Genomic DNA, 72,089 nt, shown 5'->3' on the forward strand with positions numbered 1-72,089 from the left:
TAAAATTATGTTTATCATTATAATAATGTTCACAATGTACATATAATATTGATTATTTATAATATTGATTTATCATGCATATGGTATTAATAATTCAACTTAAAAATGAAATACTTGGTGTTTCCAATCATATTGAAATTAAAGTCTTTGTATATACAAAAGTCCTAATATGTATTTCATAAATATTTTTGAGAAAAGTAATATTGTTTTTTTTTTTTACTGGCTGAGGTTTTTTAAAAACTGAAAGTGTAGATTGAGTTCTAGACTTATATTAACATATAATCACCAGCATTTTAAGAATATTTCACTAGAACTGGCAATTGTACCAATCTAGATTCTGGGTATTACTGTTTCTCTTGATGTGTGAAGGTCAAAAAATAAATTATAAAAGTTCCTTATCACATTATTCTCAATTCACTCCCCAAACTTTTTATATGCAGCACAACAAAACATATTTTCTTATGATAACATATTTCTATAAAATATTCCTTTATCAAATTTTTGTAAGAATTTCCAAATACAATAATGTTGCAAACACAAATTTATAAACTCATCCATTCATTAGTATTATTTATCTTCTGATTGTTAGAGGAAGTACTGAAACATGCTGTGTACCTGGTTAAGTCAAGCACAAAATTAGAGTTTGCACTCAATAATTGTAACTATATTTAGCATTATAAAAATAGAGGGAGCTAGTTATTTTTGAAATAATGATACCAAAATAAAATTCATATTTGTGGAGAAAAGAGGGGGAAGTTCTTCAAATTAAATACTTCCAATTATATGGGAATATATTTTAGTGGAACAACAATTTAGAATGATCAGAACTGACATTTATTTGGAAATCAAGGGGAAATAGCAAGTGCTAAACTTTTGCTCCCTTAAACTCTTTAATTCAAGTACTACCTGTTGAAATTAGTATTATCTACTCATGTTTCCTTTCTCCAAATCCTTACCCCTGTTCATTTTAACTCTTCCTTCTGCAATTCTATGTCCTCTGATTATATCATCCATAAGGTCCTGCAAGATCATTAACAAATTCATTTTCATCCCTTCCTCTTACACCCAATCTACTGATTTATCCTCATGAATTTTGGAAACTTTCTCCAGAAGAAATTTAATCTTTCAGTAAATTCGCTATTGCTGATCACCATTGCTCCAGTGACTCTGAAACACAAGCAAAAGATGACATGTTAGTACAAGCCTACTCTGGTCACTTGATCTTTCTTTCTTTAAATTCTGAGCTCATAAATAATTCTCTTTATCACCTTAATAATTCTGCAGTTTTATTTTCACATTGTTGCCAAGTCTCTCTTTCTGGATAATTTTTCCTTTCTTGGCTTCTTCTATACTGTTATGTCTTCTTTTCTTAATACTTCTCAGTGTCCTTTGCCTGCTCTTCATCTTTATCTTTTTTACTTAGTGTGGGGGGGATTTCAAAAGGATAAGAACTGAGTGCTCTTTACTTCTACTACGTGACTTGATTTGGAAAACTCTATTTCCAGTAAATCCTATTTCTATATCCTCAACTCCAGTTTTATAATTCCAAATGCCTTCCATATGACATTTCCAAGTGTCGAACATTGTGAACCTATAAGCTACTGATGTAATTGTGAACAGAGAATTTTGAAACTATGCCAAAAGGGAAACAGTACCACTATTAAGTCAGTAAATCAAACATCATAAAAAGGGTAAAGAATCACATATACAAGAATATTCATAGTAGTTCTTTACAGTGGCAAAGAATTGGAAATTGAGGGGATGTCCTTGAACAAATACTGGTATATGAATACAATATAATGCTATTGTTCTATAAGAATTGATGAGCAGACTGATTTCCAGAAAAATCTGGGAAAAAATTCTGGTATATGAATACAATACAATGCTATTGCTCTATAAGAATTGATGAGCAGATTGATTTCCGGAAAAATCTGGGAAAAAACTTACATAAACTGAATCATGCTGAGTGAAATGAACAGAACTAGGAGTAGACTATACACCTTGACAGCAACATTGTGTGATGATTAACTATTATAGACTTAGCTCTGCAGAAACATAGTGATCAAAGACAATTCTAAAAGACATGAAATGAAAAGTGTCATTAACATATAGAAAAAAGAATTATGGAAGGATAAAATAGATTTGTGGTTACTATTTTTATCTTTTTTGATTTTGTCATTTGCAAAATGAAAATTGTATACTCTATATCAAACTAATTTCTATCCTAAAGTGGTTAGAGGGAAGGATGGGAGGCAGAAAACTTTAAAATAATGAATGTTGAAATTTATCTTTGCATATGTTTGGAAAAACAAATCACTAAAAACTGAAGCCATAATCTTTCATCCTTTAACCTATCTAACTTTATACGTCCCTATTTCTTGAATATGGCATCTCAAACTTCCCCTCCAATGAAATTATATGAGCGAAAGAAATAAATTTCATATACTTTCATGGTCTAATAAAACAAGAACCATTGCTAATTAATAATGAAGAAGTAGACCCTTACTTTCTGATGTATTTACTAAGTACTCCATCCTCTACTAATCACCATATTCTGGCATGCTCTAGAATGGTCAGATCCACAAACATGAAACATATTTCAGCTCAGCTCAGCACCTCACCAATAAGCAAGAACCATACTTTCCTTTAGAGGTCAACTTGGAAGCATGTTGTGCTATAGCAGGGCTCAGAAAGATAACTGAGGAACAGAGGGAACCAGGACAGTATGAAGGATAAAGGGCTAAAATCCAGATGAGATGACTTCTGTCCACCACCTCTCCACATTAAATTTGGGAAGGTAAATGTGCATTTTCCAGAATGAGCATGCTTTTACAACTTTAAAGTCTAGTTCCTCTGATATCATCATCAAAGAATAAAAGGTAACCCAATGATTAACTGAAAAGTTATAGGAGACAAAAAGACAAATACAAATAAATAAATGAATAGACAAATAATAAGACAAATTACAAAATCAAGAGAATAAAACTCCCCTAATACCCTCAATATAAGCAGATAATGCAACAAGGAGGGCCTTACTATTTTATTCTAATTGGTATTTTTTTACAACTACATATTTTGAAAAATTTTCAATGTTCATCCACAAGCACATTTATGGTACATCATTTCCTTCTACCCTTAATCCCTGTGCCACTCTCCTCAGTGGTGAACAGTCTATTGAACATTTAGCAAGTTCATATAACCGTCATATTAGGACCAAGGGAAAAGAAAGAAAACCATGGGATAGGAAAGAAAAACATAAGAGAAAATTGAAAAAAAAAATTGAACATAGTAAATTTACAGATTCTGTAAGTTTATTTTGTTGTTGTTTTGAATTGTTTTGTTTTCTTCCTCTTCTTGTGGATAGCATTGTCTAACACAGATGTTCCAGGGTTGTCCTAGATCTCCTTTAATTCTCTCAATGCTTCTCTATTCTGACCATTCATGATATTGGGTCTTTATCACATGTAATTGTTTCCTTCATTATGATCTGAAAAGTATTAATTTATTATTTCTTCATTTCTGCAACTGAAGGTAATTATTTTCTGTCTAATGCATTGTCAAGTTTGGTAGAGATGTCATGGACTGCAGACAAAAAATTATATTCTTTTCTAACCACATTCAGTTTTCTCCAGCGGTGAATCATATCTAAATTTTCAAAGTTTTATTTACATTTATAACTTCCCTCTTGTTTATTTTATGGTTAGATTTATCTAGTTCTTAGAGAGGTTGAGATTCCCCCATTAGCATGGTTTTATTGTCTATGTCTTCTTGCAATTCATTCAGCTTCTTTAAAAATTTGGAAGCTATAACACTATGTGTATATATGTTTAATAATAATATATCTTTACTGGCTAGGGAAACTTTTAGGAAGTTGTAGTTCCCTTCCTTATTCTTTTTTTTAGGGTTTTGCAAGGCAAATGGGGTTAAATGACTGGCCCAAGGTCAAACAGATAGGTAATGATTAAGTGTCTAAGGTCAAATTTGAACTCAGTTACACCTGACTCCAGGGCTGGTGCTCTATCCAATGTACAACCTAGCTGCCCACTTCCTTATTCTTTTCAATGAGATCTATTTTTACTTATGTGTTTTTTGAGATCAGGATTGTTACTTCTGATTGCTTTTATTGCCACTGAAGCAGAGTATGCTTTACTCCTGTCTTTTAACATTTACCCAAATGTAACTCCCTCCTCTACTGGATCTATTTTCCATGTTGTTTGTTTTTCCTAATAGGCCCTTTATATTTTCTTCAAATTTTTCAGCCTTTTGATTTTGTAGTTATATTGATGTCTCATCTATTCATTAGTTTCTGTTTGTCAAATTATGTTTATTATGTTTTTAGCTTTTGTGTTTCCTTATCCAGTTGGTTAATTTTGGTTTTCACTTGATTCTATGCCCTTAGCAATTGTTTGATTTGAGTTTTAGATGAGTTACATTGCCACTCCAGTTGTTCTGTTTTATTTTTTGAAGAGTTACTTTCTTTTACCACATGATTTAAAGGAATTGATTTCTTTGGTCAATTTTTCTTAATTTACCTGCATAATTTTCATTTTATTTTCCCATGTTCTTTCTTCCTCTCTTCTTTGATTTTTTAATTCTTTTTTACAACACTCCTCTAAGGGTTTGTATTTGAGTCCAAATCCTAGACTCCTTTCAGACTTCCTATTTAAATAATATGACACTGGTTTTTTTCTTCTAAGGTTGCATTTTTATCATCTTTCTGCATGATAGTTATCTATAGCTATTGTTCTTTTAGTTTTTTTGCTCATTTTGATTGTTTGAACTCTGTTCCTGGTGTTTAGGGAGTATATATAGACTCAAACGTTTTGTGCTGTAGTTGGGATCTGATCCTTGGCATATTGCCAGGCAAGATGTTGTGTATGCAGTCCAGCTGTTGTCTAGGTAAAGGCTTTGTGTCCAGGTTCAGTAAAGGTCTTGGAGAATGTTGAAAACTTGGTTCAATCTTCTTTTTTCTTTATAGTGCAATCTGTAGCTTTAATATCTGTATAAAACCTTCATTTATCATTCTATAGGGAAAAGCTCCTGGAGTATGCTAATTTTGCACTACCATCTTCAGGGAATTACTTAATAATATGAAAACATCGTTTCCATATCAATTAAATAATTCCATTTTTTCAATATAAATATTGCAAGAAAAAAAGAAAATTAAATAACACCTGATGAGACAGAAGACTGGATTTTCAAAAGACAATGAAATCATAGTAGGACATTCAGTAATGATTTAAAAAAGAAATGTGAATTATGAAATCATAATATGTAGGTCATAGAGCATGAATGTTTGTCAAAATTATTCCCAATGGCAAATAACAACAAAGTCAAAGCAAAAGCAAATGATTAGTGATGCAAATAACAGGACAAAGAACAATATAGAAGAAAAGGAGAAGGCAATAATATGCTTAAAAACATAATCATTTGGGGTGGCTAGGTGGCGCAGTGGATAGAGCACCGGCCCTGGAGTCAGGAATACCTGAATTCAAATCTGGCCTCAGACACTTAATAATTACCTAGCTGTATGGCCGTGGGCAAGCCACTTAACCCCATTGCCTTGCAAAAATCTAAAAAACAAGGAAAAACAAACCAAAAACACCCATAATCATTATACAGGGAAATCACTATGATTTTAAAAACATACTGGTGAAAGATAATTTACAGATTATATATCTTTAGGAAAAAAGTCACAAAAACCTTTAACTATCATGCAAGAACTAATGTAAGAAAATTCTCCAGAACTTCCGAAAACAAAATACATTTTGCTAATCAAAAAAGACTAGATAACCTCAAATTTGAAACAGAGGGTATATATATGCTGCAAACAGATACAGAATGGCAATGTTTAATGATTAATGGCAAAGTAATTCTGCAAATAACGAGGAAAATAATTTTCAAATATTAAAGGAAAAAATACACACAACACTATTTGTCATTCTCTCAAAATTGTAGAAAAGAATATAATATTGCTCTTAAAAGAAAATGGGTCCAGAGGAATCCAAAGATGTCACAACAATCATGTGTTTATTAATTAATAAAAAAAACCAAGATGTTCATTAAAAAGAATCATCTGAGGTACTCAGTCAAAGACAACCAATCAATAGTACATAAAAGCAAAATAAATATCACATGAAGGAAGAAGCATTAATTAAATAAAGACTTTTATAGACAGAGGAATAGTTTTTTTAGAAACCAAATATTTTGTGGTTTTAAAATAGAGGAAAATACTACCAAATAACAACATGTGACCATTGAGAGATTTCTTTATAAAATTCAACTTGAAATTTGTGAAAGCAAGTCAAAGAAGATCTAATTAAGGAGAAACAAGCTTAATGTAGGATGGACTAAAGTTGACAATGTCCTACCAAGTCCATAGAAGTTCATTTGTTTATTTTCTTTTGTTATTTGAAAAGGAAGAGTAATCTTCATCGTGAAGGGTTCATGAATGGGATCAAAAAAGAAAGGATATATGGGAAAATATGTTGTACTCTATAAATCAGTGAAAAACAATAAAGGGAAAGTCCACAGTAGGAAGAGATCTTAGAATATGTAAGGTTGCAAAGAAAGGGATTGAAATTCAGAAAAACAAAAAACATGCAAAACTATAATAATTTTTGGAAAGAGATTTCAAAGAAGAATTTCCCATGGAGAATGTATATTAAAATTACAGAGATTTTGTATTTTGACAATGCTTTTTTTGTTCTTTTTGTTTTTGTAAGGCAGTAGGGTTAAGTGACTTGCCCAAGGTCAAATAGCAAAGCAATTATTATGTGTCTGAGTCTGCATTTGACCTCAGGTTCTCCTGACCCTATAACCAGTGTTCTATCCATTGTGCCACATAGGTGACCTTTGACTATTACTTCTGGAAGAAGCTAATTTCCATGAATTGCACTGTGTTTTATCAGAAGGGTGAATCAAAGTTTTTGGTTGAATTGTTGGCCAGAAGAGAGGACATGAATATTTCCAGAGAAGAGATGATTTAGAAAATTGGGGAGAAAAATTATCATTGTGAGGGTAATTAGGGACACAATTAGGAAATTTCTATCATGGAACAATGCATCTACTCTTTAAATCAACAACAGGACTTCTTATTTCAGAGAATTTAGTCCTTTCATTAAAAAAGAGAAGAGAACTTTTTTCTAAGAAATAATACTACAAAAACTGAAAGAAGGAAATCCAAGTTGGTTCTTTAAAAGATTTAATTACAATACCAATACAGAGATAAAAGATGGAATAAATACAATGACCATGGACCCAATTAATTAAAGTGTATATTAAAATGAAATGGAAGATGGTCAATGAAAAATATAAAGTAAGTTTAAGAGAAATGCACAATAATAAATAAAAAGCAAGCAGCACAGTGAAGAGGAAGAGAGGAATGGAGATTTTAAATAATTGTGAGAAAAGGGAGAGATTTGAAAGCTAGATTAAAACAATAAAAATATTCTTAAATTAAGCAAAACTTCAAATTTAAGAAAAGAGATGTTAAGTAAGACATTGATTGCTTGCCAGAAAAACCCACTGTAATCAAGATCAAAAGAATTGTAATAAATTGGGAAAGAGTTTTTACAACTAGTGTTTCTGACAAAGGACTCATTTCCAAAACATATAAGGAATAGAGTAAAATTTATCAAAAAGAAGCCATTTCCCAACTGACAAATGGTCCAAGGATATGCAAAGGCAATTTAGAGATGAAGAAATCAAAGCAATCTATAATCATATGAAAAATAGCTCAAAATCACTATTTATTAGAGAAATGAAAATTAAAGTATCTCTGAAGTATCACCTCATAACCCTCAGACTAGCCAAGATGACCAGAAAGGACAATGTTAGAAAGGAAGTGGGAAATTTGGGGCACTAATACATTTTTGGTGGAGCTGTGAACTCATCCAACCTTCCTGGAGACCAATCTGGAATTACACTCAAAGGTCAATAAAAATGTGCATACCCTTTGATTCAGCAATACTAATATTGGTTCTAAACCCTGAAGAGATCATGAAAAAGGGTAAAAACATCACTTGTAAAAAATATGCATAGCAGCTCTATTTGTGATAGCAAAGATTTGGAAAATGAGTAAATGTCTGTCACTTGGGGAATGACTGAACAAATTTTGGTATATGTACAATATGGAACACTATTGTTCTATTAGAAACCAGGAGGGATGGGAATTCAGAGAAGCCTGGTGGGATTTGCATGTACTGATGCTGAGCGAGATGAGCAAAACCAGAAGAACATTGTACACCATAACAGCAACAAGGGGCTGATGATCAACCTTAATGGACTTGCTCATTTCATCATCAATCAGGGACAATTTTCAGGTATCTGTGATGGAGAATAAAATCTGTATCCAGAGAAAGAATTTCTGAGTTTGAACAAAGACCAAAGACTATTACCTTTAATTAAAAAAAATATTATTATGCAAACTTGCTATTCCTTATATTTTATGTTTTTCTTAAAGATATATTTTCTCTGTCAAGACATTCAAATTAGATCCATGTATAGCATAGAAGCAATGTAAAGACTAACAGACTGCCTTCTGTGGGGACCAGGTGGAAGGAAGCAAGATTTGGGGAAAAATTGTAAAATTCAAAAATAAATAAATAAATGTATTTTTTTAAAGAGTGTTGACTTCTGGCCAAGATGGCAGAGAGAAGGCAGGCAGTGTAATAAGTGATCCTTTTTCCTATCAGAAACAACATGAGAGAAACCCCTTAACAGAAATTTGATCAACAAAACCCAGAAAGAGAGGCTAGGAGGATACCTACCAATTAGGTTTGTCTCAGGGGACTGTTGGTGATGAAGGAGATGAGAGTAGAGGATCATCATGAGGACAGCAGCTGGGGGAACAGAGGGCCAGCCTTGGCCATAGGAACTTCTTTGTGAGATCCAACTATAGCTGTGGAGTCTTTGACCAGGGGGAGAGCAGCTACTGAAGGGTGAGTTACATCACAGAGTCTCAGAGCAAGCCTGGAGAACAACCAGCTGGGCCAAGGACCTGAGCTCCGAAATTTCAGCAAATCTCTTTGCCCAGAACAAACAATAAACCACCCCTACCCCCTCCCTCTCCCAGGGCCCAGTTCAGTGTTCAAGGTCAACTGAGACCCTGCTGCTGATGACCTCAAACACTCTAGAGAAAGCAACCAGAGCCACTACTGACTTGCCCTTGGAATTACTAAACCAAATGAACAAAACCACTAGGACCTTCAAAAGCATTCCTCTAGAGTCAGCTCCCCCCAACCCCAACACAAGCTCCTGTAAACACGAAAAAAGGCCAGACAGAGAAAAAGGGGGGGCATGAAGAAATAGTTTGAAGAAACAAATTCTAACACAGAGTGGTCTAGCACTGTTAAGGAGAATATGAATTGGTCTCCAGCCCAGAAAGACTTCCTTTAAGAAATCAGGAAGAAGTTTAAAAATCAATTGGGAAAATTGGGAAAAGAAACTCAAGAGAACATTAACACATTGCAAGAGAAAATTAACATCTCACAAGAAATCCTTGGAAAATACAAATGGACAAATACAAAATGAGAAAACTCTCTCAGATCTTCAGTTGGACAAATGCAAAAAGAAAATGATTCTCCCAAAACTACACTTCAAAAATAGAATTGACCAACTGGAACAGAAGTTGAAATGATAAATGAAGAAAAATCTTATTTGTTAAAAAAAAAAGGAATGGAATTGGTGGAAATCAATGACTTCATGAGACAAGAAGATTGAATTAAACAAAACCAAAATTGAAAAAAAATAGAAGAAAATGTAACATGCCTCATCAGCAAAATCACTAATCTCCAGAATAGATCAAGATGGGAGAACCTGAGAATCATAAGCCTTCCTGAAAACATTGAAGAGAAAAAAAAAAAAGGTTAGACTTTATATTACAGGATTTAGTGATGGAAAATGCCCTAATATCATGGAACCAGAGGGCAAAATTGTTATTGAAAGAATGCATCAATCCCCTCCAGAAAGAGATCTTAAAATGAAAATACCAAGAAATGTAGGGGCAACATTACAGAACTATCAGATAAAGATTTAATACTTCAAGTAAAAAGAAAGAAAAAATTTAAATACCAAGGAGTCACAGTAAGGATTATACAGCACCTGGCTGCAGCAACATTAAAGGATTGGAGGACCTGGAATGAGATATTCTGAAGAGCAAGGGAGCATGGAATGCAGTTAAGAATCCACTCCCCAGCAAAGCTGAGGCTTCTCTTCCAGGGGAAAAGAGACATTTAATTAAATGGGAGACTTCCAAGATTTCATGATTAAAAGATCAGAGGTAAATAGAAAATTTGGACATCAAACAGGAGGCTCAGGAGACACATGAAAAGGTAAAACAAAGAAACAAAGAAACAAGCAAACAAAGTACTATCCAATAAGATGAAACTGGCTATATATATTCACTTGGAAGAAAGAGTCTCATAACTCTTGAGAATTGTAACTCTATTAGAGGGAATATACATAGCCAGAAGTGATGGACACTTACAACTTTTCTATGAGTCAGATGGAATGATTTAAAAGCAATACTTCCTTGAAAAGGGTGGCAGTAAGGAGAAGGGAGGTTGGAGGGAGACTGAATGGGGTAAATCTCATTACATCAAGAGTACAAAAGACCTGTTGTAATTGAGGGAAAGGAGGGGAGCTGAGAAGCACCTGAATCATCATTTCATCAGAATTGGCTTAAATTTAACTTAGACACATTTAATCAAGTTAAGAAACTTATCTTCAATTTCAAGCTTTAAAAGGGGGGGAAGGGGAAGGGTAGAGAAGGGGGAGAAAAAAGGAAACTAACAGAAGGAAGGGAAGAAGGGGAAAGAGTAAGGGAAAAAAGGGAGGGAGGTTGATATAAGAGGGCAAAAGCACTGAAGGTGGTGGTATTCAGAAACAAATCACCGGGGATTATTTATAAAGGGAAAGAAAGGAAAAATAAAAACAAAAGGCAGATAGCATGGAGGGCAATAAAGAGTTAATAATTATAACTTTGATTGTGAATGGGATGAGCTCTCCCTTAAACTGTAAGTGGTTCACAGAGTGTATTATAAACCAGAATCCTACAATATGCTGCTTACAAGAAACTCATTTAAAGCAGAGAGATACATATAGAGTAAAGGTAAAAGCTTGGAGCAAAATATATTTTGCTTCAGCTGAAGTGAAAAAAACAGGGGTAGCAATCCTTATCTCAGAAAAAAGCATCTGCAAAACTAGATAGCATTAAAAGAGATAAGAAAAGAAACTATATCCTCCTAAAAGGTACCATAGACAATAAAGTAATTTCAGTACTAAATATGTATGCACCCAATGGGACAGCATACAAATTCTTAGAGGAGAAGTTGATAGAGCTATAGAATAAAATAAACAGCAAAACTCTACTCATTGGAGACTACAACCTCCTGCTCTTAAAAATCAAATAAGTCAAAGTATAAAATAAACAAGAAGGAAATTAAGGAGGTAAATAGATTGTTAGAAAATAGATATGATGGATGGACCTATGGAGGAAATTGAATTGGAATAGAACAGAATATACTTTTTTGCAGTAAATGACACTTACACAAAATTTGACCATGTACTAGGACATAAAAACCTAATGATCAATTGAAGAAAAGTAGAAATACTAAATACATCTTTCTCAGATCATAATGCAATAAAAATCACATGTAATACTGGGCCAGGGAGTTATAGTTCCAGAACTAGTTAGAAAGTAAATGATCTCATTTTAAAGAATGAGTGGACCAAGCAAACAAATTTTAGAAAGAATTAATTATTTCATTCTAGATAATGACATTAATGAAACAACATAACAAAACTTATGGGATACACTCAAGGTGGTGATCAGGGGTGTACAATATAACTTTAAATGCTTAAGTGAATAAATTTGAAAAAGAAGAAATCAATGATCTACATATGCAAATAAATCAATTAGAGAAGAACAAATTAAAAACCCTCAATTAAATACCAAATTACTAATTCTAAAAATTAAAGGTGAAATTAATAATATTTAAAGCAAGAAAAACTATTGAACTATTAAATAAAACAAAGAGCTGGTTTGATGATAAAACCAAAAAAAATGAAAAACCTCTGGTCAATTTGATTAAAAAAAGAAAGAAGAAAATAAAATTGATAGTGTCATAAATGAACAAAGAGAAATCACCACCAATGAGGAAATCAAAGTAATAATTCAGAATTATTTTGCCCAACTCCATGCCAATAAATTTGACAATCTAAGTGAAATGGCTGAATATTTACAAAAATATGTTGCCAGATTAAATGAAGAGGAAATTAAAAACCTAAATAATCCTATCTCAGAATAAGAAATTCAACAAGCCATTATTGAACTCCCTAAGAATAAAATCTCCATGGTTATATGGACTCACAAGAGAATTCTATCAAACATTTAATGAAAAATTGGTTCCAATTTTATATAAATTCTTTGGAAATATAGGTGAAGATGGAACACTGACCAACTTTTCCTATGATACCAATATGGTGCTGATACCTAAACCAGGAAGAGTTAAAACAGAGAAAGAAAATTATAGACCTATCCTATCTCCCTGATGAATATAGATGCAAAAATCTTAAAAAAATCTTAGCAAATGGATTATAAATTATCACTAGGATAATACATTATGATATACTTGGATTTATCCTAGGAATGCAGAGTTGGTTCAATATTAGGAAAACTATTAATATAAATAGTTTTTTCAATAACATACCTAGAAGAAATCATATGATCTTATCAATAGATCCTGAAAAAGTTTTTGACAAAATTTAGCACCCATTCCTAATAAAAACACTAGAGACTGTAGGAATAAATGGTTTGTTACTTAGAATAATAAGCAGTATCTATCCGAAACCATCAACAATTATTATAAGTGACAAGGACGGGCTTGAGGCATTGCCATTAAGATCAGGGGTGAAACAAGAATGCCCATTATCACCACTATTAATCAATATCATATTAGAAATGTTAGCCTAGCAATAAGAGAAGAAAAAGAAATTGAAGGAATTAGAATAGGAAAGGAGGAGACAAAACTCTCACTCTTTTCAGATGACATTATGGTATGCCTATAGAATTCCCAAAAGTCATCTTAAAAGCTACTAGAAATAATTGGCAACATTAGCAAAGTAGCAGGATATAAAATAAACCCTCATACATTCTCAACATTTCTATATATGCATAGCAAGATACAGCAGAAAGACCTAGAAAGATAAATCCCATTCAGAGTAACCTCATACTAAATAAAATACCTGGGAGTCTATCTGCCAAGGCAACTTTAAAAACGTTTTGAAAACAATTACAACACAATCCTTAAACAAATAAAATCAGATTTAAATACCTGGGCAAACATCCACTGTGCATGGATAGGCCAAGCTAATATAATAAAAATGACAATTCTACTAAAGCTAGACTGCTTGTTTCATACCCTACCAATCAAAATTACAAAAGCTTCCTTGAATGAGTTAGAAAAAGTTGTAACTAAATTTAAATGGATGAATAAAAAGGCAAGAATTTCCAGGGATTCAATGAAAAATACTGTCTGGTATTGGCTAAGAAATAGAGTCATGGATCAGTGGAATAGACTAGGTGTAATAGCAAGAAGTGATTATAGTAATCTGCTGTTTGATAAACCCAAAGAGTCCAGCTATTGGGACAAAAACACTCTCTTTGATAAAAAACTATAGGGAAAGTTGGAAGTTAGTATGGAAGAAACTTTGATTAGAGCAGCACCTCACTCCCAATACAAAAATAAGTTCCAAATGGACACAGGATTTAGATATAAATAACCATATAATAAGCAAACTACAACATCAAGGAGTAGTTTGCCCATCAAATCTATGGAAACAGAAGCAGTTTATGACCAAGGAAGAGGTGGAGAACATCATTAAAAACAAACTAGATAATTTTGATTACATTAAATTACCAAGATCAAAAGAAATGTCATAAATTGGGAAACAATTTTTTACAAATAGTATTTCTGACAAAGGACTCATTTCTAAAACATACAGAGAAATGGGTCAAATTTTCCCCAAAACAAGTCATTCCCCAATTGCCAAATGGTCAAAGGATAGTTAAAGGCAATTAATTTACAGCTGAGGAAATCAAAGCAAACCATAGTGATATGAAGAATTGCTACAAATCAATAAATATTAGAGAAATACATCTTAAAGCATGTCTGATATACCACCTCACACCTCTCAGACTGGCCAATATGACCAGAAAGGACAATGATAAATGTTGGAAGGAATGTGGAAAATCTGGGACACTAATAAATTGTTGATGAAGCTATAAACTCATCCAAAATTTCTGGAGAACACTTTGGAATTATGCCCAAAGAGCAACAGAAATGTGCATATCCTTTGATCCAGCAATACCACTACAAAATCTCAATTATGCAAAAATTTTTATAGCAGGCCTGTTTTTGGTGAAAAATAATTGGATATTAAGTGAATGTCCTTCAATTGGGTAAGGGCTTAACAAACTGTGGTATATGTATGTCATGGAACACTATTGTTCTAATTGAGAGCAGGAGAGATGGGAATTCAGGAAAGCCTGGAAGGATTTCCATGAACTGATGCTCAGTGAGATGTGCATAACCAGAAAAGCATTCAACACCCTAATAGCAACATGGTAGTGATCATCAAACTTGCTGGACTTTCTCATTCCATCAGTGTAACAACCAGGGACAATTTTGGTCTATCTGCAATGGAGAATATCATCTGTATCCAGAGAAAGATTTATGGACCTTACCTTCTACTTAGAAAAAAAAATCCATGATCATATTATGTAATTTTACTATCTTATACTTTATTTTTCTTCCTTTAGGATATGATTTTTCTGTCATCACAGTCAACTGAGATCAATGTATACCATGGAAACAATGTAAAAACTAACAGAATGCCTTGTGTGGGGGTTGGGGAGGGAAGCATGAAAGGGGGAAAATTGTAAAATACAAAATAAATAAAATCTTTCTAAAAAAGAATGCGGCTTATTTCATATTTTGTCATGTGTTACTAATTGCAAATGTTTCATTGTGCTTATAAGATACATTCTGCATATTTTTCTGTTATATTTAATTTGCTTTGCTTTTTCTATGTCTATCAAGAATAAGACCAGTTCTTTTATTCATTAATGCACTGAAAATCCCGTATTATTTTAAAGAACTATAATTTAATACTGACATAATTATATTTATGGAAATACATCAAATTTCTATATAACATTTTGTCCATTACAGAAATTTCCTTTTATTTATCAATTAAAGTCATAAAATGTTCATGAATGGCAGATACAATTACATTTCTAAATTTCCAGGTTACTAAAATTTCATTAACTATTTACTGTATGTTATTTCAGAGCTGTTGCTAATGGCAGCATTAAGTTTTACACATTAATAGCTGGCACAGAAAATTGGCATATTCTTAGTACAGCATTTTAACATACAGTTCAACTTCTTAATTATCATCAAGAGTAGTCAAAATATGGAGGCTAAATGATTTCTCTCATTTTAGAGCAGTACTTGACAATAGAGCTATACCTCATTCACAGGCTAGAGAACTTTTTACACCATATCAGATTGCCCTTATAATGTGAGATGTATTATAATAAACACATGATGGATGTTACAAAACAAAATATGAGATCCATAACTGACATCTATTTAACTATGTGACATTGTACAAAACTCTTTATATATCCCATTTTAATTTATAATACAGAAAGAATAATTGCTTTGTTTTATGTATCTCTACTGAAATACACTGTAGGAAGCTGTTTAAATAATAAAATCTACACATCTTGCAATCGTTCTTTTTATAATTTTATCCTTCTCTTTTAATGGAGTTAGCATTACCAATATTTTATTTTTTCTCCTTATTTCATCTTTTTTCTTAAGATATAACATATCGAGCCAAGTCAACATTCTGTAAGCATTATTTTCATATTAATTATTTTTTTTTACTTCCAAAATTTCTCTTTATTTCCATGATTAACTTTGTAGGGAAAAAGAAAACAATCGCAATTTTACAAACAAGTATCAAGGCACATGATTTCTCAGAGCTTTTAAATTAAAACAGTCCCCAAGTCAAACAGAGCTTCTAGGGGATTGGCACCATGCCTACATACATACTGTTCATATATAAATACTGACAAAGAGATGCATGGCATCGTTTGGTTTAATTCTCTTTGCTATTTTAAAAACAGGTACTGATAAGTGTTAAAGGGGGAAACTCAGATCGATGATTTGTCCCACTTCGACTTCTATCATGCATGTTGTGTGGTTACAGTAGGGGACCCCACTGTGACAGAGTAGGTGCCTGGACAAACTTTAATCGTGATGTCCTTGGAATTTGTTCTATCCACAGACTTGGATGGTCTTGGGACAAACTTGGATGGTCCTGGGTCAATCCTGGATGTTCTTAGGCCAAACTCAGTTGGTTCTGGGCCAGACCTGGATGGTCTTGGGCCAAATTTGGATGCTTTTAGGCCAAACTCAAGTGGTCCTGAGTCAACTCTGTATTGTCTTGCAGCATTCTTCGTTGGTCCTTGGTCAGTCATTGGTACTTGGTAGCTCTCTCTAGGCTCATAGGATGCAGATTTTTTCTGTCTCACTTGGGGAGGGGACATGGAGTTCAGTTGCCTTTGGTGATATCTGCAGATGTGATTCAAAGCTGCCTTTTCAAGAACTTGAAACTTCCCACACTGACTTGAAACATCATCCATGTATTCCACCATCTTTGCAAATGCTGTATCGAGATTCATCGGTTTCCCTTCTACCTCTTGCCCGGGGGGGCCCAGCGGCCGGCCCCGCTCTGCGCGCGCCGCAGCAGCTCCCATCCCTGCCCGGAGAGCCGCTCCAGGGAGTCTCTGTCCAGCCGGCCCGGGGGGCGCTGTCCATCCTTGCCCGCTCCGACACAGCGGGGCGGTCACGGGGCGGGGGCGCGGGGGTCCCCACGGGGAAGGAGTCCACGTGGGCTATATTAATGATTCTTTAGTGATTTGCACAGATACTTATAATAGCTGTCTCCTGAAATTGAATAAAATATGAGGATCTAACCTCATTTTCTAAAGGGTGATTGAAAACATTTGCTCCAATAATGGAGAGATCAACAGAAGAGATATATACCTTGTGGTTTTACTAAATAACTCTGATTTTCTCTGTATGATCTTATATTTTGAAAGTTTTTCATTTTATATTGTATAGGGATCACACATATTTGTCATAGAAATATTTTATTCATAAATGATGACTTCAGGTAATTGTAGGGAATATTTCATTCTGTGAAAATAATTGCTCTAGTAACACTTATTTTATAGGGCTGTGTTGTGTAGCTTAGATTATTTTCATTGAATAGTATCTACTCGTTATAGAATACAGGGCCTCTAAGCAGAACAATTCAAATATTTCCCATATCAATTACATGGTCTTAGGTTGACAATATAAACACAGCACTTTTCAAATGAAAATCTGCATGATTTAGTGATCTTTTCCGTCTTTTTTTGTCTTCTTATTGATGACTGCTTACATGTAGATTTTGCTTATTGAGATAGTGTTCATTCATTCAGAAAATGTATAAGGCAATAATAATAATTCATTACACGGGGAATGACTTCTGTTCTTATAAATTTGACTCAGTTCTCTTTATATTTTGGAAGTAAATATTGTCTGAAATATTAATTGTAAAAATATTTACCAGCTTTCTGCATTACTTCTACTCTTGTGTGCATTGTTTCTATTTGGGCAACAAGTTTTTAATTCATGTGTTTTGCATAATTTTATTGGCATGAGTAAATATTTTATTATTTCTAAAAATCATTTTAGGCCTGAAATAGCATTCAGGTTTAAAGAGACAAGAGTGTTTTTTAAACTTTCCTTAACCAATGTTCTACTCAATTCAAACAGCAACTGAATTTACATCAATGAATTGGCTTTTACATTTTAATCTGTATGAACTTATATCCCTTCATAGATTTAATAGAATGTACTCCACCTTTTTTCAGATGAGGGAATTAAGAAAAAAATTAAATAATATATCTAACATCAAAGAGGAGGGATTTGAACATCTTGACTCCAAATCCAGTTGGCCTTATGCTCTGAATCAGCTTGTGAGATTTCTTTTACTCTATTTTTTTATTCAGAAAGCATTTGGCATGCTGGATACTTTCCTCTTCTTTTTCACATTTGCTATTAATTAGATATTTCTTGGAGAAAAAATTCTAAGAAATGAGACAAATAAAACCATACTTTAAAATATTTATTAATAATTGTTCCCAAATTAGGAAACATAAATAGAAACTTTAGAACCTAACACAAAGGAAGACATTTGTGTTCATAGTTATCAGTGAAATGATGTTTTTTGAAATGCCTAACTAAGAAAATACCTTCTCTTTAAAAGAAGACGGAAGTTAAATTTGTGGATTAATATTTCATATTGAAAACCAGCAAGCAGAAAACAAGCAACATGAGGAGATTGGGTGAAGATTAAAGAAAGGAGAGGGAAAAGCTATTTTTCATCAGAATGTAAAACAAAACAAGTAGAACAAAGTGGGGGGGAACTGAGTTTAGAAAACAGATCACAAGCCTGTCATTAAGTCAAGATGGAAAACTATTATCCAGATATCATCAGGAACTCTTTTTACTAAAAAGCAGAATATATTATAACTTTTTAGTTGCCTTAGAGATAATTTTGTCATTTAAAGATCAAGTATATTGAAAGGGATGCTCTATTTTGTATAAGATTCTCATTATCAAAGAGAAACTGGTTTCTAGTGTGGAAATGAAGGGAACTTCAGGGGAAATTGTAATCATCCCACCAATCATTTATTTTAGAATTTAAGAAAGCATTGAATAGTGTTAAGAATACAATTTTTAGGGACAACTGCTTTTAAAAGTGTTGAATGATTGATATAAGGATCATCCAGCCTAAAATTCTGTAGGACAATTCAATCCAGGAAGGATAAGAAATTTTCAAGAATGATTTTTTTTATTGAATTTATTTATTTATTTATTTATTTATTTTTCCAACTATATGCAAAGATAGTTTTCAGTATTCATATTTGTAAGGGCTTGAATTCTAAATTTGTCTCCATTCAACATTCCCTAACCTATTTCTTTAACAATAAATAATCTAACAAATGTTAAACATGCATAACTATGTTAAACAAATTTCCGTAATAATCATATAATGAAAAAAGTATCAGATCTCAAGGAAAAGTAAATCATGAGAAGGGAAAACCTAAAATATAAAATAAAATAAAAAATTGAAAATAGTAAGTTTTGCTCTGCATTCAGACTCCGTTATTCCTTTTTTGGATGTGGAGTGTATTTTCTTCACAAGTCTTTTAAAAATGTTTTTGACAATTGTACAGCTGAGAAGAGCAAGTATATCATATTGGATTATCACAAGGTGTTGTTGCCGGTGTATATAGTATTCTCATGGTTCTGTTCACATCACTCAGCAACAGTTCAAATAAATCTTTAGAGGATTTTTTTTAAGTTGCTGCCACTTATAATCTCTTATGGAACAATACTGATCCATCTCATTTACATAACACAATATCTTTGGTTACACATCCCTTCAACATCCAATTGTTTCTTTTTTGCTGCTTGCAATAGTCTCTCCTTTATTTGAAAGTTGTGGAATCTGGTTATAACAGACATTGGAGTTTTTATCCTGCAGTCTCTTTTTGGAAGGGTTCTGTGGATTCTCTCAATGGTTGTATTGTTTTCTTGTTCTAGCAGCTTTGGACAGTTTTCACTAACTTCCTGCATGATGTGTCTGGGTTCTTTTTATTGATCTAGGCTTTCTGATATTGTGATGACTTGTAGATTGTCTCTCCTGGATCTATGTTCCAGGTCATTCATTTTGCCTAAAATATACTTTGCCTTTTCTTAATTTTTTTTTACCATTTTTATTTTGTTTGGTGGAATTTTGTAGTCTTCTTGATTCATTGGCTTCTATTTGCTCAATTCCAATTTTTAAGGATTTTATTTTCTGCTATTGGCTTTTGTGTGTCATTTTCCAGTTGGTTATATTTACTTTTAATGGAGTTGATTTCTTTGGTCAAATTTACATAATTTTTCTACATGACTTTCACTTCTTTTTTCCATTTTTCTTCTTTATCTCTTCTTTATTTTTTAAAATGCTTTTTTTAAACTCCTTGATGAACTTTTGTATTAGAGTCAAATTTAGAGACTGTGGTGAAACTTCCCCTGTGAGTGATTTATTCATTAGTTGTTTCTTAAGAATGGCATTGTTATCATTTTTTGTCTGTAAAACATTTTTAAATAGTAAATGTTCTCTTATGGTTTTTTTGTACATCTTTGTTGTTTTAGTTATTCTCCTGGGTTATAGGGAGTATAGATCTAAGCTTTTTTTTTGGGGGGGGGGGCTGAGGTCTGATCCCTGGCTCATCCTTGTCCAAGAAATTGCCTATACATTTCAGGCCTGGTCTTTGAAGGGTTTTGTTTCTTCCTTTATGTCAGGTTTTGATTTAGCAGTGGCATTTTCCAAACCAGTCTAGTCTTTTACCCCAGTGTTCTCAGAGTTCAGATCTTGAGATTGAGATTGAGATCCTCTCTGTTGACTTCATATCTAGCTACCAGGACCTCCAGTGTTGTTAAACTGATTAATGTTTCTGAGTAAATAAAAGCCTCCTGCTGGCTTTCCCCATTCTCTGACCTCCTGGGCTTTAGTTTCCCTTTTCACCCAAGACATAGACTTTCACTGAAGATCCTCCACAATGTCTACCATTGAAAATCTCTTTGAATATTTTCTTGTTCTTGGTGGGATCTATAGTTTGATTGTCAGAGTATAGGGTTTATTTATTGATAAGAAAAAGCTCCAGGAGCATGTAGGGTTCATGCCACCATCTTGGATCTGCCCCAATGTATTTTAATGACTCTTCTCTCCTGCCCAGTTCTAAATATCAGGACAGTTTTCCTTGATGATTTCTTGAAAGATGACTTGGAGACCAATTCAGATTCCCCTCTGGGGTTTCACATTTAGTATTTTTTCTACTATGCCCTTCTAAGATGGTCTTGTGTTCTTCCTTAGGTCTACAGGAATTGCTTATACTCCTGTCTTCTCCCTGAATTTTCTTGCTCCTTTTGATCTTTGCTCATTTTGAACTTTGCTCCTGGGTCACCCCTGCTCTGTCCCAAGCTTTTTGTGTTGGGGGAGGGGCCCACTTAGAGATTTTCCACATTGAGCCTGCTATTCATAAACTTGACGGTCATCAAGAGGCAGACTTTCTATGTTGATAATTTAGTGGCTTGTTCATTGGACTAGGACCATCCAGAAACAGATTATCAATGGTGAGAATACTAGCAACTTGCTTATTGGTTTGGGAACATTCAGAGATAGACCTGTTACACTGAGCTTGCTAGCATGCTGTTCACTGGACTGGAGCCTTTCTCTTAGGGAATTCATGTGGCCCACTAGAATAGACCTTCCAGCTCAGCCTTATTGGCTGAACAGAGGATCTGGGGTACCTGTGATAGAACACTTCTAGCACATCTGCTGTGCTGTTGGCCTGTTGAGTCTGTTCGCAGAAGTCTCTGCCAAAGATCTGTGCTATAACTGAGAGTGTCTGACTGACCTCCAATGAACTTGCCCTCTCTGCTTTCAACCTCCTGCTCTGGCTCCCTGCTCCTGGCCATGTTCCCCCACCATGCCAATGAGACAGACCTTGCTAGAACATGCTCCTCTCTGTTATTTTATGGGTTCTGTCATTGCAGAATTCATTTAGAGAGACTTGATTAATGTTTCTGAATGAAGCCAGTGAGAGCTAAGAGAAGTTCCTTAAGTTCTTTCTTCTATCTTGGCTTCAAAATGAGATATATCTTTAATTTTTTCAAGGCAATAGGGTTAAGTGACTTGACCAAAGTCACATGGCTAAGTAATTATTAAGTGACTGAGATCATATTTGAACTCAGATCCTCCTGACTCCAGGCCTAGTGCTTTATCCACTGCACCACCTAGCTGCCCTCAAAATAATATTCTTAATAAATGAAGGATATTCTTAAGAAATAAAAGGAAATTCTAAAGAGGAAAAAATGAAATAGATAGAGATTTATAAAGCACTAGGAATATTATATTTTTTCAGTGAATAGAAGATATAAATAAGGTGACATAATAGAAAATCATTAAGAGCCTGTCAAAATCTTCGAAAAAAATCTAAAGATCTAAAGTTCTGACTGAGATGAAGAGATTGAGGAAAGTATACAATTTTTATATTGTATTAAAGAAGGGGGATGGGGGTTGAAAGAAGAGATAACATTCTTATGTGAGGTTTTTGAGATAATGATAACAAAGATTAAAAAGAAGACAGCACTTTTCTATTCTCTTCTTTGGAGAAGGACTTTGCTATTTACATAATATAAATAAGAAAATATAAAGTAAGAAAGATAATAGCTTTTGTTAAAAATGTTTCTTTTGGTACTGAAACCATTAGGATCTGTGATGGTTGAGCCACTGTCATAGATAGCCTAAAGCTATAGAGAAGAGGAAAGACACTAAAGAACTATAAAAAGGCATTTTTTTTATACAGGGGAGATTAGAGACTACTATCTGGTCAATTACTGTTAATATTCTAAAATATAATATTAAAGAAAAGATTAGTGACTATCTTAAAAATAAATAATAAATACAAAAAAACCACTTGACTTCATGAAGAACATATCATGAGAATAAACTTGGTTTTTTTAGGTTTTTTCAAGGCAAATGGGGTTAAGTGGCTTGCCCAAGGCCACACAACTAGGTAATTATTAAGTGTTTGAGTCTGGATTCGAACTCAGCTTCTCCTGACTCCAGAATCAGTGCTCTATCCACCCAGCTGCCCCAAGACTAAACTTATTTCCTATTTTGAAATGATTTTTAACTGTTACAATAGGAAGACACTAGTTACAATTGGCTTTTACTTTAGATAAAGTATGCTATATTTTTTCATGGAAAAAGTATAGAGCTGACACTGAGTAAATCTATCTTAAATTGGTTGAATGACTATACATAAAGAATCATCTTAGTGGTTCAGGATCACTTTGGCTGGAGATATGTAAAGGCAAGCACCAATGATCCCTCATGTTATCTTTAACAGTGAATCAATGGTGTGGATAAAGGTAAAGATAGAACACTTAACTATTTTACAGATGACTCAAAGATAGAAGGGATAACTAGAATTCTGCAGGACATATGTCCTAATAAGCTAAAGAATTGAATGAATCAAATAACATGAAATTCAGTTAGGAACAACAGAAAAGGTTATACCTAAAATCAAAGAATGAAATTCAGCAGGATAATGTGAGAGAAGTATGTATACTCAAAATTTATCAGAAAATGATAAGAAGATTTTTATCTGACTGTAAATTCAATATTAGTCAGGTATGATGCGACAAATTTTTTTAATGACCTTGAACTCGATTAAAAAAGACAGTTTCTAAAAATAAGGAAGTCATAATTCTTCAGCACTCTTCCAGCATCAGACCATATCTAGAATATTGTGCTAACTTTTGAACTACAGTGTATAACAGTAATCTATTAACTGTAAATAATGCAAATGAGAACAAGTGGAATGTTGAAGGACCCCAAGCCCATGTTATATAAGAATATATGGTAGAAGAAACAATGTATACAAATCTTTTATCCTGAATAAGTGAAGCCTGAGGGTTGAGGGGTATACAATTAGGTCCAATTATTTTAAAGAGTGATGTGTGGAAGACTTAGACATTGTTTTCCCAGAGAAGAGAGCAATACTGGGATTGCAGAGACAGTTGTAAAAATAATTCAAAAGGTAAGAAGTGAAGAAGCATTTTTTAAGCACCAACTATATGAGATTTGCTTGAAAAATTTTGCAAAGATTATATTATTTGTTTCTGAAAATAATTATTTTGGTGGGGCTTTGAAAGGCAATGGGGTTAAATTGAATGCTTCTATGCATATTCAGTGAAGGCATCATTGAACATTATTAATAGGAAGAAATCAAAGGTATCTGAGTTCAAATCCTGCCTTAATAATTTTCTAGATGAATGACTACATGGAGGTCATCTATTTGGTTTCAGTTTCCTCATTTTTCAATGCTGATTTTGTACTCAAATCATCATATATACTATGATCTATTAAAATGCACCATTATTATCTACATTGATACTATTGTTTCTTCAAATATTGTGCTGTACATCATTTATAACATTAATGTTTACTGGCAGATTACTCTCTAGTCATTGGAGAGGTCAGGAATAAGCTTGTGATTGTTTGAAAGGCCATATATTTTTTTTCTTTTTGTTGAGTAGCATCTTTATTTATTTTTTCATCCATATACACAAGTATATTTCTAAGTTACAAAATTTCCTTCTACCCTTACTTTCCACTCCCTCCCATCAATGATGGAGAGTCAGGTTAGCATTGTACATAAATATTTTTGATAAACATGTTTACAGATAAGTCATTTTTCTATAAGAGGAAATAGGATTAAGGGAAAGAGATACATAAGGTGAAACTTTTTATAAAGTGTGCATCAGATTCTGGAGGGTTACTTTTTTGTCTGTTTTTTCTTTTGCTTTCTTTTTCTTCTTCTGAATGGGGATAACATTGTCCATAGATGGTCTAATTTGGTTGTCCTAGTTCTCTGAACTACTGAGAGGAGCTGCTTCCATCAAGGTTGATTGTCTAGCAATGTCGTTGTTAATGTGCCACTGTTCTTTTGGCTCTGCTTCCTTCAATAAGCATCAGATCCAGAAAAACATTCCATACTTCTTTAGAGTCTGACCATTTATGGTTTCTTATAGAACAATTGTATTACATAGCATTTATATACCTTAAAGTATATAGTCATTCCTTAATAGATGGACATCCCTTCAATAATCCAATTGTTTGTCACTGCAAAAAGAGCCACTATGGAAATTTTGGAACATGAGGGACTTTTCCTGTTTTAATTTTTTTTAGGACCTCATCTGGATATAGGTTCAGAAATGGAACTGCTGGTTCAAAGAAAATGAACATTTTTGTTCCTCTTTGTGTACAGCTACATATTGCTCTATAGAAAGGTTGGGTGCATTCACAACTCTACCAACAATGCATCAACGTCACAATTCTACCCAAACTTCTCTAACATTGTTCGTTTTACTCTTTTCTAATCTTGGTCAGTATGATAGAAGTGAAATGATACTTTACTGCTGTTTTAATTTGCATTTCTTTAATTATGAATGATTTGGAGCATTTTTCATACAACATTACACACACACACACACACACACACACATATATATATAATATATATATATATATCTTTAATTTCATCATTGGAAATCAATCTAATAATAAATTTTGACCATTTATCAATTTGCAACCTTATATATTTGCAGCAATTTTCTATATATTTTAAAAATGAGACCTTTATCAGAACTCCTAATTTTGAGGATTGTTTCCCAGCTTTCTGTTTTCCTTCTAATTTTGGTAGCATTGATTTTATTAGTGGAAAATCTTTTTTAATTTAATATACTCAAAATGATTCATTTTGCAGTTTACAATGTACTCTTTTTTCTTGCTTAGTCATAAATTTATCCTCTTTCCAGAGATCTGCTATAGTCTCATTGCAAAGAATTTATTTAAAATTTTTGCATCAGTATTCATTAGGGAGATTGGTCTATAATTGTCTTTGTCTGTTTTGGTTCTTCCTGTTATCAGCACCATGTTGGTGACATAAAAGGTGTTTGGCAGAACTCCGTCATCTCTTTTTTTTAAGTTTATGTAGAATAGGAATTAATTATTCCTTAAATGTTTTGTAGAATTCAATTGTAAATTCATCTGGACCTGGAGACTTTATGGAGATTATTGATGGTTTCTTCAAATTCTTTTTCTGGAATGTGGTAATTTAAGTAATTTATTTCCACTTTTTTTTAATCTGGGCAGTTTATATATTTGTAAATATGTATCCATTTCACACAAGTTAACCAATGCCTTGGCATAGATTTCTGTAAAGTAGATACCAATTATCTCTGTAATCCTAATCTTCTTCCCTTTGGTGGGTAGTTCTCCCTTTTCATTTTTTATATTTGTAATTTGGTTATCTTCTTTCATATATTTAATCAGATTAACCAAATATTTGTCTATTTTATTGACTTGTTCATTAAACAAACTTAGTTTTACTTATGAGATCAATGGCTTTCTTGCTTGCCATTTATTAATCTCTCCCTTGATTTTCAGAATTTTTAATTTGGTAAGTAATTTTGGATCTTTAAGTTTTCATTTCCTAGCTTTTTAGTTGGATACACAATTCATTGATCTCCTCTTTCTTTATTTTATTCCTATGGACTTTTAAAGATATGAAGAGTCCCCTCAAAACTCCCTTGACTGCATCTCATAAAGTTTGATGTGATGCCTCATTATTATCATTTTCTTGGATATAATTACTATATATTTATATTATTTGATCCACCCATTATTTAAGATAAAATTATTTAGTTTCCAAATAGTTCTTGGTTTTTCTTTACATGACACTTTATAACATTCAATATTTTCTCCTTCGTTCTGAGAAGTATGCATTCATTATTTCTGACTTCCTGCATTTTATTATAACATTTATGCTCTAGTACATGGTCAGTTTTGGTATAGGTGCCATGTACTGCCAAAAAAAAGGTATATCCATGTGTATCCCCATTGTTTTCTCAGAGGTCTAGCATTGCTATCTATTGCTATCTATCAGGGCATGGGGGGAGGAAAGAGAATGTGGAAAATGTAAAACTCAAAACAGCAAAAAGTGATTGTTGAAAATTATCATTGCATATAGTTGGAAAGATAATAATTAAAATATTTTTTCTGCAAAAAAGAGATCCATTTGAACTAAATGTGTACCCTAAGACTGTTTATCTCAGTGTGCAAATCTACCCCTTATCCCACAAATAACCCTGGAATAATTTCTTAAATGAAACAAAAAACAAAGAAATAATCAAACAAACAAAGCCTACCTTCGGAGTTGAAAAGACCTGATTAGATATTTATATAATTGTGGGTAAATTTTTTAATCTCTCTGAAAACTGGACAACCCTCTAAGACTTCAAAATATGTATTAGCTGACTATCTACATCAATAGAATGAATTTTTGAGGTAGCAGATTAAATCATAGTTCTGTATAAAAACCAAACCAAACAAACAACGAACATAACTCATTCTGCATTACTTAAGCAAGACATGAAATTCATCAAAAATTTCCATATAATTTTTGCACAGGGGTCATCTTGATTATTTTTGGATCATTCTAATTTTAATATATGTGCTGCTAAACTAAATGGAAAATTTTTCAGTGATGTAAATAATGTCACTACTCTGGCAATACATAGAGATAATGAAATTGACTCACTATTTATTGGAGCTAGCTTAGCATTTGGGAGTCTCCAAAGAAAGGTGTTGAAGAGAAGAGGTATTAGATTGAATATCTATAGAACCAATAGGTAGTCTTCATTGTTGTAGTCTGTGACATTTTGTTTTAGAAAGATTGTGAAGTTCATCTGGCAAGATATGGTGCCAGGCACTGAGGTATTTTCATCAGCTGAAGTATCAATCATTCAAACCCTAATGCAGAGAATGTAAATTTGATTAACTGGTCCTATCGATTGAATGCAGAATATACATTTATTTAAAAGACTATTTTACAGAGAACTGACACAAGGAAAGTGTTCACAAAGAGTGAAGAGCTGTGGAATTTATTGTGAGATATGGAAGACTGTCACAGGAACACTCAGTATAGTGTTACTGCATCAAAGAAATCATTGAACTCTATAAGCAATGTATAATTTCAGTAGTTCAATAGAAATTTATAAAGTGAAAATGATGAGATTTCACAACTCCAAATATTCATAATGTCTATTTTGCATACCTGAAATATAATCTTCTGAGCTCATATTAATCTGAACATCCACAATTAGACACATTAAATACAACATAGTATTAGCATTTTTGTGCCCTTGAACTACAAAGAAAGCAACAACTGAGGTAAGAAAAAAATATTAAAGGAACCTAAGATTTAAGGCCATGTAATTTATATTTTGATATTCCCCTTGACCCTATTTTCCTTTAGTTCATATCTGTTCCAAGTATGGGATACAGAGACAGAGAGTCAAAGAGATTAAGGAATAAAATTAAACCAATAGCAATTTTTTGAATCTTAATTTTACCATGGATTTCTACTTTTTGAAAATAAATATTTTTATAGATCCCAATTACTGTATATTCAGTTCCCTCAATTTAATCAACCAATTAATCAATGAAAATAATAAGGTCTTAAGAGCAAGGAGAAAAAGTTTGTTTATTGCTTATGGTTCCTTTAGGAGCTGAGAAACTCTTTGATTTGATTAGTTTGAAGAAGCAAGGCAATATGATGGGTTTTGAAGACCAATTATTCCCATTGCAATATGTCTAAAATAACATTAATTTCCATGGTACAACAATCAAGTCATGACTCAGTTCCAATAGTGAAAAATTCTATATAGAAAAATTATAAATCAACATTTGGAGTTATGATGCTGAGAGAGAAATTCTGGAGGTCAGAGTTGAAATAACATCCTTTCACTTACTAGACATTATCATAGGAAAAAGAGGGTCAGTGATATCCAATACATCAAGAGATAATGAGAAAACAAAAGAAAAAAATCACCCTTTAAGAATCAGATGGACATTTTATAAAAATTATCCCCCTTAATCCTAATTCCTCATACTAAAAATGACTAATAGGTAAACCTATTTATATAAAATATGTAGATACAATGCTATCCTGACTGTTTGCTGCTTAGGGGAAGACAGTAGGAAGGGAGGGTGGAAGGAAATTTAAGATTTAAAATAAATAAAATTAAAATGAATGAATTAAACTTTTAAAAAGAGGTAATGAGGAAAATCAACTTTTGAGAATGTGACATATTGAAATCAATAGAATTTCTAGCTAAAGACATTATACAGTAACATTTCTCCAAAGTGATGGAGAGAAGTCAGTCATTATTTTAAGTTCTCCGGGCTTTCCCTCAGAACACACATGAATTAGGACTCTTAATAGATTTTTGTAGTGAGAGAACCCACAAAAGAACGGAATGGAACATCTTCTAGCAATATTTGTATGTGGGTGGGTGGGGAGCAGAATGTGCATGCCCAGGCCACCAAGACCAAGTACACCAATGACAGGATAAGGTGAGTGTCAAAATTTATAACCTCAACAGTGGGAGTGGAAGCTTTTGAGATGTGTATAAGTGTTCAGTGGACAAACTGAGAGAGCCCCAGCATGGTTATCCAGGACACCCATTTGGCGAGCAATACAGCTGGTCTGGATGTCCTCAACTGTGAGACCCTGGAATTCCCATGGAGAGACAGGAATTCCCTAGGCTAAACAACACAGAAACAATCCATCTTTCCCAAAGGCCCTGATGTGGGCTTTAGATTTCACCAGTCCTGACTACCCAGAGAGAACTTCTGGCATTTGCAGTTATAATAGCCTAGCCCAGCAACTGTTGCATGCGGACAGTCAAGGTACCAGAAAAAATAGGCTCTGTAAGAATTCATCAATTACCTTCTGAAAGGAATCCTAAAATGAAAGCACTAAGGAAAATTGTGGCCATACTGCAGAATTATCAAATGAAGGAGAAAATGTTGCAAGTGACTAGAAAGAAGCAATTCAAATACTGAGAAGCTACAGTCAGGATTTCACAGGACTTGGCTATATCCTCATTAAAGGACTAAGGTTTTGGAATATGACATTCCAGAGACCAAGGGGTATTGGATTACAAACAATATTCAACTATTCAAAAAAAAATTAAGGCTTCTCTTTCAGGTGAAAAGATGGACTTTTAATGAAATAGGTGAGTTTCAAACTTTCCTGGTGAAAAGACCAGAGCTGAACAGTTAATTTGATCTTCAAACAAGTTATTCAAGGAATACATGAAAAGGAAATATTTAGATTCAGCTGAAGTGAAAAAAAGGGATAGAAATGCTTATCTCAAACAAAGGAGGTGCAAAATTAGAGTTAAAGAGACAAGGAAGGAACCTAAGTCCTCCTAAAAGGTACAATAGACAATAAAGTAATTTCAATACTAAATATGTATACACCCAGTGGTATAGCAATCAAATTCTTAGAGGAGAAGTTGAAAGAATTACAGGAAGACATAGACAGCAAAACTCTAATAGTGAGAGACCTCAACTTTCCACTCTCAGATTTAGATAAGTCTGATCATAAAATAAACAAGAAGCAAGTTAAGGACATAAATAGATTGTTAGAAAATCTAGATATGATAGACTTAAGGAGGTAACTCAATGGGGACAAAAAGAAATATACTTTTTTACTGCAGTACATGAAACTTACACAAAAATTGACTGTGTACTAGGGCATAAAAATCTAATGATCAATTGCAGAAAGGCCAAAATAATGAATGCATCTTTCTCAGATTATAACACAATAAAAATCATATGCAATATTGGACTAAGGAGATATAGCGCCAAAATTAATTGGAAAGTATAAAGCCTCATTTTTGAAGAATGAGTGGACCAAGCAACAAAGTATAGAAAGAATTAATTATTTCATACTAGATAATGGCAAATAATGAATATACCAAAACCTAGGGTATTCAATCAAGGCTTATGTCAGGTAATATATTATACCTTTAAATTCTTACATGAATAAATTAGAGAAAGAATAAATCAATGAACTAATGAAAAATTTGAAAGCCCCTATTAAATACCAAATTAAAAATTCTAAAAATGAAAGGAGAAATTAATAAAATAAAAAAAAAACTATTGAACTAATCAATAAAACCAAGAGTTGGTTTTATGAAAAGCCAATAAAATGATAAAGCTCTGGTCAATTTGATTTGAAAGAAGAAAGAAGAAAATCAAATTGCTAGTATCATAAGTGAAAAAGGTGAACTCACCACCAAATGAGGAGGAAATTAAAGTAAAAATCCAGAATTACTTTACTCAGCTCCATGCCAATAAATTTGACAAGCTAAGTGAAATGAATGAATATTTACAAAAATATCAGTTGCCCAAGTTAAGTGAGGAGGAAACTAAATACTGAAACAACCCTATCTCAGAAAAAGGTATGCAAAAAGCCATCACTGAACTCCCTAAGAAAAAATCTCCAGGGCCAGATGGATTCACAAGTGAATTATATTAAACATTGAAGGAACAATTGGTTCCAATTCTATATAAATTCCTTGGAAAAATAGGTTAAGAAGGAACTCTGCCTAACTTTTTCTATGACACCAATATGGTGCTGATACCTAAACCAGGAAGAATTAAAACAGAGAAAAAAAAACTCCTTGATGACTATAGATGCCAAATCTTAATTAAAATCTTATCAAATCAACTACAAGTTATAACTAGCATAATGCCCTATGACCAAGTATGATACATTCCAGGAATACGGGATTAGTTCAATATTAGGAAACCTGTTAGTATAATTAATTATGTCAATAACAAACCTACCAGAAATCATATGATTAAATCAATAGAGGCTGAAAAAGCTTTTGACAACATACACTAGAAAGTGTAGGAATAAATTGTTCCTTAGAATAATAAGTAGTATCTATCTGAAACTATCAATAAGCCTTATGTGCAACAGGGATAGGTTTGAGGCATTTCCAGTAAGATCAGGGGGTGAAACTAGTATGCCCATTACCTCCACTACTATTTAATATCATATTAGAAATGTTAACCTCAGCAATAAGAGAAGAAAAAATAAACTGAAGGAATTCAATTTGCAAAGGAAGAAACAAAACATTTACTCTTTGAAGATGCCATGATGGTATACCTAGAGAAACCTAAAAAATCATCTAAAAAACTACTAGAAATAAATAGCAACTTTAGCAAAGTTGCATGATATTAAAAAACCTCATAAATCCTCAGCATTTCTATATATCACTAGCAAGATGAAGAAAGAGGTAGAAAGAGAATCCCATTCAAAGTAACCTCAGACAATATAAAATACCTGGGAGTCTATCTGCCAAAGGAGACTCAAAAACTTTTTGAAAACAATTACAAAAACATTTCTCACACAAATAAAATCAGATTTAAATAACTGGGCAAACATCAACTGTCCACAGATAGGCCGAGCTAATATAATAAAAATGACAATTCTACCAAAACTAAACTACCTGTTTAAAGCCCTAGCAATCAAAATTTCAAAAAAAGTATGTTTGAAAAAGGTGTATGTAAATTCATATGGAGAAATAAAAATCAAGAATTTCCAGGAATTCAATGAATAAAGTGCAAAAGAAGGTGAACTTAGCCTTAGCAGATCTAAAATTATATTATAAACATCAGTCATCAAAACTGTTGTTTATTGGTTAAGAAATAGAGTGGTAGATCAGTTGAATAGACTTGGTGCAATAGGAGGAAATGATGATAATCTGGTGTTTGATAAACCCCAACAGTCCAGATATTGGGATAAAAACTCTCTCTTCAATAAAAAACTGTTGGGGAAAACTGGAAGTTAGTATGGAAGAAACTTAGATAAGACCATAATGGATATATGATTTGGAGATAAAAGATATTACTGTAGGCAAACTAGAAGATATAGGAATAGTTTACCTGTCAGTTCTATGGAAAGGGAAGCAGTTTATGACCAAGGAAGAGATGGAGAACATCATTACAAACAAACCAGATAATTTTTATTACATTAAATTAAATAGTTTTTGCATAGACAAAACCACTGTAACCAAAAATCAAAAGAAATGTAGAAAAATTGGAAACAATTTTTACAACTAATATTTCTGACAAAAGAATCATTTCTAAAATATACAGAGAACTGTGTCAAATTTTCAAAAAAACAAGCCATTCCCCAATTGATAAATGGTCAAAGGATATGAAAAGGAAATTTACAGATGAAGAAGTCAAAATGATCTGTAATCATATGAAAAATCACTCTAAAGTATTAATTAGATAAATGCAAATAAAAGCATTGCTGAGGTCCCTGCTCACATCTCTCAGACTTACCAAAATGATCAGAATGGACAATGATCAATGTGGGAAGGGATGTGTGAAATCTAGGAGATTAATACATTGATGGTGGAGCTGTGAACTCATCCAATTTTTCTGGAGAGCAATTTGGAACTTTGCCCAAAGGGTAACAAAACCTAAATACCTTTTGATCCAGTAATACCACTACTGGATATATACCCTGAAAAGATTATGAACATGGCTAAAATCATCACTTGTACAAAAATATTCACAGTAGCCCTGTTTGTATTGGCAAAGAATTGAAAATTTAGTAAATGTCCATCAACTGGGGAATGGTGCAACAAACTGTAGTATATGTATGTCATAGAACACTATTATTCTATTAGAAACCAGGAGGGATAGAAATTCAGGGAAGCCTGGAGAGATCTGCATGAACTGATGCAGAGTGAGATGAACAGAAGAAGAAAAACATTGTATGCCCTAACAGCAACATGGGGGTGATAATCAACCTTGATGAGCTTGCTCATTCCATCAGTGCAAAAATCAGGGACAATTTTTGGGCTAGCTATGATGGAAAATACCATCTGTATTCAGAGAAAATGGTGGAGTTTGAACAAAGATCAAAGTCTATTACCTTTAATTTAGGAAAAAAATGACATTATCTTTTTATGTAACTTGGCTATCATTGTACTTTATTTTTCTTTCTTAAGGATATGATTTCTGTCTCATCTCATTCAACTTACATCAATGAATCCCATGGAAACAATATAAAGAGTAAAAGACTGCCTTCTGTGAGGGATGGGGGGTGAGTGGGGAGGAAGATTAGGGGAAAAATTATAAAACTCAAAATAAATAAATCTTTCTAAATACAAAAAGAATTGGCACTGCCTAAGTTAAAAGAAAATGGAATTAAATAATTAATAACTCTATCTCAGAAAAAATTCAACAAGCCATCAATGAACTTCCTGAGAAAAATTTTCCAGGGTCAGATGGAGTCAAAAGTATGTTCTGCCAATCATTCAAGAAACAATTAAGTTCAATTTTATAAAAAGTGTTTGAAAAAATAGGTGAAGAAGGAATTATTCAAATTCCTTCTATGATACCAATATGGTTCTGCTATGTAAACCTGGAAGATTTAAATAAAGAAAGACAAATGTAAGCCAATTTCCCTAAAGAATATGGATGCAAAACTTTTAAATAAAACAAAAGCAAAGTGATGACAGCAAGTTATCATTAGGGTAATATTTTCTGATCAAGCAAGTATGCAAGGTTGGTTCAGTATTGGGAAAAATAATCAACATAATTTGTCATATAAATAAGAAACCTAACAGAAATCATATAATTATTTCAATAAATGTAGAAAAAACTTTTTACAAAATTCAACACCTATCTCTATTAAAAACAGAATATGCACAGGAATAAAAGGAGTTCCTTTAAATATTAAGTTGTATCTATCTGAAACCATCAATTAGATCATATAGATAGATAGATAGATAGATAGATAGATAGATAGATAGATAGATAGATAGATAGATGATAGATAGATAGGAATAAACTAGCAGTCTTCCCATTAAGATCAAGGGTGAAACAAGAATGATCTTTATCTTCACTATTATTCAATCTTATTCAATTAGCTTTAGTAATAAGTGAAGAAAAATAAATTGAAAGAAACGGCAATGAAGAAACAAATTTCACTCTTTGCAGATGGTGTAATGTTTTACTTATATAAATAGAAAATCATCTAAAAATTACTGGAAAAAATGAACAACTTTAGTAAAATCTCAGGTTATAAATATACCCACATAAATCCTCAGCATTTTTACATTATTAATAAGATACATCAGGAAGAGTTAGAATGTGGAATCCTAATTAAAAATAATTGAAAGCAATACAAAATACTTGGGAGGCAACTTCTCAAGGCAGACTCAGAAGCTATGTGAAAAGTAACACAAACCAAAACAAAAAAGCTATAAACTATAAAACACTTTTCACAAAAATAATAAAAGATCTAAAAAACTAGACAAATGTCAGTTTTTCATGGGAAGGCCAAGTTAATTTAAAGAAAATAACAATTTAATGTAAATAAAATTGTTTATTCAATGCCAATTGGTATTCAACTTCCAAAAAAATTGTTTATTGACCTAAGAGAAATAGTTACTAAATTTTATGAACAGACAAAAGGTCAAGAATATCAAGTGAGTTTTTGGAAAAAATGCAGCAGAAGATAGACATAAAAATTAGGAGAAATTTCAGATCTGTCAGATCTATAGAAATTGGGGCAATTTATGACCAAAGAAGAGATAGAAAACATTACAAAAGACAAACTGAGTAATTCTGAATACAATGAATTAAAAAGTTTTTGTGCAAACAAAGCCACTATGCACAAGCAAAACAGAAGTCATCAAGATTAAAGGAATGGAGATAAGCTAGCAAATAAGTTTTACAACTAGTATTATATTGAACTGAGTCAAATTTATAAAAAAAGTCATTTCCCACTTGATAAACAGTGAAAGGATATAGAAAGGCAATTCTCAGATGAAGAAAACATAGCTATCTATAGTTATATGAAAAATGCTCTAAATCATTAGTAATTAGAAAAATGCCAATTTAAAAATCTGACCTGCCAGTCCATACTAGTCAGATTGACCAATATGACTAAAAAAGGAAAATGATTAATGTTGGAAGGGACGTGATAAACACTAACATATTTTTGGTGGAATTGTGAACTCATCCCACCTCTCTGAAGATCAATTTGGAGTCAGATCCAAAGGACAATAAAACTGTACATGCCATTTGATCTAGCAATAACATTACTGGGTCTGCATCCTGAAGAGGTAAAGAAAAAGAATAAAAATTTCACATGTACAAAAATAATTGTATCAGTTCTTTTTGTAGTAGCAAGGAATTAGTAAATGAGGGGTTACCCATCAATAAGAGAATGGTTGAACATATTGTGAAATATGTATGTGATTGAATACTATTGCTCTATAAGAAATCATGAGGAGCAGGTTCTTAGAATAGCCGAGAAAGCATTCAATGAATTGATGGAGATTAAAACAAGCAGAATAAGAATAGCACTATATACATTAACAACAATATGGAGTGATGAATAACAATGATAAACCTTTTCATTTCAGCAGTTCAGTAATCAAAGACAATTTAAAAATGCTTTTAGTGGAAAATACTAGTCTTATCCAGATAAGAAACTGTGGAATTTTAATGGTGAACAAAGCTTATTATCTTCAATTTTTAAATGTCTTCTTGTCTATTATGTCAATCTTCTATCTCTAATATTTTCTTTCTTCTACTTAGATTTACTTCCTTTCACAATATAATCAATATGGATCTATATTTAGGATAGAATCTCTATTAGAATCTCTATTTTCAGGCTGATGAGAGAGGGAGAGGAGGGAGAATTATGTAAAACTCAAAACTTAGCAAAAGAGATTGGTATGCATTTGGAAAAATAAATAAATAAAATGAATTATTTAAAAAAGATTATTAAATACTATATACACCCTGACCCTTGGGTAATAGGAGCAAGTTATACAGAAGGAAAACTAAATAGTAATTTTTAAGAAATGAAAAAATGCATCTACTAGTCAAGAAATTAGAATTATTTATTTTATTCATCTATTTTTATCTATTTTATCTATTTTATTTATCTATTTATTTATAATTTACATGATCTACTGCCATACCTTAAAGTTGTGTATACTCATTTTTCTTATGAACCATACAGATATTAGCAGGAGAGTGTATCTCCAACAATTCTGATCAATGTTTCTATTATATTTCTATATACCATTTTAATAAATACTTTTTCTGAAAGAGAATTTTTCAATTGTCTGGTTAATAGGAATGACACCAGTAAACATATACATATTAAGAGGAAAGAAGATATTATAAGAAATTTGGAACATTGAACATATTTCTTGTCAGACATATGTATAGATGAATTTATAAATAAATGAGATAGAAAGACTGTGGAAATGGGGAAGAATTTTTACAAATAGTGTTTCTGAAATACAGAGATTCTGGTATACAGAGAAGTGAGTGTATTTTATTTTAAAAAATATAAGACACTCCCCAATTGACAAATGGTCAAAGCATACGCAAAAGCAATTTACAGATGAGGAAATCAAATCTATCCATAGTCATATGAAAAATTGCTCTAAATCACTAATTATTAAATAAATGCAAATTAAAACATCTCTGAGATACCACCTCAAACCTCTCAGACTCACCAATCTTCACCAGAAAAGACAATGGACAATGTTGGAAGGGATGTGGGAAATATGGACACTAATACATTGTTGCTGGAACTGTGAACTCATCCAACCTTTCTGGAGAGCAATTTGGAATTATGCACAAAAGGCAACAAAAAATGCATACCCTTTGATCCAGCAATACCACTACTGGGTATATACCCTGAAGAGATGATTAAAAAGTCTAAAAACATCACCTGTATAAAAATGTTCATAGCAGCTATGTGCTGGCAAAGAAATGGAAACTTAGGGAATGTCCATCATTTGGGGGATGGCTAAAAAAACTGTGGTATATGTATATGATGGAAGAGTTTTGTTCTATTAGAAACCAGGAGGGATAGGAATTCATGGAATCCTGTAAGGATTTGCATGAACTGATGCTGAGCAAGATGAGCAGAAGCAGAAGAGCATTGTACATTGTAACAGTAGCATGGGAGTGATGATCAACCTTAATGGACTTGCTCATATCAACAGGGCAACAATCAGGTACAATTTTGGGATATTTGTGATGAAGAATAACATCTGTACCCTGAGAAAGAATTGTGGAGATTGAACAAAGACCGTTATTTAGGAAAAATGTTATTATATAATTCTGTTATATCTCATACTATATGCTTCTTCCTTAAGGATATGATTTCTTTCTCATCACATTTAAATTAGATCAATGAATACTCTGTGAATGATGTAAAGACTAACAAACTGCTTTCTGTGAGGGGTGGGAGGAGGGAAGCAAGATTGGGAAGAAAATTGTAAAACTAAAAATAAATAAAACCTTTATAAAATAAAAAAATAAAATAGAAAATTTCAGTAACATTAAATTAGAAGATTATATAAACAAAATAAAAAAACAAGGAGAGTATCTAGGTAAAAAATTAATGGATAATTTCTCAGAAATAAGGTCTTATATCACAAATATATAAAAAGACAATTGTCAAATTCATGAGAATGTCATTCCAAAATTGACAAATAGTCAAAGGATATGAACAATAATTTTTCTAAAAAAGAAATCAAAAAAATTTGTAGTTATATGAAAAAATTTACTCCTGTCATATTGACTAAAATGATGGAACGGGAAAGTGATAAATGTCGAAGGTAAAATGTAAACTTTGGAACATTAATTCATTATTGGTGGCATATTGAACTAATGTCATCATTTTAAGAAAAATATGAAATTATGCCCAAAGAGTTATTAAAGTGTCTGCACCTTTTGATCCAGAAATTCCACTCCTACACCTATAAGGACCTATATATTCCAAAACATTTATAGGAACTAGCCTTTTAGTAACAAAGAGCTGAAAATTACAGGAATGTTTATTAATTGGAGAATAACTGAGCAACTTGTTCTATAAGGTCATAGTAGATTATGAATGTTCTATATGAAATTATGATCTCAGTGAGCTGTACAAAAATATGGAAAGATGCATGAAATTATAAAGCAGAAAATCAGTAGAATGAAGAAAACATTATTTTAGTTTTAAAAATGATTTTGAGGGATTAATTTATATTCAGTATTGTAAATGCTCAAATTCATTACAAAGATAATATAGAGGAAGATGCTGTCTGAATTCAAAAAGGAATTGATAAATAGGAGTATTCATGTAATTAATTTTGTGCAACTGAAGAAAAAGGGTCAAAAACAATTTAATGATAATTTTGCTTTGTATTTATATATAACAGAAATTTGTACATAATAGATTTATGATACTATGTTATGGAAATGTCTGTTTTATACCCACAATTCAAAATAACATTTATTTTAAAAATTAGAAAAGAAGAAACAATTAACAATTTTAAGAAAACTGTATTACACAAAGTAAACCCAGATAAGTCATCTGCATATCTATAAACTAATTTTTGTCCTTTATTTCAAAGAAAATCATGACATCTGTGAGGTGATACCATGACAAACACATGAAATGGATTTGAATGTGGGGAATGTTGTGCTAGGTCACCAACCTCACTTTCTCTTCCAGAGTCAACTGGATCCTGTGGCCAGATGTATATCAAGACAACTGGAGGTGGCCCTGGATGAGAGACAAAAAGGGTTATGTTCACACAGCTAGAAAAATTCTGAGTGCATTAGAATTCCCATCCTCCTGACACCAAATGAAATGCTCTATCCACTGAGCCATCTAATGTTCTGTACCTATAAACTAATTTAAAAAATTAAAGAGTAAGAGTTATACAATAAATTGCATCTGATATAATTTATTCATTTTAAAATACTTAGTAATCTACATGTTAATATACACAGGGATTATGTGAACACTTAATGTTAATAACTTTGCATTTTTCACACAAATATATATCTAAACAATTGAATGAATATTGATTGTTAATTAAACAAATGTAAAAAAATACACAGTTTTACTGAAATTTATACATTTTGTACCATAGCACACATATTGCTAAAAAAATTATTTAATGTAGAAAAATAAGGGGACAGCTAGGTGGTGGAGTGGATAGAGCACTGGGCCTGGAGTCAGAATGAGCTGAGGTCAGGTCCAGCCTCAGATACTTAAAAATTAGCTAGCTGTGTGATGTCAGAGCATATCACTTAACCCGAAAAATAAGGAAATTGATCTGAAAGAATAAAAAGACATTAATATCAAGAAAGATATAAGGAACAAAGATAAAGGAAAGATACCTGGAAGTACTATATTTCAATTGGATTATCACATGATGATCATCAAAACGATCTGGCAATGAATATGAAAGAGTGGTCGGTTATCAAAATATTAACCAAATATTGGCAAAGGTCGAAGATTTCAGGGCAAGAGCTCATAATTCATCAAAAATTACTGGAAAACTAAGTGACGCAAATTAGTCACAAGCCAATATTTTGAGTACATGATTTATATCGAAAGGGTAAAAGTATAAGCAAATAATGAGAGCATTGGGGAAAACATTACTTCTCAGATCTAAGGAAAAGGGAAGAAATTGTGATAAAATTTTAAAAAAAGGATCATGGGAAGCAAAATGGATATTTTTGAAATCAGGAAATTAAGAGATTTTATACAAACAAAACCCATGAAGACAAAAATATAAGTAGAGGAAGAAATGGTTGAGACATATAAATTACAGCATGTTTCTTTCCCAAAGGTTTCTTTTCTGAGATATAGAGAAAACTGAACAATTTTTTTTTAAGAAAAGGACATGTATCTATTTGAAAAATATTCAAAGAATGGAAACAAGATTTTTAAATTAATTTTTATTAAAGATATTATTTGAGTTTTACAATTTTCCACCCTATCTTGCTTACCTCCCCCCACCTCACCCCCACAGAAAGCACTCTGTCAGTCTTTACTTTGTTTCCATGTTGTACCTTGATCCAAATTGGTTGTGATGAGAGAGAAATCATATCCTTAAAGAAGAGAAGTCTAAGAGGTGACAAGATCAGACAATAAGATATCTGTTTTATTCTAAATTAAAGGGAATAGTCCTTGAACTTTGTTCAAATTCCACAGCTCCTTATCTGGATACAGAGGGCACTCTCCTTTGCAGACAGCCCAAAATTGTTCCTGATTGTTGCACTGATGGAATGAGTGAGTCCTTCAAGGTTGAACAACACTCCCATGTTGCTGTTAGGTGTACAGTGTTTTTCTGGTTCTGCTCATCTCACTCAGCATCAGTTCATACAAATCACTCCAGTGTTCCCTGAAATACCATCCCTCCTGGTTTCTAATAGAACAATAGTGTTCCATGACATACATATACCACAGTTTGCTAAGCCATTCCCCAATTGAAGGACATTTACTTGCTTTCCAATTCTTTGCCACCACAAACAGGGCTGCTATAAATATTTTTGTACGAGTAATTTTTTTACCCTTTTTCATCATCTCTTCAGGGTATAGACCCAGTAGTGGTAATGTTGGTCAAAGGGTATGCACATTTTTGTTGCCCTTTCAGCATAGTTCCAAATAGCTCTCCAGAAGTGTTGGAGGAGCTCACAGCTCCACCAACATAGTAATAGTGTCCCAGATTTCCCACAACCTTTCCAACAATGTTCATTATCCTTCCTGGTCATACTAGCCAATCTAAAAGCTGTGAGGTGGTACCTTAGAGAAGATTTAATTTGCATTTCTCTAATAATGAATGATTTAGAGCATTTTTTCATATGGCTATTGATTGTTTTGATCTCCTGATCTGTAAATTGCCTTTGCATATCCTTTGACCATTTGTCAATTGGGGAATGGCTTTTTGCTTTAAAAATATGACTCAGTTCTCTGTATATTTTAGAAATGAGTCCATTGTCAGAATCATTAGTTGTAAAGATTGTTTCCCAATTTACTACATTTCTTTTGATCTTGGTTACATTGGTTTTATCTGTGCAAAAGCTTTTTAATTTGATCTAATCAAAATCATCTAATTGGTTTTTGGTGATGTTCTCCAACTCTTCCTTAGTCATAAACTTCTCCCCTTTCCATAGATCTGACAGGTAAACTAGTCCCTGATCTTCTAATTTGCATATAGTATTGGTTTTTTATGTCTAGGTCCTGTAACCATTAGGATCTTATCTTAGTAAAGGGTGTCAGGTGTTGGTCTAATCTAAGTTTCTTCCATACTAACTTCCAATTATCCCAGTAGTTTTTATCAAAGAGGGAGTTTTTATCCAAATGGCTGGACTCTTTGGGTTTATCAAACAGCAGATTACTGTAATCACCTCCTGCTTTTACACCTAGTCTGTTCCACTAGTCCACCAATCTATTTCTTAGCTAATACCAAACAGTTTTGATGACTGATGTTTTATAATATAATTTTAAATCAGGTGGGGATAAGCCACCTTCTTTTGTACTTTTTTTCATTAAGCTCCTGGCAATTCTTGGCGTTTTATTTCTCCATATGAGTTTACTAAACAATTTTTTCTAACTCATTAAAGTAATGTTTTGGAATTTGGTTTGGTAGGGCACTAAACATAGTTTAGTTTTGGTAGAATTGTCGTTTCTATTATATTAGCTCTACCTATCCATGAGCAGTTGATATTTGCCCAGTTGTTTAAATCTGATTTAATTTGTGTGAGAAGTGTTTTATAATGGTTTTCAAAAAGATTCTGAATATGTCTTGGAAAATAGACTCCCAAGTATTTTATATTGTCTGAGGTTACTTTGAATGGGATTTCTCTTTCTAGCTCTTCCTGCTGTATCTTACTAGACATATATAGAAAAGTTGAGGATTTGTGAGGGTTTATTTTATAACCTGCAACTTTGCTAAAATTGCTAATTGTTTCCAGTAGTTTTTTGGATGAATTCTTGGGATTCTCTAGGTAGACCATCATGTCATCTACAATGAGTGAGAGTTTTGTCTCTTCCTTCCCAATTCTAATTCCTTCATTTTTTTCTTCTCTAATTGTTGATGCTAACATTTCTAATACAATATTGAATAATAGTGGTGATAATGGGCACCCTTGTTTCACCCCTGATCTTATTGGGAATGCCTCTAACCTCTCTCCATTGAATATAATGCTTGTTGATGGTTTCAGATAGATACTGCTAATTATTTTAAGGAACAGTCCATTTATTCCTACACTCTCTAGTGTTTTTAATAGAACAGATGCTGTATTTTGTCAAAAAAAAGCTTTTTCAGCATCTATTGATATAATCATATGATTTCTGATAGGTTTGTTGTTGATATAATTGAGTATACTAACAGTTTTCCTAATATTGAACCAACCCTGCATTCTTGGAATAAGTCCTACTTGATCATAATGTATTATCCTAGTGATAACTTGTTGTAATCATTTTGCTAAGATTTTATTTATGATTTTTGCATCTATATTCATCAGGGAAATAGGTCTATAATTTTCTTTCTCTGTTTTAACTCTTCCTAGTTTAGGTAACAGTACCATATTGGTTTCATAGAAAGAGTTAGGCAGAGTTCCATCGTTCCCTATTTATCCAAAGAGTTTATATAGTATTGGAACCAATTGTTCCTTAAATGATTGGTAGAATTCATTTGTGAATGCATCAGGCCCTGGAGATTTTTTTTTTAGGGAGTTCAATAATGGCTTGTTGAATTTCATTTTCTGAGATAGGGTTGTTTAGGTATTTAATCTCTCCTTCATTTAATATGGGCAACTTATATTTTTTGTAAATATTCATCCATTTTACATAGATTATCAAATTTATTGGCATAGAGTTGTGCAAAATAATTTCAAATTATTACTTTAATTTCCTCCTCATTGGTGGTGAGTTCACCTTTTTCATTTATGATACTAGCAATTTGGTTTTCTTCTTTCTTTTTTTAATCAAATTGACCAGAGGTTTATTAATTTTATTGGTTTTTCATAATACCAACTTTTGTTTTTATTTATTAATGCAATAGGTTTTTTTGCTTTCAATTTTATTAATTTCTCCTTTAATTTTTAGAATTTATAATTTAGTATTTAATTGGGGATTTTTGATTTGTTCTTTCTCTAATTTTTTTAGTTGCATATTTAGTTCATTGATTTCCTCTTTCTACAATTTATTCATGTAAGCATTTAAAGGTATAATATATCCCCTGAGAGTTGCTTTGAATGAATCCCACAGGTTTTGGTAAATTCTTTCATTATTATCATTATCTAGGATAAAATGGTTAATTCTTTCTATAATTTGTTTCTTGGTCCACTCATTTTTAAAAATGAAATTATTCAGTTTCCAATTTGTATCTCCTTGGCCCAGTATGGCATATGACTTTTATTGCATTGTGATCTGAGAAAGATGTGTTCACTATTTCTGCCTTTCTGCAGTTGATCAGTAGGTTTCTATGTCCTAGTACATGGTCAAGTTTTGTATAAGTTCTATGTACTGCAGAGAAAAAGGTACTTTCCTTTCTATCCCCATTCAGTTTCCTCCATAAGTCTACCATATCTAATTTTTCTAACAATCTGTTTACCTCCTTGACTTCTTTCTTGTTTATTTTATGATTCGATTTATCTAGATCTGATAGCAGGAGGTTGAGGTCTCCTACTAGTAGAGTTTTGCTGTCTATATCTTCCTATAGTTCTTTCAGCTTCTCCTCAAAGAATTTGGGTGCTGTCCCACTATGCATATATGTATATATATATATATATATATATATATATATATATATATATATATATATATTCAACATTGAAATGACTTTATTGTCTATGGTACCTTTTAGGAGGATAAAGTTTCCTTCCTTATCTTTTTTAAGGCTATCTATCTTTGCTGCTGCTTTGTCTGAGATAAGGATTGCTTCCTGCTTTTTTTTTACTTCAGCTAAAGCAAAATACATTTTGCTCCTACCTTTTACCTTTACTCTATATGTATCTCTCTTTTTCAAATGGGTTTCTTGTCAGCAGCTTATTGTAGGATTCTGGTTTTTAATCCACTCTGCTATTTGCTGACATTTTAAGGGAGAGTTCATCCCATTCACATTCAAGGTTATGATTACTAATTCTTTATTGCCCTCTGTGTTATCTTGCCTCCCTTTGTATTTTTCCCCCCTTTCTCCCCCCTTCATCAATATTCCCCAGTATTTTGTTTCTGAATACCACCTCCTTCAGTTTGTTTGCCCTCCTATATCACACCCTCCCCTTTCTTTCCCCTTTCCCTTTTTCCCTTTTCCCTTCCCTTCCTATTGTTATTTCCCCTTTTTCCCCCCACTCCCCTTCCCTTTCTCCATCCCCCCTCCCCTTTTCCCCTTATAATACTTGAAAGGTTAGATGTTTTATAAGTTAACTGAGTATTTGTAGGCTGACTTTAAGCCAAGTCTGTTGAGAAGAAGATTCAGGTATTTCTCATCTGCTCCCTTCTTCCCCTCTATTACCATAGGTTTTCTGTAACTCTTAGTGTAAGGAGATTAACCCCATTCACTCCCCTCCCTCCTCCGGTCTCTTTCCTGTCCCCCCTTTGAAGGAGGTAGTGTTTTTTAGATCATTCTATCTAAGTCATAGAAAATTCTGAGTGTCTGTCCCTTCTAATTCAGTATATTTAATCGAATAGAGTCAAAATTCCTGAGAGTTATTAGGGTCTTTCTCCCAAGTGGGGTTAAATCCAGTTACATCTCTTTAGATAGCAGTCTCATGGATAGGTCATGAATGTCCATCATTTCTGGCTAGGTATATTCTCTCTGTTAGAGTTACAATTCTCAAGATTTATGAGAATCTTTTTAGCCCCTATGCTGGGATATAGCCATTTTCAACTTAATGGATTGCATTTGTTTTTCCTTTTACTGCCACCCTTTTTTTTAACTTTTTCATGTGTCTCTTGAACCTCCTGTTTGATGTCCAAATTTTCTGTTTGGCTCTGGTCTTTTCATCTGAAATTTTTGGAATTCTTCCATTTTTGTTAGATGTCCATCTTTTTCCCTGGAAGAGAAGGCTCAGCTTTGTGGAAAAAATAGATTCTTGGCTGCATTCCAAGCTCCCTTGGTCTTTGAAATATCTCATTGCAGGCCCTTCGATCTCTTAATTTTGATGCAGCCAGGTCCTGCGGGATCCTTACTGTGGCTCCTTGATATTTAAATTGTTTCTTCCTGGCTGCTTGCAGGATTTTCTCTTTTATCTGATAGTTCTGGAGTTTGGCTACAGCATTTCTTGGTGTTTTCATTTTAAGATGTTATTTGGGTGGGGACCGATGTACTCTTTCTTTTTTATGTAATATTTATTCTCATTTTGTGGAGTTAATGTTATTTTTACATTAGTAAAATATTCTTGTTTAAGAGTAAACGAGATACCCCCTCCCCCCATAAATATAGACTTGTTTCAGCAATAAAGTAAAGGGGAGAGAAAAAAATTAAAATTTAAAAAATAATAGTAATAATTTTAGGTATGGCCAGGCAGCACAATGGATGGAGCACCAGCCCTTGGAGCCATGAGCACCCAAGCCCACATCTGACCCCGTACACCCAAAAATCACCCAGCTATGTGATATGCCAGCCACCCAAACTCCACTGCCCTGCAAAAAAAAAAAAAAAGAGAAAAACAAAGACCCAAAATAAAATAAAATAATAATAATAGTAGGGGTGGGTGGACAGAGCATTGGCCCTTGATCCAGGAGCACCTGGGTCCATATCCAGCCTCAGACACCCAAGGATCCCCTTGCTATGCAGCCCCAGGCAGGCCACCCATCCCCATTTGCCTTGCACCCCACCAAAATAATAATAATAATAATAATAATAATAAATGTGCTTAAGTATTTGTTCCAACACCAACAACTCTGTCATGGGTGGATCACATTCTTTAGGATTAGTCCATGTCAAAAGTTACTTCCATATTTTTCTACCATTGCCATTGCTGATCGCAACTCCCTCCTTTGGTATTTCTCCACTACCATGTATTATATTTTCTCTCTCCTTTCACTCTGACTCTGCTGTAGGGTAGCTGAGTGGTGCAGCAGACAGATTCCTGGCCCTGGGGCCAAGAGGCCTCGAGCTCACATACCACCCCTTAGGCCCAGCATCCAACTGGCCCTGTGGTCCCATACAAGCCATCCAATCCCAGCCCCTTGCAAGAAGTAAAAAAAAAATGTGTTATATCTGACCACTCTTCCCCCATGGTTCATCCTCTCCTCCATCATTCACATCCCCACCCCTTCCCCCTGTCCCCCCCTCCTTCTTACTCCAGATGCCTATACCCCATTGAGAATATATGCTGTTTCCTCTCCTAACCACCTCTGATGACAGTGAAGTTTCCTTCATTCCCCCTTGCCTTCCCCCTTCCATATCATTGCAATAGCTCGTTATAATAAAGAAAAATCTTATTATATGAAATATCTTGGCCTATCCCCCCCCCTCTCCTTTTTCTTTCTCCCTATGTACTCTTTCAATAACTACTTTGCCCTCTGATTCCATGATATCAGGGGAGTTTTCCATCACTAGATCCTGTAATATTAAGTCCAGGCTTTTTTTTCTCTTCGATGTTTTCAGGATGTCCTATAATTTTCAGGTTGCCCCTTCTTGATCTATTCTCGAGGTCAGTGGTTTTGTTGATGAGGTATTTTATATTTGCTTCTATTTTTTCTATTTTTTGATTTTGTTTAACTGACTCTTGCTGTCTCATGGAGTCATTAGTTTCCGTAGACTCCATTATTTTGGGGGGGGAGGAATTTTCTTCATTAACCTTTTGCAACTCCTTTTCCAATTGGTCAATTCTACTTTTGAAAGAGCTTTCCATTTGACTAATTGAGGTTTTGAGAGAATTAATTTCTTTTTGCATTTTTCCATTTGAATATCTGAGAGATTTATTCTCATTTTGTATTTGTCCAATTGTACTTTCTATGGTTTTGTTTTCTTGTTGCAAGGTATTAATTGTCTCTCCCAAATTTTTTAGCTCCTTCCTTATTTCTTCAAGGAAGTCTTTCTGTGCTGAAGACCAGATTGTATTCTCCTCAGAGGTTCCAGCTCTCTCTGAGTTAGGGTTTTTCCCTTCCAAGAATTTTTCTATGGATCCACCTTTCCACTGACCCTTCTTCATTTTGTTAGACCTGAGTTGGGGGGTGGGGTGCTGGTTCACCTGGGCTTGGGATCACTAAAGGCTTTACTCACTGGGGGCAGTTTCTCTGGCTGGCCAGTAGGAGGTGCTGGTTGCTTTCTCTGGAGTTTCTGTGGCCTTGCTTGAGGCCTTCTCCCTTTGCTTGAAGGGAGGAGTTGGAGCTATTGACTTCTTTTTCCTTCAGTCAATGGTGGGGTTTACCCTGGCCTGAGGTCATTCCTCAGCTGGGCTGGCTCTTCTGCTCACACACCTGGGCCTGAGGCAGAAGTAGTTTGCATTTGTTTGTTAGGGGAGAAGTCTGAGCTGTAATGGGACTCAGACCAGAGGAGCCCAGGGATGGTATCCGAAGCCTTCCTGCTCCAGAAATCCCCCCCCCCCAGCCCTGTCTGGGATCTCCCAGGGGACAGCTCCAACACCAGCACCTCTGCTCCCCCTCGGACTCAGGCCCCTGTGGTCCAGCCCCACCCTGATCCATCAGGTCCAGCTCTTGGGCCCTCAGAGTCCTGGCTCCAATTCAGCTGTTAATGTGGCTGATTCTGGGCTGATCCTCCCTCTGAGCCCAGATTCACCTGCCAGAATTCGGCCAAAGCTGCTGCTGGAGACAAATCCCGAAGTAGATGTTCTTTCTCCTGGCTTTTCTTTCTGGGTTTTGTGGGTCGGATTTCTTTTAAGAGGTTTGTTTCATGTGATAGATGGGGAAGAGATCAGGAGACTTTAGAACTGTGCCTGTCTTCTCTCCGCCATCTTGGCTGGACAACATGATGTTTTTCAAAGAAATAAAACCTATTAATAATCATTTGAAAAAATGTTCTAACTCAGCAATAATTAATGATATACACATTAAAACAATTCAGAGGTACCACCTCATCCCTATTAGATTGCTTAACATGATATAAAAGAAAAATATTCATTCTGGAAGGGTTGTGAAACAATAGGACTACTAATGCACATTTTGTGTTGTGAACTGTTTCAACTCTTCTAGAGAATAATTTGTAACTCTGAATAAAGGGTTATAAAGTTGTGCATAATAAATGATACCTATACACAGGATATTCTATCAATTTTGCTTTCATTTTTCTGGAGGGGAGGAATTGAATATTGAGGAGATGTCCATCAGTTTGGAAATTGCTGAACAAGTTATGGCATTTGATTGTAGTGGTATAGTATTTTTACTATAAGAAATGAGAATGAAGATGCTTTCAGAAAAAACCCTGAGAATATTTGTACAAACAGATGTAACCAGAAGAACACAGTATACAATAATATAAATTTGCAATGATCATAACTTTGAATGATTTAGCTATCTAATTAATAGAATCATCCACAATAATTCTTAAAACTAACTCATACTGAAAATTGCTAGTCATGTAGAAAGAGAATTCATGAAAACTGAATGCAGATTGAATCCTATGTAGTTTAATTTTTGAATTTTTCCTCTTAAAATAGCTAATATGGGAATTGCTTACTATCATTTTGCTTGCCTTTTCAAAGTCTGGCAGAAGAAATGGAAAAAGGAAGAAAATGTAGTATTACACAAAATTATATAAAAGGAATATTAAAATCAATAAACATAATTTTTCAAAAAAGATGGCATAGTTTAAGCAGATGACAAACTCATAAAACAAGTCATTAAGAAAGTAAAAGATAACTTAGAAAAATAGAGAAAAGTTGCAACTTTTATGCCATACAAACAAATACATTATAGATTTCTTCTTTTTTAGGTCTTTGAAAGGCAATGGGGTCAAGTGACTTGTCCAAGGTCACACATCCAGATAATTATTAAATGCCAGGTTTGAACTCAGGTCCTCTTGACACCAGAGTCAGTGCTGTATTCACTTAGCTGTCCCTAGATTACTTTTTGTGATAAAAAGAATACCCTCATGATTTCACTTAACAATGAAAAAAATTACATAGAGTAGATCTTAACAATGCATATCAAGCTTCCAGTTACCTTATGGATATGTGCAAGTCTATTTATTTTTTTGATGAACTGATTATTGACTTCTTATTCCTTTTAACTTAATGAATTAGAAAACCATGGGAAAAGTGTATGGATATTCTGCAACTGTAAAACCACTTTTTTTCCTATTTAAATATATTGTTAGAATTGTCTATACAACAAAATGTTAAAGTGACAGGTAAAAATTTAAACTAGGCAAAATAATTTTTAGGGTTCTATGTATCTATACCTAATGGGGCTATTCTCCAGTCTTCAATTCATCTTTCCAAAAGGGATCATGCTTTTTATCCTTTAGTCAATCAAGAACCCCACAACACAGATCTTTCCCTATCTGCTAGCAAACAGCACTAGTCCTCTGTATCCTTTTCTCTCAAGGTCTTGTTTGAAAACCTCAGAGTTAGTTTAAGTTCTAATTAAATGATTTATGATATTTTCTTCCTTAAATAATGTTTTCTTTGTCTCAGAAGTTACAAATCATTTGTAAGTATTGAGAATATTAAATTAATAATCATTGTAATAGCTTTTTTCAAATACATATTAGATTGAAGAGATTTACTGTAGGCCCCTACATAACTTATTGTGGGGTGCTTATGTAACTCATTATTAATTTCTTTCTTTACCATCTGTAATTTTCATAACAAATTCAATGATCATTGCTAGATAATAAAACATACCATACTAAATCCATTTAATATTGTCTATATATAAATATTGCCTTTGACGAATTTTGTTATCAAAATAACAAGAAAAACAAAAGGGAAGTTTTGTAACTTAAAAATATACATGTGCATATGGATGAAAATGAATAAATTTAAAAATTCATGTGTATATAGATGAAAATAAAACTATAATTACATGTGTTCTATGGACTAATATAAATTTCATATTTTTCTCTGCAAGTTAGAATAGGATGCCTCGCTCATTTGTAGATCTATAATTCTAATTTCTCTTGTCTACTTTGGTCACTTTAAATGTCAGTAAACAAATATATCCTTTTCAACTTGTTTCCCCAGTTCTTTCTTTTTATAAAATATTATTTATTCAAGGAAAGGGGACCAAGTGGCTTGCCCAAGGTCACACAGCTAGGCAATTATTAAGTTTCTGAGGTTGGATTTGAACTCAAATTCTCCTGACTCCAGGTCCAGTGCTCTATCCTCTGCACCACCTAGACTCCCCTTGCTTCATCATTTAAAAGTGCATTTGGAGTTTTCCTACTGAATTTTGCTTCCTCAGATTAATCTACTAATCATCTGTTTTCAATAAAAGCTGCTTTATTCTTAAACATGAACATATTATTAAAATAAACTTTGATTTCATTTTTAGAATATTTAAGACTATTAAATTACAACATTTAAATTTCTGGGCCCCAGAGACCAACTTTTACAACAAATATATATCCCCAAAATATGATGTTCTCAGTCATTTTCAGTCATGTCCAACTCTTTATGTTTCCATTAAAATATACTTTTTTAATTAAGAATTTATTTCATTTTTCCAATTACATATTATGAAAATGTATGAACATTCATTCCTATGTATATGCATATTTATAAGTTGCATAATTTCCTTTCACTCTCCTTTCCCACTTATCTTCTCTCAGGCAGTCTGTGAATATTGTACATATACATTTGTTTAAGATGTTTACAAATTAGTCATTTCTGTATGAGGAATTAGGTCAAAGGGAAAAAAAAGAAAACCATGAGATAGGAAAGAAAAATATGAGAAACTTTTAAAAAGTGAACATAGTGTTCATTCAGATTCTGTAGTTTGCTTTCTTTTGTTTGTTTTTTGTTTGTTTTTCTTCCTCTGAATATGGAACGGTAATTTCCATAATCAGTGATGCAACATTGTCCTTGCTCTCTGAAATGTTCAAGGGAGCTGTATCTAACAAAGTTTATCAACTCATAATGTTTTTGTTAATGTATACAACTTTCTCTTGGTTCTGCTCCATTTGCTCAACTTCAGTTCCTGTAATACTTTCCATGAATCTTTAGTCTTCCCATTCATGGTTTCTTATAGAACAATAGTACTCCATAACATTCAAATACCATAAATTGTTGAACCATTCCCCATTTGATGAGTATCCCTTCAGTTTCCAATTCTTTGTCATTACAATAAAGACTGCTAAGAATATTTTGGAACATATGGAACTTTTTTCCACTTTTAATGATTTCTTCTCAATATAGGCCCATTATTATTACTGGGGGTTCAAAGGGTCTGATCAATTTTATTGCTCTTTGGGCATAGCTCTGTATTATTCTCCAGAAGGGTTGTATTAATTCACAACCCCACCAACAGTACACTAATGAACCAATTCTCCCATAACCTCTTCAACATTGATCATTTCTCTGGCTTGCCATCAAAGTCAAACTGATATGTATGAGATATTTCATAATTGTTTTAATTTGCATTTTTCCATTCAGTAATGATTTGGAGCATTTTTTCCATAAGCTTATATATGACTTTAATTTCTTCATTTGAATACTTCCTATTCATTTCCTTCGATCGTTTATCAATTGGAAAATGACTTGTACTTTTAAAAATTTTATTCAATTCTCTATATATTTTTCAAATGAAATCTTTTTTTTGTTGTTGTTTTTTGCAAGGCAATGGGGTTAAATGGTTTGCCCAAGGCCATACAGATAAGTAATTAAGTGTCTGAGGCCAGATTTGAACTCAGGTACTCCTGACTCCAGGGCCAGTGCACTATCCACTGCTCCATCTAGGCATACCTGAAATGAAATCTTTATCAATCATATCTCACATTTCTATTTTCCTTCGAGTATTGGCAATATTGTTTTTTTTTTAGTACAAAACCTTTTTTTAATTTAATATAGTCAAAATCATCCACTTTCCAATTTATAATGTACTCTGTCTTGTTTAGTGATAAATTTCTCCCCTTTACATAGGTCTGATAGATAGAGTATTCTTGAGCTGTTAATTAGTCCATGATTAATTGATCTGTGGTTATTGGGTAGTATGATTGGCAAGGCACTGAATAAGTAATCTAATTTAGGTAGATTTTTCATTTCCCTTTTATTAACTTGAACTAACCAAATGACATTTTTTTCAATAATTTAGATCTGACTTTATTTACTTGAAAAGTGTTTTATAATTTTATTCAGTTTCTTAGCTGTTATGAGAGGTAGTTTCCCAAATATTCTGTAGTTACTTTTAATGGAAAGGCTCTTTCTAGCTCTATCTTTCTATCCTCAGGTTTTATTGGTACAACCTTTTATTTATAAATCTTATGGGAATCCCCATTTTGACTATATTTTGGTACAACATGTGAGATATGGGTCTATGTCTAATTTTCTCCTTATTATTTTCTAGTTTTCCCAACAATTTTTGTCAAATAATAAGTTCTTATTCCAGAAGCAAATGTCGTTGGGCTTATGAAACAACAGGTTACTGTAATCATTTACTACTGTTTCTTTTGTATCTATCTGAATTCATTGGTCCATTATTCTATTTCATTACAAGTACCAGAGAGTTTTCATGATTGCCATTTTGAAGAATAGTTTCAAATCTTGTAAAGCAGGTTCACCTTCCTTTAACATCTAAAATTTATATTCTTGACCTTTTGTTACTCCAGATGAATTTTGTTGCAATTTTTTCAGTCTTAGTAAAGTAGTTGTATGATAGTTTGCTTCATATGTCCCTGAAGAAGTAATTTATTTTGGGTAGATTTGTCATTTTTATTATATTAACTTGATATAACCATGACCAATTGAGATTTTTTCAATTATTTAGATATGACTTTATTTGCATGAAAAATGTTTCCTAATTTTATTCATACAGTTTCTTGGTTACTAGGAGCATATATGATTTATAATGATATAACGTTGATGCCTATGGCGTCTCTTAAGAAGTTGTAATTTCCTTTCCTATACCTTTTAATGAGATATATATTTATGCTTTTTCTTTGTGTAAGATCAAGATTATTATTTCTGATTATTTCTGAAGTAAAATATGTCTTTCTCCATCCTTTTACCTTTACCCTATATGTGTCTCTCTATTTCAAATATGTTTCTTAAAAACATCATGTTGTAGGGCCATGTTATTTGAAACATTGTGTTATCCACTTCTTTTTCATCCACTTACATAGTTAAGACCACTATTCCTGTATTTCCTTCAGGTTATCTTTACCCATTTATAATTTATTCATTCATATCTTCTTATTTGACTTCATCTATGGTTTGCTTCCTTTCACCTTTAACTTTCATATTTTAACTTTCTTTATTTTACCTTTTATATTAACCTCCCTTTTTCTTTTCCTCCCCCCCCCATTTTGCATCTCTGTAGGATAGGACAGATTTTTAAACCCAATTGTGAATGTAGTTATTCCTTCTCTGGACCAAATCTATTTAATAGGATTTACCTAGTGTTCACAACTTCCCTTCTTCCCCTCTATAATACACTTTGTGCCTCTTATCAATTTTTGCTCCCTTTCCCAGCAGCCCCCGTGCAGTGTCCTAGACTTGTCAGATTTTTAACTGGCAAAATATCCTCCCAGCCCCCACTTTCAGCACCACTTAGATAACAAAGATTCCTAGATGCCAAACTGCAGGAGCTACCAACCTGGATAATGAAGCATGATTTTTCCCCTAGTGGAATTATCAAAGCTTTTAATAGAGGTTATGATTCATATTTTAAAAAGAACATTGATGTGAAGAAAGGTGGAAATGGTGGTGTTTCTATGGTACTTGCTGCTTACATCCTGCTCAATTATTCTACAGCTTACAAGAAACTTAAAAATGAATGTAGATGAAAATAACACTGAAAATTCAAGACATTTCAGATCATAAATTTTATCTTTCAGCTTAAGAAAACTTTGCTATTGTAACTCTTCTTGGTGAACATGACTTGATTACTAATAACTAGGAGCAAATAACCAACATTAAAGGATGTATTTAAACCTGAAAAACAAAGATTATCAGTTTATTTTCAGATACATTTGGGTAAAATAGCTCCCAATTATTGTTTTAATTTCTTCCTCATTACTCATGTATTGATATTTTTATTTTTTATATTAGCAATTTGATTTTCATCTTTCTTTTCTTAAATCAAATAAAACCAAAAGTTTATGTATTTCATTATTTTTCATATTTTTCATTCTTATTTTAATTTATTAGTGTAAGGGTTTTGTGCTTTCAATTTTTTGATTTAATCTTTGGTTTTCATAATTTTTAATTTGATATTTAATTGGGGATTTTTAATTAAAAATTAAAATTAATTTAAACAATTAATCTATTTTATTTATTTATTAATCTAATCTATTTTGATTGCATATTTAGTTTATTGATTTCCTCTTTCTCTATTTTATTCATGAAGGCATTTAGAGATATAATGTATCCCTTAGTAAAGGCTATGATTGAATCCCATAAGTTTACATATGCTGCCTTGTTATTGTCACAGTTTTGGATGGTATCATTAAATCTTCCTATGATTAAATGTTTGATTGATACATTCCTTGAAAGTAGGTTGTTTACTTTCCAATTAGTTTGGGGTCTATCTCTCCATGGCTCTTTATTCCATGTGATATTTTATTGCATTATGGTCTAAAAAGGATGCTTTCAATATTTCTGCATTTCTGCATTAGATTATGAATTTTTAATGCCCTAATAAGTGACCAATTTTATTGTAGGAACCATGTACTACAGGGGAAATACACACACACACACACACACACACACACACACCTATATATATATATATATATATATATATATATATATATATATATATATATATATTTATACATATACATATCTATTCCTTTCAATCCCCATTAAATTTTCTCTAGAAAATGTTCTAAGTTTCTGAATATTCTATTTACCTCCTTAATTTCCCTTGTTTATTTATGGTTATACTTATCTAATTCTGAGAGAGGGAGGTTGAGCTCCCCCCAACCAGTAGAGTTTTTCTGTCTATGTCATTCTGTTATTCATTTAGCTTATCCTCTAAGAGTCTATATTGCATGATTCATCCACATTTAACATTGAAATTACTTTATTGTCTTTGGTACATTGGGGGGTATAATTTCCTTCCTTGTCTCTTTTCATGAGATGGATTTTTCCATTCATTTAATCTGAGATAAGACTTGGTATCCCCAAATTTTTTTTCAGTCACCTTAAACATAATATATTCTCCTCCAGCATTTTATCTTTACTATGTAAGTATCTCTCTGCTTCAAATGTATTTCTTTTAAACAGAATATTATGGGGTTATGATCTTTAATCCACTCTGTTATCTGCTTCAGTTTCATTGAAGAGTTCATCAAATTCACATGCAAATTTATAATTACTAAGACTTTCTAGCCCTTCATTCTATCTCTTCTTCATTTGTATTTTCCCCTGCTTTTTACTTATCCCTCCTCCTCAGTATTTTGCTTCTGAATACTATCTCTCTCAATGAGTTTATTCCCTCCTACATAAACTCCTCCCTTTTCTTTCCTCTTTCCCTGTTCCCTCTTCTTCCTTCCCTCCCTTCTACCAGTACCTCCTTCCCTCCTATCAGCCCCACTCTTTCCCCTCCTAATACTAGAAAGGTAAGACAAATTTCTAACCTTAACTGAATGTGTGTGCTCACCCCTATTTGAGCCAAAGCTGATAAGAGTAAGATTCAGACAGTTCTTCTGTTCTCCCTTCTTCACTTCTATTACATTAGGTCCTTTGTACCACTTCATGAAATGTAATTTACACCATTCAACCACCCCCTTCTTCCCATCTATTTACTGTACCCCCTTTTGAATGAATTTTTTTGACTTTTCATAACTTCTACCTATGTATATTCCCTCTAAATGTATTCCAGTTCTCAAGAGTTATAAGAATATGCCTTCAAGCTTTCTGTTTGAAGATCAAATTTTCTAATTAGCTCATCAGGATTTTTCATTACAAAAGATACAAAGTCGTTTATTTTGTTAAATTTCTTATCCTCTGAAAGGGAAGGCTCAGTTTAGTTGGATAGTGGACTTTTGGTTATAAGCCAAATTCCCTTGCACTCCAGAATATCATATTCCAGATCATTTGATCACTTAATGTTGTCCCTGTGTAACCTTGATTGTGACTCCTTGATATTTGAATTACTTCTTTCTAATCATTTGTAAGGATTCTCCTTATTCTGATAACTGTGCAGTTTGGTCACAGTATTCCTTGGTGTTTTCTTTTTGGGTTCCCTTTCAGGAGGCAATTAATGTATTCTTTCAAGGACTCTTTTGGCCTCTGGTTCCAGGATATTAGGGCAGTTCTCCTTAACTATATCCTGAAATACAGAGTCCAGTATTTTTTTTAAAGTCTCTCCTGGATCTATTTTCCAGGTCAGTTGTTTTGCCAAAGAGGTATTTTTCACATTTTTAAGATTTTGTTTAGCAGAGTCTTGGTGTTTACTGAAGCAATTAGTTTCCAAAGATTCCAATTTTTATTTTGCAAGGCAATAGGGTTAAGTGCTTTCCCAAGACCACACAGCTAGGCAATTACTAAGTGTCTTAGGCCAGATTTGAACTCAGGTACTCCTGACTGCAGGGCTGGTGCTCTATCTACTGTGCCACCTAGCCACCTCCACTGTGCCAGCTAGCCGCCTCAGGGTTCCAATTTTTGAAGAGAAGAATTTTTCCTTCCGTAGTGAACTTTTGCATCTTCTCTTCCATTTGATCAATTCTATCTTTAAGGGGTTGTTATCTTTTTCCATTTGTCCAATTATGTTTGCGAAATATTTTCTTTTTGCATTTGTCCAATTGTACTTTTGTCTTTATTAATTTTTTTATATTTTTACACATTACTAAAATATTCTTGTTGTAAGAGTAAACATAATCCCTCCTCACAAAATATAAAACCGCTTGCAAAATAAAGTAAAGGAAAGAGAAAAAAATGCGCTTCCGTCTGTGTTGATGCCATCAGCTCTGCCTCTGAGGTGGATCACATTCTTTATCCTGAGTCCATTGGAGAAGCTACTTCCATATTTTCCCACAGTTGCTGTTGCTGATTGCAATTCCCTCCATCCATTCCACCCCACTACCATTTATTATATTTGCTCTCTCCTTTGAGTCTATCCTTCTTCAAAAGTGTGCTGTGGGACAACCTAGTGGCACAGTGGACAGAGCACCAGCCCTGGGTTCAGAAGGCCCTAAGCCTACATCCCACCCCATAGACACACCAACTACCCAACCCTTTGGTCCTGGACAGGCCACCCAATCCCAACTTTTTATTAAAAATAAAAAAGGAAGTGTGTTATATCTGATTATTGTCCCCGATCATCTATCATGTCCTCTATCACCTACATCCCCCATCCACACCCCCCATCCCCTTTCTCTCCTTTTTCCTTCTTATTGAGTAAGTATGCTGTTTCCTCTCAGAGCATTTTCCAATGAGAATCTTCATTCTCTCTCATTCTCTCTCACATTCCCCCTTACATACCATTGCAAAAGCTATTTCTTGACTCTTTTATATGTAATACATTAGCCTATTCTACCTCTCCTTTATCTTTATCCCAATACATTTCCCTTTCATCCAGTGATTCCATTTCTAACAATAAAACTTCAAATTCAGTGCTCTCCTGTACCTTGTCTACATATGCTCCTTCTATAACTACTCTAATAAATGAAAAGATTCATATGATTATTATCACTATCATCTTCCCATGCAGGAATGCATGCAGTTCATCATCATTAAATCCCTCATAATTTAACCTTCTTGTCCACCCTCTCTCTATGTTCACCTGAGTCTGTACTTGAAGATCAAATTCTCTTTTTTTCCCTTGAATTCAATTATATATTTGTCTATCTATATATTTATCTATTATTTTTCCAACTACATGCAACAATATTTTTCAACAATTCATTTTCAAGGTTCTGGGTTTCACATTTCTTTTCTTCCTTCCCTTCCCTCTCCCTTTTTCAAATGGAAAGCAATCTAATAAAGGTCATACATATATAAAACTATGTTAAACATAAATCCATAATTATTATGTGAAAGAAGAATCAAATTAAATGGGAAAAAGAAATATTGGAGACAAAAAATAATACACAACACAACTTTTAAAAAAATTGACGACAGTAAGATCAGTTCTTCATTTCAACTCCAAAGTCTGGATATGGATGCTTTTTTCCAAAACAAATATTTTAGAATTGCCTTTGATTATGATATTGCTAAAATAAATAAGATCATCAAAATTATCCATCACCCAATGTTGCTGCTAGTGTGTATAATGTTCTTCTGATTCTGCACATTTCTTTTTTTAACATTTTAACATTTTATGTGCCTTCCAATTATATACAATAGTAATAGCTACCCATCATTTTTTGCAAGTCTCTGAATTCTACAATTTCCCCTCCTCCCTTCCCTCCCCCCACAGAAGGCTATATAATACTCTCTACATTGTTTCCATGCCATACATTGTTTCAAATTGAATAAAAGTAAACTTAAGAATAATCATAAACCCCCCCCCAATAAGATGAGAAACATCAAGAATAGAGAGAGAGAAAATAAAATTGTACTTCAGTCTGTGTTCAGATTTTAATGGCTCCATCTCTGGGGTGAGTTGCTTCCTTTATCATAAGTCGACCAGAGAAGTTGCTTCAATATTTTTCCCACAGTTGCTATTACTAGCTGTACCTCCACTCTATTTCTCCCCACTCTTATTTATTCTATTCTCTTTCTCCTTTCATCCTGACCCTGTCCAAAAAGTTGATGAATCTGATTACCCTCTCCCTCAATCTTCCCTCTCTTCTATCACCTATTCCCCTTTCCCTTCCCCCATTCCCCCCTCATCCTGTCCCTTTTTTTCCCATCCTTCTCCAGGGCAAGAAAATTTCCTCACCCTATTGAGTGTGTATGTCATTTCCTCCCTGAGCCATTTCCAATGAGAATGAAGGCTCACCCCTTACCTCCTTCCTCCACTCCACTGAAAAACTTTCTTCTTGATTCTTATGTGAAGTCTCTATGCTTCCTCTTCATCTCCTTTTCCTTCCTCCCAGTACTTTCCTTTATCATCCATTGACTCCATCCTTTACCATCATTATATTCCACCCTTTCCTATGTCCTGTCTATCTATCTATAGATATATAGATATAGATATAGAGATAGAGATAGAGATAGAGATAGAGATAGATGATATAGATATAGATATAGATATAGATATAGATATAGATATAGATACAGATATAGATACAGATATAGATACAGATATAGATACAGATATAGATATAGACATGCTTCTTCTAACATCTCTTATGAATGAGAAAGTTCATATGAGTTATCACTATCTTCTTCCCATGCAGGAATACAAACTGTTCAACATCATCAAGTTCCTCTCTTCCACTTCCACTCCCACTATGGATCACCAGAGTCCTGTTCTTGGAGATCAAACTTTTTGTTCAACTCTGGTCATCTCGATAGGAAAGTATGGAAGTCCCCTATTTCATTGAAAATCCATCTTTTACCCTGAAAGAGGATGTTTGTTCAGTTTTGCTGGGTAGTTGATTTTCCATTGTAAAACAAGATCTTTTGCCTTCCAAAATATTATATTCCACTCCCTATGGACCCTTAATGTAGATGCTAGATCCTGTGTAATCCTGACTATGGAGCCTCGGTAGCCGAATTGTTTGTTTCTGGCAGCTTTTAAAATTTTCTCTTTGATCCCGGAGTTTGGTTATTCGGCTATAATATTCCTGTAAATTTTTTCTCTTGGGATCAGGGATTGATTGGTAAATTCTCTTGATTTCTATTTTACCCTCAGTTTCTAGGATCTCAGGGCAATTTTGATGTATTATTTCTGGAAAAATGAAGTCTAGGCTCTTCTCCTGGTTTTGGCTTTCAGATAGCCCAATAATTTTTTTTTTAGATTTTTCAAGGCAATGGGGCTAAGTGGCTTTCCCAAGGCTACACGGCTAGGTAATTATTAAGTGTCTGAGGTTGGATTTGAACCCAGGTACTCATGACTCCAAGGCCGGTGCTCTATTCACTGTTCCACCTAGGGCAGGTGCTTTATCCATTGTGCCACCTGGCTGCCCACAGGTATTTCTTAGGTAGGAGTTTGTTTCCTCCTCTGCTTTCAAGTTCTGCCTTTTGAGTGCTTTTCCCCAACACAGTCCTCTCTGTTGTTCTTATGGTTCTGAGTTTGTCTGAGATTGGGATACTCCCTGCTGGTTTCCTCCATAACTTCTAGGGTCTGGGTTGCACTGAGGCTAAAAGTCTCCTGCTGGCTTTCCCACTCTCTTGCCAAACTGGTCTTTAGTTCCCTTTTACCAATGAAGAGACATGACTTCAATGAATATCCCCTATAATGTCTTCAATTGAAAAAATTGTTTTATCTTTTCTTTTTTAGTAGGATCTGTAGCTTTAAATGTCTGTGTAGAGGTTTCATTTAGTGTTATAGGGGAGAAAAAAAAAAACTCTGCAAACATGTTAGCTTCACGTCATCATCTTGGCTCTGTCCCTTAGTACTGTCTGATATTTTCTTTTTTCTTGAAAAAGATACTGAATTAGTTTGCATTTTTCTCCAGCACATTACACAGTTGAGAAAAGCAAAACAGATAGGGTTAATTGACTTCCCTATGATCAAATAGTTAGTGAATGTCTGAGAAAACATTTGAACTCATGAAGATCAGACTTCCTGACTCCATGCCCCACACTCTATAAACTGTGTCACATAGCTGCCCCAGCCCAACCATTCTGGAGAATAATTGGGAACTAGGGGAGGCTAGGTGGCACAGTGGATAAAGCACCAGTCCTGGAGTCAGTAGTACCTGGGTTCAAATCCGGTCTCAGACACTTAATAATTACATAGCTGTGTGGCCTTGGGCAAGACACTTAACCCCATTTGCCTTGCAAAAAAAACTAAAAAAAAAGGATAATTGGGAACTATACTCAAAGAGCTAAAAAGTCACATAGACCTTTTGATGAAATAATACCACAACTAGATCTGAAATCCAAAGAGATAAAAGGAAAATGAAACAAAAAACCTTTAGCAACCATATTTAAAACAGCCCATTTTGTGATGTTTAAAGACTTTAAAATTAATGAGAAACTCATCAATTGCAGAATGACTGAACAAATTGTACCATGTGATTTTCCTAGATTACTATATTACTATGAGAAATTATGAGGGAGATATTTTTACAACAACAAAAAAGTTGAGACTTAAATGAGCTAATACAAGGAGAAGTGAGAACATGAAGATGAAGATCACTGTCCTCTGTTTCACCAATGTTGTAATGATGATAAACCATGAAAGATATGACTATTCTGATCAATGCAATTCTGATCCAAGGCAATTCTAAACCTCATGTTCAAAAAATTGCTAATAACATCCAAAGAGATAACTGAGGAATTTGGTTTGCAAATTCAGATATATTTTCCTGCTTAATTTATTTTTTTTTATCTACATGATAATTGTACATGACTTCACATGCAGCTAAGTGGTGCAGTGGATAGAGCATTCATCTTGGAGTCAGGAGGACAGGATTTCAAATTTGATCTTAGACACTTGCCACTACATGACCCTGGGCAAGTAACTTAACCTGATTTCTTCACATCCACTATCATCTTCAGTTGTACTGACTGATATCTGGTCACTGGACCCAGGTGGCTCTGGAAGAGAAAGTGAGCCAGGTAACTTAGCACAGCACCCCTTCAATCAAATTCATTTCACCTCCCTGATGTCATGTTCTTTGCCAAAAATGAATTGATAGATTTTTCTTGCCTTCTTTCTTGCAAACCAATTCAGTATGTGTCACTAGAATATCAATGGAACTTCTGGGACAGAACCAAGATAGTTATGTGAAGCTAGCATGCTAAGGGAGGTTTTCTGTGTACAATGCTAAATCAAACCTCTACACAAACATTAAAGCTACAGATACCACTAAAGAAAGAAAAGTTCAAAACAAGTTTTCAATTGTAGACTTCATGGAGGATTATCAGTCAAGGTATGTCTCTTCGGGGGTAAAGGGGAATCAAAGACCAGCTTGGCAGGAGAGTGGGAAAGTCAGCAGGCTTTAGCCACAGTGCCTTCTCAAAGGGTTAGGGAAGTGTGGGAAGGAGTTATTGAGAGAATTTCAAATTTATCTTACAAAAGAAAGAATGTTATAAACAAATAGATTTTTTTTAAAAATGAGAAGTCAAGATAAAGGCTTTCTCTCTAAAACTGGACTTGGATATTTGTGGGCTGGCAGATTAATGTAATTCTAGCTCAATAAATCTTGGAGATCATCGGTCTCAGGTCATTGATCTTTCCTTTTGTTTCCCAGTCAGAACCATGTTTATATACTTAAACAACCTATCTATACAACAGTTCTTATATGCATAAACAATATTTCAAGCCTTTGGGATAATCTTTTGAAGGATTTTAGCAATTACTATTTTTCTTTTAAGAATATCTGTAACATTTTCACAAATATATTTTTCTTCTGTGAATTTATAAAAAAAAGTTCCAAGGATATTTGGCACATTCTCTAAGCTATATTCAGAAAGTGCTTTGTCAGTTGAAATCTTTGTGCACCAAAGTTTATAGAATTGTGCATTTGTAAGCATGATCAAAGAAGTAGAAACTTCATTTTTCATGTTTTCAGTAAAAGAAAACCATAGGGAAAAGACACCATTTTAATGAAAATTTGATTAAATGGTATCTTCTTGTCTTTCAGTGAAAACTCTTTTACACTTTTCTTACCATATATTAATTTAGATTCAGGTTTAAATGATTCTCCATTGGTTTATAAATGATTTGGAATTCAAGAGCCCTTCCCCATTCTCTAAAAATCATAAGTGAAATAAATATTTTTCTATTAGTTTTATTAAGGGATAGCCCTTAATGAAATTAGAAGCCTAAGTAATTGCAAAATGACAAGATTACCCAGGACTTCTTCTATAACCCACCTCTCAATATCTCAGGGGGAAAAAGCAGGAAGGGAAGAAAGCATTTGCTAAACTCCTTGAAGTCTGTCCTATATCAACAACATCAACAACTGAAACTATTATGCATTTATTACTATAGTCAGTAATCTTTCTTTGGTGTTATTATATTTAGCAACTAATATTTTGTACATTTTAATATCTCATATTCCTTACTTTTATGTCATGCCCTAATCTCTCTAGTGAACTTTAAATATCTCAAATATCTACTGAATGCTCCAAATAACTGTGGCATGGAAATCCTGACCTTAACAAGGTCAAAACAGAACTCAACATATTTATGCCGATTCTTCTCTTCTAAATTTCCTATTTTTACCGAAGAAATCAAACCAAAACAAAACAAAAAAACTTTTTTAACCACTTAGGTTCACTACAGGGTTGTCAACATTTGCTCTCAACCCACAATTTTACTCATATCCATTTAGTAATTCAATTGCTTTTTTTATCTTTATTACACTTTTCTCATCAGTCTTTGTAGGTAGGTTATTGTTTGTTTGTGTGTGTTTGTGTCTGTGTGTCTGTGTGCCTGTGTGTCTGTGTGCCTGTGTGTCTGTGTGTGTGTAGACATGACTCAGAGTTCTAACCCATTTCTTCATTAAGTACAATCATACTTGTCCCAGAAATACCAGAAATTACTGGCATTCGTTTTCATGAAACAACAACAACAAATAATAGCAACAAAAAGAAGCAAACGAAAAGTGAAACGAAAACAAATCTCCATATATTTGTCAGTTTTTCCCCTTAGTTTTGAAATTTTCTTTCTTTGCTTAGAGAACACAGTTTCTGCTTTCAAGCCGTGGATTTTTATTTGTCCCCCTCAATCAGACAGGTACTCAAATGTAATCTGAGATCATATAAGAAAGCAATATTTCAAAGGAGAAGAGTTGTGGGTATGATGGGATTAGAAACTACCTAAACACCCCCCCCCAGAAAACAAATGAATAAAAAAGTGACCATTGAAGATTCAGCGCTTAAATATATTCTTCTGCCTGAGAAGAACTTAATAAATTGAAGTCTTAGTTCTCCCCAAATTCCAGGACTTTATTTCTGAGTTTCAGATAGAGAGAGACAATGGTAGTAAAACACACTGTGTCTCCTAGTCAAGAGCAGCAGTGTTCAGTTCTCACAGAAGCCTGACCTCTAACACCAGCAATTCAAAGAGAAACTTTAGTTCTTTCTCTCTTCCTTTTTCTAGTATGGAAAAGTAAGAGAATGTATGAATAAGAAAATGTAGACGCTAATCACTAGCCAGCCTAGTAACTATTAAGAGGAAGTCCAAACCCTGAACACCTGAAATATATGGAACCACGCCAGTTTTCCCTGGAAACTCCAGGGAATCCCTTCTTAAAACCAATTCTCTCCAGCAATAACTATTCTCTTGCTTTTTGTGATTTGGTATAAAAGAAAGGCTTTATGTCTTTTTCTTGTCTTCTAAGAATTCTCACACAGACTTTTTAATCACTTCTTTTCCATTCCAAAGGAATCACCTCAACAAAGACCTCTCAATTGCTCATGGATAATAATATCATCTTCCTGAAGATTCAAACATAATGTTTTACTTTAAATAACTTTTTTTATCCACTCTGCATTAGACTACAATTGCTTATTGTTTGGTCTCCTGCTCTCATATGGTAAACACCATGAGAGTAGGGAACATACCTTATCAGTAGATGTATAGCAGATTTTTTTAACTGATGAGTGTTATTGATGATTGTGATACAGATGGTCAAAATTGTGGTACAGATGGTCAAAATCTATCTCCTTTCCTGCCCCACCTCCCCACCACATGGTATCCTAGGATAGCTCAGGATTTTCAAACTGTTCTGTTCTAATTCCCAGGTATTACTATGAACATAAAGGTCCCTGGTTATCAGTTGTACAACAGGAAACTCTGTTGCTTTATGTAATATGTGCAAATACTAGCAAATCAATATAACCAAAAAGCACAAGTTTTCTACTTTTGACATGTTCATAAATATATTTGTTATAAACATATTGTAACCAGTAACAGCTGGAAAGGCAGTGAAATCTTTGTACTTCTATCTGGTACATATCAGCTTGGGTGACAAGATGACACTTTTCAGCAATTTACACTTTTCTCTCATTTTCTTTCCACCCCGGGGGTGATTGCTGATTCCTTATCATCATGCAAGCACAAGCAATCTCTCATATTTAGGGAATATTTTGAGGTAGGTTTACTCTCAAAAGTCATTGCATGATGTGAAGTACAAAATAAAATAGTTGTGAATTTCTAAAGATTCAATTTCTTTACTCTCTTTGGAATTACAGAACAGCCCTTTTTGTTGTATACTGAGTGAGCATGGCATTCCCAGTTTTTCACCCAATGAATTTACATAATATAGTCCTTTTTTTAACATTTTCCATTTTCTCTTTTACCAGGCAAGCATTTCATAACTAAGTTTCTTGTGGAGGGGTAGAATTTACACTTCTTACTAAATCAAAACATTCCCTAGACTATTGTTCAGTTATGTAGGTACATAGTAATGTATTATAGCAAGTAAATTATAGCAATCATATTATAAATTATTGGAGGAAGTATGGAAAGGGTATTGAAACTGGAATGAGAGGAACTGAGTTCACAAGTTATGTCTGGTCCTTTCAAAATATTTGACCTTAGATAAATCATAACATCTGAATCTCGTGCTTTACATCTGTAAGATTAGTGTTTTGTACTTGATGTACTCTCTCTTTCAAACCATAATTCAATTATAAACCTTCCTACACAAATTACCCCAATTCTGAATTTAAAAAAAATACCGAAGGAATAGGATATCTCTGAGTTAGAAGCTCCTTATTAATCATAGTCATATTGTTTTCTCTAACTAAACATTCTAATTAGTCTTGACCCATGGACAGATATAGCTTCCTGTAATGAGAGGGATGTGGGTTTGGAGGTGGAGGGAGGGGTAAGGGAAAAAAAGAACTGTTAAATTCCTAGTCCAACCCCTGATCTTTCTTTTCTTTTTCAAAGAAAGTTCAAGGCGTTACATGGAAATGGCAATATATATTTTTCTCTCTTTTTTACTCCCTTTCAATAGTCATACATACATTATCATTAAATATTGTGGCAAGATAAATATATCACCTATGGTAATTCATTGCCTTCAGAAAACTCTCTGAAGAAAATAACTCCTTCAAATGTAGGCGGGAGCTAAGGGAAGCTAATGACTTTGTGCGGAAGCTAGAAACAATAAAACACAATCAAAAGACTGAAAAACTAGAAGAAAATGTGAACTATCTCATTGGAAAAACAACTGACCTGGAAAACATATGTAGGAAAGCCAATTTTAAAATTTTTGGGTTACTTGAAAGTCATGACCAGGAAAAGAGATGACTTCTTTTTTACAGAATTTCTATAGGAAAATTTCCCTGATATTCTAAAAGCAGGGGGTAAAATAGAACCTGAGGGAATCCATTGACCTCTTCCTGAAAGAGATCCCTACCAATAACTCCCAAGAATATTATAGCCAAATTCCAGAACTCCCAAGAATATTATAGCCAAATTCCAGAACTCCCAAGTCAAAGACAACATATTCCAAACAGTCAGAAAGAAACAATGCAAATATCATGGAGTCAGGATTACACAGGACTTAGCAGCATCTACATTTAAGGACTCATTGGGCTTGAAATATGATATTCTGGAAAGCAAAAGAACTTGGATTATAATAGAGAATAAAATACCCAGTAAAACTGAACATCTTCCAGAAGATAAGATAGGCATTCAATGAAATATAGGACCATCAAACTTTCCTGATCTCCATGTACAGGATTCATAAAAAAGGGTGGAAGGGAAGAGTAAATAATGAGGGATTTAATGATATTGAATTGTTTGTATTATTGGATGTGAATATGATGCAAATGATCTGTCTCAATAGAGCAGGTAAAAGCAGTATATTTAGACAAGGCACAGGAGAGAGCTGAATATGCAAGTAAAATATACTATAAAGATGGAGTCAATAGGTGAAAAGGGAATGGAGTGCGAGAAAGGGAAAGGAGCAAAAGAATGGGCTAAGATGTAAATGGGTCAAGAAAAAAACTTTTCAATGGAGTATAAGGGAAGAAGTGAGTAGGAATGACTGAATCTGCATTTTAAGTGGAAATAACTCTGAGAGGAAACAATATATACCATTAATAGAGTATAGAAATCTATCTTAGAGGTAAAAGGAGAAGAAGGGGATTGAACAAAGTGGATGGGATGGAAAGGGAGTGTATTTGATAGAGGAGAGGGAATATTGTGGGAAAGGGTAGTCAGATACAACACTTTTTTATTATTATTATTTACAAGGTGGGGGTGGGTGGCCTGTTTGGTTGTTCAGTGTCTGAGCCAGGACTTATGCTTGGATCCTTCTGGTCCCAGGGTTTGTGCTTTGTGTTCAGTACCACCTGGATGTCCCACAACACTTTTGAGGAGGCAGAAAGTGAAAGAAGAGAGAAAATAAGATAAATAGAAGTGAGGAGGAATGGATGGAGGGAAAGACAATTAACAATAGCAGCTGTGGTAAAAAATATGGAAGCAACTTCTCTTATGGACTTATGATAAAGAACACAATCCGTTCCAGAGAATGAATTTATAGAATTCAAACATAGAATGAAGTACATTTTTCTTCTTTTTCTACTACTTTATTTTTTGTGAGGTATCTCTATTTTTATGGGAGGAGGGGATATTATGTTTACTCTTACAATAATACTATGTTAGTCATATATAAATAAAGAAACCAAAAATAGCTTCATTACATTACAGTCCAAGGCTATATAAATACCTATATACCGACATATACATATGTATATGCATGTATATATGTGTGTGTGTACGTGTTTATCTATATAAATGTATGTATTTACAGATATATATATATATATATTTATATATATACTTTTAACTTGACCTGAAAAAAAAATCATCTCAAAGTGTATGTTCTATGAATTTTGAGCTATTGTTGTTGTGTCTTCTTCTTTTAGGACTTTTAAACACATTTAAAACTACCCTTAACTATTTTATTAATGTCAGTAAAACCAATAAGTCACAACCTAAGGGGATGGATTGTGAAAGAGCTATCTATCATTTCAAAGATGGCGGTTAGCATATATATATATATATGGATATATATTTAATATTAGTATAAATTCTAATGTATGAATGAACTTATTATTTGCCAGCAGCAAAAAATAGGGCTTAAAGAGTTTTTATGACTTTTCTGAGGGAAAACAAAAAGATTATCAAAAGCATGTACTTGAAATTAATTGTTTGGTAGCAAAAGTAACCAGAGCTATTCTATGTTATTTTGCTACTGATTTCTCTGTGAAGTAGAATGATTTTTAGAATGGAATGGAGAAAATGAAATGATTCAAAAAAATGAAAGCCAAGGTAAGAGAATAACTACCTATCATTGATGAATTTAAGTTACTTGGTCCAGTTGATTACCATTCCATTGTACTGAAAGAAGTAGCAGATGTGATAAGCCATTCTCATCAGAGAGAAGAGAAAATGAAATTTGCTCTGAGCTTGGAAGGGAACAAATCCTGTGATGGTTTACAAAACTGGAAGAGAGCATAGTATAAAGCAGCTTGACTGGAAAAGGTATATATTTTTTAAAGAAATAGTGAATAACAGAGAATATATTTCATAAATTCTTTAAAAAAAGAAATTGTGAATAATAGAATTACAGCAAGGCATTTTCAAGAGGAAGCTCAGTTTCTTTAAGAATATGTATCATTTTTAGAGCGATTAGAAGGAACATGCATAGATAGAATGCTTGATTGTCAGTTGACTATGATGGGGAGATATTTTAAAAGTAAATTTAAGGAATGAGAAAGAAGGATTGCTATGTTAGAATGACATGTATAAATTAAAAGTAAAGGGTGAGAAAGAGATTGATTAACCAGACAAAGACAAGGAGAGAAAAATGGAGTCATAGAGTGGGATGAATTATGTGAAGAAGATGCAAAAGAGCTTTTCTAATGATGGGGATTATGGAGAGGGGAGAACAAAACTTAACCAGTTTGGGTATAGAACAGAAGTAGGATGAGAAGGATTTAACAGAAGAGTCAGAATCAAAAGGCATTTAGGAAAGAAATTGTGAACAAGGGGAGAGAGAGAGAGACAGAGAGACAGACAGAGACAGACAGAGAGACAGAGACAGACAGAGACAGAAAGATGGGGAATGAAGGAAAACAATAAAAATAGCTATAAAAACAGTTTTTAACAAGTTCCTCTGATAAATGCCTCATTTTGCAAACAGAGAAAACAGTCAAATGTATTAGAATACAATACTTTCCCAAATTAAAAGTGGTTAAAAAAACAACAATTTTCAGGAAAAAAGATGCAATTCAAATCTATCTATAACCATTTGAATTTGTTCTAATTCACTATTGATTAGAAAAATACAAATTAAAAGAACTCTGAGGGACCACATCACACATTGGCCAATAGGACAGAACAAAAAATGACGATTTTTCAAACTGGCTGTGGGAAAATTGGGACCCTTACACATTACTGGTGTAGTTGTGAATTGATCCAACCATTCTCAAAAAAATTTGTACCTGTGTCCAAAGGTCTGTAAAACCATGCCTCCATATTGACCTAGTAATGCCACTATTAGATCTGTATCCTAAAGAGAACTTTTTAGTGGTTCTATACTTTTTCATGGCAGAGAATTGAATATCGAGGGGTTGAAATAATTTTGGTAAATGGTTATAATAGAATTCAGTTGTGTTATAAGAAATGAAGATCAGCATGCTTTTAGAAAAAGCTTGAAAGGGAGCAACTAGGTGGCACAGTAGATAGACCACAATCCCTGAAGTTAGGAGGGTCTGAGTTGAAATGTGAACTCAAACATTTAATAATGACCTACCTTTGGAACTTCCAGGACAGAGCTAAGATGGTGGTGTGAAGCTAACCTGCTCCTACAGCCATTTCCTATTAAATGAAGTCTGTACTCTAATAGTCATACCACATATCCCACCAAGAAAAGGAGAAGATTCAAAGAATTTTTCAACTGTAGCAATCATGGAGGATCTTCAGTGAATGTCTATCTCTTTAGGAGAAAAGGGGAAGTAAAGTCCAGCAGGCTGGAGAGTAGGGAAAGCCAGCAGGAGGCTTTTGGCCACACTATACTCCAGGTCCTGACAGCTTAATCATAAGAGATTTCCTGGTAGCTAGATAGCAAGCCTGCAGAGAGGATCCCAACCCTAAGCGAAGTCTGAAACCTGAGAACATCAGGGTAAAAGACAGATCTGGGTCAGGAACAATTGTCTGTGAAGTCAGAACCTGGAAATAAAGGAGGAAACAAACCTTTATAAAGGCAATCCTGGACTGCATAGGCAGCATCTTAGCCAACAATGAGCCAGGGATCAGACCCCAGTCCCAGCAAAATAAAACCTTGGATCTATCCTTTATATACCCCAGGTGTAGAGCCAAAAAAATAAATAAATGAAAAAGATAAAAGAGTGTTCACTATAGAAAACTACTTCACAGATAAAGATGAAAACAATGCTATGTTTGAAGAAGAAAGAAACAAAAAATCTCCCACAGTATCAAAAAAGTCTATAAATTGGACTCAAATACAAAAAACTCATTGAAAAGCTCAATGTTTGTTTAAAAAACAAAAATAGAGGAAGAAGAAAAATGGAAAAAAATGAAAGTTATACAGGAAAATTGTGACAAGTTGACCAAAGAAATCAATTCCATTAAAAGTAAAACTACTCAATTGGAAAAGGCAACACAGAAGATAAGTGAAGAAAATCAGATCCTAAAAATTGGTATTGAACAGCCAGAAACCAATGAATCTACAAGACTACAAGATTCCATCAAACAAAATAAAAAGGCTGAAAAAATGAACAAAATGTAAAGCACCTTCTAGTGAAAGAAATGGAAAACATATTCAGGAGAAACAATCTATGAACCATTGAACTCCTAGAAAGCCTGGACCAAAAAAAAGAACCTGGAAAAAAATCATGAAAGATATTATAAGGGAAAACTGCCTCAATCTACGAGAACAAGATAACAATATAACAATCGAAAAAATCTACAGAACACCTTCGGATAGAGACTCCAGGATGAACACCCTAAATGCTTTAATAACCAAATTCCAGAGGCCTCAAATAAAAGAGAGCATATTGCAAGCAGCAAAAGAAAACAATTCAAATACAAGGGGCACAAAACACAGGACCTATCAGTCTCATTGCTGAAGGACTGGAAGAACTAGAATAACATTTTGGAGAGCTAATAGCAAAACCAACAGAAATCATATGCTTATCTCAATAGATACTGAAAAATTCTTTGATAAAATACAATATCATTCCTATTTAAAATATTAGAAAAATTTAGGAATGAATGGAGTTTTGCTTAAAATAATAAATAATACTTAGCTAAAAACCAACAAGAAATATTATATTTAATGGGAATAACTCCAAACATTTTACTAATTTTTAAAAACTTGACTATTCCCTACTGAGGGGAGGGGGTGGGAAGGAAAGGAGGGAAATTTTGTAACTTTCAAATATGGATGTACAAATGAATGAAAATGAAAGAAAGAAATTTTAAGAAAAGAAAAGAGGATAAGGCATAAAAT

General features: G+C 33.4%; 1 pseudogene; it reads right to left on the reverse strand.

Moving 5' to 3' along the window:
- Positions 1–16,214: 16,214 nt before the first annotated feature.
- Positions 16,215–21,659, reverse strand: LOC141499145 (uncharacterized; annotated as a pseudogene).
- Positions 21,660–72,089: the final 50,430 nt, after the last annotated feature.

Source organism: Macrotis lagotis, chromosome X, assembly GCF_037893015.1.
Source record: "Macrotis lagotis isolate mMagLag1 chromosome X, bilby.v1.9.chrom.fasta, whole genome shotgun sequence".
NCBI lineage: Eukaryota > Metazoa > Chordata > Mammalia > Peramelemorphia > Peramelidae > Macrotis > Macrotis lagotis.